Below are 55,523 nucleotides of genomic sequence, written 5' to 3'. Positions count from 1 at the left end.
AACAGTTAATAATTACGTCACAATAATTATTATTGTGACTATGAACTTGAATTACTTTTGTTTGTAAAGCGTTCGCGCAGCCGTTGAACGTCTGACGTAATTTTCTATACGTACGTACGTACACTTTTTAGGCATTAAATTGAAGAAAAATATGTTGTATTTATTAAATGATAACTACTGATTTTTATCAGTGAAATAAAATCAATATCACTCACATGCCGTCACTCAAACGATGACTAAAATAGCTTTGTCGAACTTGACTTGGCGTGCGCTTTAATTTTCATGATTCCATTAACTTTAATTTATATGAAAAATACTAGTAATTGTTAGTTTTGTTTTTATGGCATTTTTTCATATCAATTCAAATATCTTTTTTTTTCTTAAATAGGTAAAAAATATTTCACCGCAATAGTGACAATTAACTTGAAATACTTGTGTTTGTGCAGCAACGTTCGAACATCCGTCATATTTAAGTGCGTTTGTATAACGCGCAGTTAAAATTGCTATTTTTTTCACGTTTCATGCATTAAATAAAAAATGATTTGCTTTCCATGATTATGCAATATATAATTTTTAATGTGAGAAAATAGTTAAAACTACAGACAGTATTTACACATAAAGATACCAAACATTACAGGTTCATGTAAAATGTGGATTCCTCTTCTCCAGTCTGTTCTTGATGATTTCCTCGAAGACGAGAAAGAAGGTCAGTTAAAGATGCTAAAATGTCTTTCTCAACACCTAAGCGCTCCCGTTCTATGTCGAGCCTGATTTGTTCAATCTCAAGACGTTGCCTCTTTATTACCAATTTCTCCCGCTCCAAATCTATAATGTCGCTATGAGCACCCTCTGTCAAGGCGTTACATGCAGTTGGTGTTCATGGATGGAGTAAGTTCTATTAGTTTGAGCGGTTTTGGGGTTGAATCCCCAACATGTACAAACTGAACGGAACTGTCACTGTCATCATCCAATTCAGCCAGATAGTTGTTACTTTGCGAGGTGTTGTTTGCACTATTCATCTCGTTGCTTTCAGGATAAACGACCGAGTCTCGTCCACCAACAATACCCTCGATAGCTGTAACACCAATTTTATCTAAAACAATTTCTTATAAAGGACTTAACGGGGATGTGTCTCTGCTCACGCCACCAGTCCTTTGTTGACTTTGCTTTATTTTAGCTCCCTTAGATTTAATAGCGGATGACCAATCACTCCACTTCTTTCTTACTTCTGTGCAACTTCTTTCACAGGACGAAACTGAATTAATTTTTGCTGTTATTTGAACCCATTTTTTTGTTTTCTTTTCATTTGTGATAATGTCAGAAAATTTGCTGAAAAGAAGTGATTTGCTCTCACTCACCTCTCTTGCAAGAACCTCAAGTTCATTTGTAGAAAAGTTTGGTCTCCTTTTTCTTGATTCCGCCATTTTTTTCTGAACTAATTTCAACTATGATGTGAAATACTACAAAAAATCTATGCATCAATATGAAAACCGTGCTATGTTTGAACTACACAAAGTCACCTTTGCATATACGATGTCGTAAATAACGTTTGAGAAACGAGATTGTTAAGGTGCTCTTCCAAAATAAGGAAGAAATAAGGACATCTTAGTTATATCGTAGCAATATCGTAAGTTTTGTCACAACTTTACGATACGATAATTTTTCGAGACAACCACCCCAGGTTGTTCTTTTTCCGATATTCCTAGGACTCATGTTCATAAATATTTTGGCCATTTGTAAAGGTGTGTAGAAACAATAACAACACTAGAGTGACTAGAAGCTCAAAATAAAATTTTGAGCCATTTTTACCACTTCAATGGCAGATTACTCAAATAGTCAAAAAGCAAGCCAGACCAAAATGACATGTTTCCAAGATTACCTATTGGTGGTTATTATAGCATAGGTTCCGTACCCCTAATGCATATGGTGTTTGGATTGTGTGCCAAATTGCTATTTTTTATCATTTTTGTTATTTCTTAAGTCACTGTTACCCTGAATTTCACCCGAAATAACCCATTTTCTATCTTGATCTAGCTTACATTAAGATACAACTTCTGGTCAAAATCAAAGCAAAAATGAAAACGCTAGAGGGGTAACGTCAACGTTGTTTACAGACGATGGACAACGGACGAAAAGTGTCTGTTAACCACAGACTATACATTAAGCTACACGAAAAGCTGAATAAATGAATCTATTAAAGCGTGTACCTCTACAAGTACCTACTACGACTGCTACTACTTCTACAGTAACAAGCTGCTTTTGCTGCTGCTGCTTCTTCTCTGATGCTACAACTATCGCCGCCACTCCTTCTACTGCTAGTGCTACTAATAATAGTAATATTAATGATAATAATGACAATAATAACATACCAATACTGTTAAAACTTTCTCCATGACTTCGATAAATATGCTGCCTTCTGTAGTAAAATATGCCTGAATGTCACTATTGTGTGACAAGGTAAGATGATGTCGACAAAAATATAACGAAAAGCGGACTACACTTTAAGCATTGTGAAAACATTTTTTCATCAAATGAAATGTATTAGGGTAATGCATTAAATGTTTTTTCGACAAGGTGTAATGTATTAGGTATTGCGTCATAATTTTTATCGAGAAAGTGAAATCTTTCACATATTGCGTCTACATTTTTTTCGAAAAACAACTTTTATTAATTTCTCGTCAAAAAAGTACTCGTCATGTGCAATGCTTCTTTTTTTGCAAGAAAAAATTTGGCCAATTAACTCAATTTTTCTTGTTTATTCGAGTTATTTTTTGAGAAAACACTAAAAATATCATGCCTTCGCGCCTTATATTTTTTCGAATAGCGTAAATCTTCTCACAAAAGATCGCATAAGAGGTGACCCTTTGAAGCTTCCGTAAGATGACGAAAAAAGACAAAATGAGGTAGGTGATATGTTATAATCTACTTAAGATAAAGCGCATAGTAATATCAATTTGATAAATAATTTAGCCAAAGTATACATTATCAGTTATTTTACTCAATTTGCTTAAAATACCCTTTTCACTGCGCTTTATTATTACCCCATTTCGCATATTACGTTCTGCTTACGCCTCATTACAACATACTTTCTTTATTATGTGTTAAATAATGCTAAGGCAGTATGATGTTGATGTGATTATTCAAGAAAAATACCATTACGTTGTTGCGTTCTGACGGAAAGATGAGATAAAATTGGTGGCATAATGGTGATTCATAATGGTAATAAGGCGTAATGTTGACACGGCGTTATGTGAAAAGGCGTAAAGGTAATAAGGCATAATGTTGACATGGCATTATGAAAAGGCGTAATGGTGATAAGGCGTAATGGTGACATGGCGTTATGAAAAGACATAAAGGTGATAAGGTGTAATGTTGACATGGCGTTATGAAAAGGCGTAATGGTGATAAGGCGTAATGGTGATATGTCGTTATGATAAGGCGTAATGGTAATAAGGTGTAATGTTGATATGTCGTTATGATAAGGCGTAATGGTAATAAGGTGTAATGTTGATATGGTGTTATGATAAGGTGTAATAACGAGAATGATAGTTAATACAGAAATTATCTTAGTGTGATTGTTAATCAGTTTATAAATGCACTCTTAAACTTGTTCTTGGAACCAACCAGTACTGAGCAATACGTGTGCAGTTTTATGCTCAAGTAATCAATTGCTTGTCTAACACACGCAGTAAGCATTATTTTTAATTTATACTTACGCATTTATACGAATTTGTTTTAGTTCGATTGTATTGGAAGCTATTGTGTCAGCACAACACTCCCAAATTAGTTCTTGGAAGTAACAAGTACTAAGAAATGAAAGTAAGAATTCTTGCTCAAGATAACAACGGATTGCCCCTCGACTGTGTTTGAACCCAGGCAAACAGTGATTCTTTATTTTTTCCCCGACACGTTAATTAACAACTCGGCCTGCCGCTACTTATGACAATGGTGATGAAAATGTTGATTAAACAGAACAGAATATTTTATTGGCATTAATAATAAACCACATTCATAGCCATTCCAGTTAGGAGTTATGGTGAGGGCTAAAGTATTATTGCATTATAATTATAAAGTGTGTTGATGTAGTGTAATGATAATCAGGCGTGATGATAATCAGGCGCAATGATAATCAGGCGTAATGATAATCAGGCGATGTAATTCTAATGAAGCGAAATTATAATCAGGCGTAATGAAAATTAGTCGTAATGATAATCAGTCGTAATGATGGTTTTTCTTTATGAATTTTCAAAGAACAATTACCCAAGTAGTCAAAGTTAAAGGAATTTCAACCAATGACAATGTTGATAATATGATTTTGATATTCAAAACATAATACATTGTCAGGACAAAGAAATATTTAAACATTTGTTTAACCAAAACATTTACGCTTAAGTACACACTTTCTTATGTTAAATTATGCCTCAATTGTGGTCTAGTCTGTGCTCATTAAGCATCTGCTGTTAATGTTTTTTCTGATCATTTAGCGTAATCTTTATGTCAACGTTCTGGTTGAGACTTAGACATTTCAGAAATGATAAAAATGGTGATGATGAGATTTTTGTTCCCCAGAGAGGTGTTGCAAAAGTATTGTATAGAAACGGGCAAATAATAAAAATCGTTTAATCTTTGTCTTAAGAACATGTTTTAAAGTATATTGTACGATAATGCCCGTTCATCGTAACGCCTATTCATTATTACACCTTGTCATAAGGTAACATAATAACTCACCATCACGCCTTTTTTCTCACATTACTCTTTTCTACATATGAGCCGCGTCACGACAAAACCATATCGTAGTGCGTTTGGACCAGCATAAATCCAGACCAGCCTGCGCATCCGCGCAGTCTGATCAGGATCCATGCTGTTCGCTATCAGTTTCTCTACTTGTTATAGGTTTGTAAGGGAACAACATGGATCCTGATCAGACTGCGCGGATGCGCAGGCTGGTCTGGATCAATGCTGGTCGCAAACCCATTATGTTGGTTTTGTCATGACGCGGCTCAATTATTTTTCACGATTTCTCCTTTTTATCTTATTTTACGCTTATTACCCTTTCTATAATTACAATTTTTCTCTTTACTCATTACACCTAATGAATCACACATTTTGCCTCATTATTCACGTTTATAATATTTACTCAATAATACACCAAAGTATTTAACATTTTGGATACTATTTCACCATTATGCCTCCTTATTAGCCATTACTTTTCATAATTCACTATTACGCCACATTATTTGTTCTTGTGCCTCTTTATCACCATCACGCCACATAATCTGTTATAACACCTTTTCATTCAATTCATAACTCATTATTAACCATTACGCTTAAATATTTCCCATTACGCCTAAAGGCACTTACATGTCTCAGTATTCAACATCACGCCTCATTTAATAACATTACGCTTTTTTATTAGCCATAACGGTTTATTTTTTTGTGAAGGACTACCTCCTGAACATAGGATGGGCAAGCGAAGACCCTTGTTTATGTTGAGAGAACTTGAGGGTCAATCCTTTTGCCAGATATCTTTACATCCAAGTAACCATGCTTAAATTTATTGATCTTTAAAATACATGTACAATGTAATACAAATACTATGAATAAATTAGCAATATTTTGTAATAAACCATTTAGTATCAGAAAGGAATTTATGAATAATGTATATGACTGATATTACCAAATATTTTATGTATGTTTATATTTTTCACTCTAGCTGTATTTAAATGTATGCTGTATATAATATGTGTAATGACGAGGAACTGTAATGTTCAAATCATATTGTTAAATAAAATTTGTTCTGTTCTGTTCTGATATTTGTCGATCTTGATTACTCAAGGTTAAGGCTGTACTCAGATTCTGCATTAAAATGCACTTCATTAATCTTAATGGCGGGGTGGTCTTATTTCCAGGATGGTTTTAAGAGGAGTTTCTACCGTATGGAGAATTATAAACCAATTTTGATATTAGAAAATGGTACATTTTTTTACTTTGTACTGGGGTTGAAATGTATGACTATAAATCTAACTACCAAATCCACTGCATATTGCTTAGACTTTTATTTAACCGAGATTTCGTGTATAATGAAAAAAAAACAACTATAGTATAGCCTCTGCACAGTATCACCTATTTGGAGACAAGGAATTTGGTTGTTGATGAGAGGTGTTGCTTTATAGGGGGTAAACTATCTCATTAAGTCTAACTTTTGGAAGAACTATTACCATTGCTGTGAAGGAGTTATTGCTCTACAAAGTTTATCAGATGTTGCTATGTCGTAGTCATTTAATGGGAGGAAAGGTTTTTTTTACTCTTTGCACAATGTATATTACGTAAGAGATGGACTAGACTAGAAGTAGGTGTTCTTATTAAAAAACTCAATGGCTACATCACAAGTAAGACAAAATCAAAGTTAAAATAGAAATTGTTCCATAGGACATGAATGCCCCGACTTTTCACGTTTTTGTCATTCTATGAACGGAATATATAATATACTAGAAGAAACATGACAGGCAATGATTTTGACTGATTTCGATGGCCATGATGCATACACTCTATGACATCCTGCGCCTGATTCATCTGATGATGATGTTTTTGTTTTACAAATACATGTATTACGCTGATTTTTCTAAAATGCGCTTCTGTGTTTATCATTATGTGTTTATTCTCATCATTACGCCTAATGTCTAATATTACGCCTAATATTCTACAATAACGCTGCTTTATTCATCATTGCACCTCATTATTAGCCATTACCTCTTTTGACTCATCATTCCGCTTGTGTATTTGTCATAACGTGTTATCATTCATCAGTACGCCTTTTATTTATATTACGCTACTTTATTCCTTTCACGCCTTTTTATTTACCATTACACTACATTATATATATTACGCCTCATTATTTGACACTCCCCTTCATAACTCATTATTACGCCCTTTTATCCATATTACGCCACTTTATTCCTTTTACGCCTATTTATTTATCATTACGCTAAATTATTCTTATTACGCCTAATTATTTGTCATTCCCCTTCATAACTCATTATTACGCCATTTCATTTATATTACGACACTTTATTCTTTTTACACTTATTTAGTTGCCATTACGATTCTTTATTTATATTATGCCTCATTATTTCTCATTTCCTTTCATAACTCATTATTACACATTTTTAATAATTTTATGCCTCTTTATTCTATTTACGCCTATTTATTTACCATTACGCTTAATTATTTATATTACGCCTCATTATTTGTCATTCCCCTTCATAACTCATTATTACGCCATTTTATTTATATTACGCCACTTTATTCCTTTTACGCCTATTTATTTACCATTACGCTTCATTATTTATATTACGCCTCATTATTTGTCATTCCCCTTCATAACTCATTAGTATGCCCTTTTATTCATATTACGCCACTTCAGTCCTTTTGCGCCTATTTATTTACCATTACGCTTATTTATATATATTATGCCTCATTATCTGTCATTCCGCTTCTTAACTCATTATTACTCCCTTTTATCTATATTACGCCACTTTATTCCTTTTACGCCTATTTATTTACCATTACGCTTCATTATATATATTATGCCTCATTATCTGTCATTCCGCTTCTTAACTCATTATTACTCCCTTTTATCTATATTACGCCACTTTATTCCTTTTACGCCTTTTTATTTACCATTACGCTTCATTATTGATATTACGCCTCATTATTTGACATTCCCCTTCATAACTCATAATTACGCCCCTTTTATTCATATTACGCTTCTTTATTCCCTTGATGCATTTTTATTCATCATTACGCTTATTTTCTCATATTACGCCTGATGGAGCGTCGTGGCGCTTTTTTTATCACATAACTCTTCAATATTGATTGTTACCCTTATTTTACGATGTTTTGCCTATTTTTCCACTCAGCCTCTTTGCTCCTCATTATGCGTCTTTATTCAGAAAAAAAAAAAACGCCTGTACATCAACATTTCGTCTCTTTAATTCAAGGATTAAAACGTCATTCACGTTGCAATACCAAATAATAAGGCGTAATATGTCATAATAACAACCGTTTCATAACCTTAAAAAAGCTCTGTCATTGTCCATTCATGCAGCCCAATATCTGAAAGTTATATTTCGTTGCATTAAATCATTTTGGTTTTTAAATATTTATAATTAATTAAGATGATTTAATTCAGATGATGCCCCGGTTTACAAGAATGAGCACATTAACAGCACTGGTTGGGTTTTTTTGCTTTATTTATTTATTTTTTATTTTTTTTTTCATTTTATTTATTTCGATAAATCAAAATCAAATATGTCCTTCTCTGACAGTGGTCTCTACTTTATTGTATTCCAAATATTAAGGGCTATGCTCGGTTTCTTGGTTACCAGGAATGTGTCTTGTAGAATCAGCTTCCACAAAGTTTCTGTGATATTTAGACTTTTAGTAAGTTCAAAATCAATATAAAGAATTCTTTTTTAACGTCGATGCAGGTCTTACTGACTTTATATTCGTTTCAGATTTCTACAATTCTGTTTTTCATTTATTTTAATGATAGTATAGTTTACCAAAATAAAATCACATATGGTTTGAAGATATTCGCCCGCATGTAAATTTGAGATGGGGGCATTTTTTACCTAAAGTATAAAGATTCATGAAACGGTTGCGTTCATCGCTGGTTAGCATCTAAGGTCCTCAAAAACCATTATTTAAACGTTATAAAGCTCATGTTTGCCCTATCTGATGAAGAAAAACATTAATATTTTTTAAGCATAATGTGCCTTTAAATACATTTTGAAAATTTTCATGAAAATTAGCATGAATCTGAGGGCATGTTGCTTTCAAACATTGCTTTCATTGTGATCACCATACGCAGATCTATGCTAAAATTGAAACGTCCTTCAATTTTTATTTATGTTTGCGTTTTCTGTGATTAATAGTTGAATACATATTAACCTATATTAACCTATCAAAGAACACTAAATGTTAACGACCAAAATGGATAAACTTTTCTTGCTGATTTCATTTCTTTTATCTACCTTTACCCTATGTAGCTTATTAATTAACACCTTAATTTGGAACACATTTTTTCACTTCGATATTACGCCTCTTTTTCACACAATATGCTATGAACCTTCCTGGTCTTAGTGAACCCGATCGAGCTCATTACGCATTTTTCTAACTAACCACCTTACCGAGGAAAATGCATAACGATGATGCGTAACGAGCAATTTTCGGAGTAATGATGTGGCGTTACGTCTCACAGTCTTTACGTATTGTTATCATTACGTCTCATTTCATTACTTTGGCATAATGGTTTAATATTTCTTTATCATTTTAACATTTTTTGCAAATCAAACTATCATTCATTATAAACACTTTTTGAAATAAGTTTTAGACATTCTGTATTAGGTCGGATATTGATAGTCGGATATTGTTGAGGAAAATGCAAAAAGTTAAAGCTCTAAATAAAAAAAGCTATTAATTAGGCGTAATAATCATATGGCGTAATGGGGAGGCAAACAAAGTTGAACTCTCAACGAGATAAAGTCTGTTTACGGAATCATTTCGTTGTCTCATTACATACACAGTAGTCTGTAAGTGAATAAATAAACTTGATTCTGGTTTTAATACTACTTAATATGAGAAAAATTACTGCAACTTGAATTCCTTATTTGGTAGCCGGAGATAAAAAAAACGCAGAGCCAAAACTGCATAGAAAATGGTCAAAATGTCTCCACATTACAAAACGAACAAACAGTTTGCTGATGTTTATCTGGATTTATCTTTTGACGTCATGTCTGTGATGTGCAGGCTTCATAACCTCTCATCCCCTTTCAAAATTCCATTTTATTTGATCAAATGTTTAATTTTGCTTAAGCCGGTGCTAGGGAGCGTGGACGGTAACTTGCAGTATTGATAATGAGGCGTAAATGAGCAGGGTCAATAAAACCGAGCCGGCAACATTTTCAATTTTGTCTTATTTTGCTTCCTTTAGGGATTCTCTATTTTCCTATATTACAATAAAATAAGGGTTACCAAAAGTATATTTGTAACAGGATGGATAATTTGTGTGTCTTGATACATTTTTGGTTGTTTGAGTTGTTTCCCTTGGTTTCCCGCAATTTTGATCATGTGACTAGTTTTGTCTTTGTTGAAGCGGCTTTGTAAAATTTAAGTTCAGACATTTTCTAAGTGTTTTAAATTTATTTAAAATTTGGATTATTGATAGTTGGTCAGTATGATTTTGAGTTGTATTTGATTATTATCAGTGTTTTAAAGAGTGTATGTCATAGATTTGTTTTTAATTAATTATAATGATTGTGGTCTTATTTGAAATATCATTAGTTTTCGTGGTTTGAGAATTGTTTCAGAAAAAGCAGTAAATCTATCTTTCTATTAACTTAATATCACATTTCATTCCCATCACTTTGCACATTTTGTTTATTATAATTTGCAGAAATTACAGCACAGAGAGTTTGGAAGTATGTGTGTTTTGGAGAAGATGATGTAATATGATATAATTGTACATTCAGTTCCACAAACTGGTAAGTTTGAATATTCTTCATGAATGTTATGTATTTTATGATAATTTCATTAAATGAACTATTTATGTTAATGCCAGCCAATAGAAAGCATATAACTATATTATATGTTAATGTACCTATGTGTAATGTGTTGCAAATATCTATTTGTAATTGATCAACTAAGTAAGGATGTTTTTATAATTGATAATTATGCTTTTCAGATATAGGAACTGGATTTTACTTTATTTTTATGTTGATATAATTTGTTTACTTTCAGAGTGTCGATTGATTTGATCGATTCGATTGAATGAGATTTATTGACGATTCATTGACGATTCATTTAGTTTGTCGATCATTGATTGGTTTACTGATGTTTGGATATATATGTAAGATTGATGTACATGTATGTGAACTGGAAGATAAATAAATACATTAGAACTGTGCACAGTTATTTGTTTGGAAAGACATCTTTGATCCATATTTAGACGCCGCAGCGATATAAGAATAGAACCCAATTTCTTGGTTATTACAACCTTTCAATTTCAACCAAGTTACATATTCAACAAAATCAGTTATATTAATCATTTTATTTATATTACGAAAATACATTAAAAGCATATTAAGGTAATTTGAATTTTTTCTCGTGCTCTGAATCCAATGTCCACAGTGAGCGCCCGACAAGTGACGGCGAGCCGTGACAAATTTGCGTGCACCTGTCGCTAGTGTCCGTAGTCTTACAGAACGTGGAGTTACAGAAAATATACACGCTGTTATGACTCTGGGGGAATTCAAATGCACTGAAGACAAATCGGGTCTCGTGTGTTCCTTGTGAAAGAATATGAGTTTCGGGATCTACCACACATCTGGAAAAATATGAAACTGTACATAAAAACAAATACAATTAGAACCGGATAATGTCCATAAAGAAAACAGATAAACCTGTGACCAAAGAAACTCCAAAGGAAAGACCAATTCCGGCTCCTATACATAGGTGGTCTTTATTTGGAAGTAGCTATTCTATTCATTCTATCTAATAAATGAAAGTTTGGTCAAAGAATGGCCTTTATTTAAACGGTGATCTTTTTTTGGGTGGTATTTAACACGGGTGTGGCTGTATGTGATTAATCATATCAACTGAAGAGGAAAATAGTAGTGAAGCACGTCTTGATAAATAATGTTGTTGTCACAAATAATTCAAAAAAAAGTTCAGACAACGTATTATGAAGCATAGTTTTATTAAGATTCGTAGAATTTCAAATGCCTTACCCGTTTTGTATTAAAGGATACGTCAGTCTTGCATCTGCATTAGGCTCAGGTTTTGTGTAACATGTATGAAGTCTCATCTTCACCTGGACATCGTCAGAGTTCATGGTTACAGCAACGTACACATTGTCGCCTGTATAAAACAAAGAACTCAGATAATCACTTGTATATTACAAGTAAAACAAAGAAATATGAGCCGCGCCATGACAAAACCAACATAATCCGCGCAGTCTGGTCAGGATCCATGCTGTTCGCTCACAAACCCTATAACAAGTAGAGAAACTGATAGCGAACAGCATGGATCCTGATCAGACTGCGCGGATGCGCAGGCTGGTCTGGATCCATGCTGGTCCAAACGCACTACGATATGGTTTTGTCGTGACGCGGCTCATATGTAGAAAAGAGTAATGTGAGAAAAAAGGCGTGATGGTGGGTTATTATGTTACCTTATAACAAGGTGTATTAATGAATAGGCGTTACGATTAACTGGCATTATAGTACAATTTACTTTAAAACATGTTATTAAGACAAAAATTAAACGATTTTTATTATATGCCCGTTTCTATACAATACTTTCGCAACACCTCTATGGATCTGGATCCATGCTGGTCGCAAACCCATTATGTTGGTTTTGTCATGGCGTGGCTCCTATATTAAAACCTTGTACATTAAATCTAACAAAGGGTATGTTCCTGAAGGGCATTTTTTTTTTTAACAAAAAATGAAAATATTAAATTTGCAGAGATAATTTGATTCTAGACAGTTACAGGTGATACATCACTGACGCCCCATAGCACCGGCTTCTGCAATATTTATTTGTAATACTTTAAAGTTTTAAAATCCACTGACTTATAAAACAATTCACTCCAGAGGTCTGGCTCAAGAGACTAAAACATTACTAATTTTAGTCGTTGAACCAATGATAACACTCGAAATACATTGAAGCTGATATTGTTGTTATTGTTCTTGTTGTTGTTGTTCTTGTTGTTATCATAAAGGGTTACAAACAGGACCATTACGCCCGTGTTCAAGAACAATTAAATTCGTACACATCTAAATATATAAATTAAAAAAGAAAAACTGAAGAACATACCAGTTTTAAGTGAAATAGGGTTCCCGAAGATCTGTTTGTAGAATGTCCCGTCTGTAAAAAACTTCACATCCGATTTGTAATGTGATGATGAACTTACATGTTGGTTTTCATTGATGATAGTTCTGTTAGGATGAAAGTTTGTCGACACTTCCTCTACTCTTGAAACGTCACATTCTAGATCAACCTAGTGCGAAAATGAAAGATAATGTTGTTGTTTATTTTCAATACAATGATTATATGAAGATCCAACACGGATATAAATTGACAATACAATACGGATTCGGAGTTACAAAACAAAACGGATAACAAAAAGTAACAATGCAATACGAAAATGAAGCATAAATATGCAAAAACAATTCAATTCCAATAATTATAAAGTTACACTTCAAAACGCATATGAATTTACAATATAATACAAATTTTAAGTTTCAATACAATAAGAATTAAATTAATAATACAATACCAAAATAAAGTGACGATACATTAATACGTTATAATGAAATATGAATATGTAGTCAGATCTATAAAATCATGATAAAATACGAATATGAAATTATAATACAATACGAATATGAAGTTATAATACAATACGAATACAGATTTACAATGCAATAAGAATAATTAATTTCAGTACAATACGAACTGAATTAACGATACAATACAAATATGAAGAAACAATACACTAATAAAACGAAAGTTACAATACAATATAAATAAAAAGTTAAAATACAATTAGAATACGAAGTTACAATACAATAGGAATATAAATTTTCAATACAATGCCAATAGGAAGTTACATTACAATACTGATATGAAATCACAATACAATACGAATAGAAAGTCACAATATAATACGGACAGGAAATCACAATACAATACGAATAGAAAGTCACAATATAATACGGACAGGAAGTTACAATACAATACGAATAGGAAGTCACAATACAATACGAATATGAAATTACAATACAATACGAATAGAAAGTCATATTATAATACGAATATTAAGTTACAATACATTAAGAACAAGAAGTCAAATTACAATACGACTTGGGTGTTATAATACATTACGAAAGGGAGTTGCAATCTAATCATTTGCAATATTCATGTTATTATGACGTTATAATGTAATCCAGATATGAAATTACATTATAATACGCAAAATCAACCTAAATAACACACACATTTTTTGCTCTTTTGTTTATAAATGAAAAGTATCATAAATCATCTGATTTGGTAGAAAGTCTTTAGAAAAACTAATGACGTGTACACCCCCAATTCAAAATCTCTTATTTTTAAGATGCATAGAATAAATTTTGTAGAATTACTTTATTTTGCAATGATAATTCCTAATATTACACAAAACATTCTTTTAATCAAAAATAATGAGAATATATTTACCCTCCATCGGTATCCGTGCACAATAATTGGGAAAGGTGTTCTTGACTCCGGATATACTAGCTGGTTATCATAGATCAACGTGTCTCCAGTTGACTGAAATACAAGTGTTGCACATGCACGTGTATATTGCAGTTATTTCATGAAAATAAACATTCTTTTCACCCGACTTAATTAAATCACCTTTCATATACCCTAATAAATGTCATGTTCATCGTATTTTTATCATAATTATAACAATTATCATCATCACATTCTTCGCCATCAACTTCGTCATGATCGTCATCGCCACCATCCTCGTCATTATCATTATCAGTACTGTCATCATCATCATCATCATCTCAATCATTATATATCATCATTGGCATCATCGGCATCATCAGCATCATCATCATCATTACCAGTTTCATCATCATCGTCATTATCAATATCACTTTCATTACTATTACTTTTCTTATGATGACGACGGAGATGAAGACGACATGCTGAATGTGTTGGTGCTAGAAAATGTTGTAAATTTCATTTAAATTTGAAACACTTGTACGTTTTATTAATAGACTTAAAACGCATGTATTTACATGAATAGTTTATTGTATATGATAAAAAACATTACATTTTTATTTATGTATACATATATTTAACTGAATTGTTTTTTTTTTTTTGGTTGTTGTTGTTGTTGTTGTTTTTCTTTCAAACAGAAACAAAGATGACTTACCTTTGACGTTGTCGAGCATTTTGCATAACTCTGTTTAAACAGGACAAGGTCTCCCACCACTTGACCCGTGCAGTCTTGCTCGGAGAGTTTGATCTGGGACACACCAGTATCCGGGTATAGTGTACGCAAGATGGTCATGTTGACAGCCACGTTCCAACCCTTCGACTCACAACCCATGCGCACGGCGTCAATTATACGTAGAGCTAAAAGTTTGATAGAAAAATGAATGAAAATTTTTTACTTTGTAATAGCATAATACAGCTTACAACTAAAGCAGCATGCCTCCAGATTCATGCTAATTTTCATGAAATTTTGAAAATGTTTTTAAGAGTAAACTTTATTGTGAGGAGAACAAAGAAAGCAAACAAATTGGCAAATTGCACATATATTCACGTAAATTATCAAAAAGAGGTAAAATATGCGTAAATAGCCTATTCTGTCACGCAGTAGACATTCATTGACAAATACTATACTGCAAAATCAGTCATTGATCGCATATAACATTTTTGTACCAATCGTATTTAATATAAATTGTTACTATGCAACATGTAAATACGTCCTGTGTCTTACAGTTTTCCATTTCATTTTTTTTTCAATCAGCATAAAGTAAATAGTAAATGATCAAAATAGTTTTTTAATTGTAACATCTTACGACTCCATGTTGCGTTAAAGCCCCTTGCGTTGCCATTGGCGTTAGATTTTAGTCTAATATAGAATCCCTCTTTAGAAACCAAGAATGGGATGTGTTCATTGGTTGTGTAGTAACCAAGTTGTTTCCCATTTCCATCTTTGACCTACAATTGGTAGATAAATAAATTAACATTAACTAAAACAAATCAACGCAATTAAAGAATTACGAACCCTACATGAATTGATAAATGAGCTATAAACCCGAAGCCAATCGCCTTCTTTCGACAGTTTTCGTATTTGTTGTGCAAGAGGATATTTTCCACTGTGACGTCGTTAATGTAATTTAAATAAGCAATTACCAATATGGCTGCTCCCAAGTGTGCCAATGAGGGCCCGTTATCTTTAAGAAATGCGTTTTAGCGATGTATTCAGTTTTAATCTCTACACTTGATCACCTTTTAAGAAATTAAAAAATAAAAAAAAGTTTTCTAGCAATTGACATTTGTCAACTAATGTTTTATTGTGGTATTGTTTGAGTATTTCTTTTATTCGAATTTGACAAAAATTAACTGATTAATTTTGCAGCACAAGGATTACAAATGTGTAGCACCTACCTCCACATAATCACCATCGCCCGCCACTTGAAAGTCCTTAAAATCCAGTTTTAGTGGTGTAGTGCCATGTTTTTCAATTATAATCAAGCAATCCGCGTTGGATGGATAAGACGGATATCCGTTAGATTTTACGGTCCCGTTTTCTGTTCTGAACGTTTGTACACATCCTGAAATATTTAAATTGATATACCTCTGCTCTTATAAACAATATATGTTTGTAAAACATGTATGTCCCTATCGGTAGCCAATTAGTCATGTGATCAGGTCATTATGACTGACTTTTGACCCATTGACCAAAAAATTACTCGGAAACTGTTTTTACCTACAATGTCAATGTGACCTATCTTTGACCCCTTTGCCCCAAAATCAATAGGGGTCATATGCTGGTCATGAACAATCATCAAACAAAGTTTGAAATTCCTAGGCCTAAGCATTCTTTAGTTATCACTCGGAAACCATTTTGGTCTACGGACCGACAGACCGACGGACAAATGCAAAGCAATATACCCCACTTCTTCGAATGGGGGCATAATTAGCAGGGAAACTCTTCAAAAGCATTTTTTACAGTGCCATTGGTTTAAAAATATTTATTTAACATAATATTCAACATATGAACAATAATTACAAAATACATTTTGGGTTTGGGCAGAACGCTATAAAGCTTATGAGTGTCCCTTCCCAGTTATAATAATTTACATTAGCACATTTCATGGCATTATTATACACAACGGTTATTTGGAAATATTCAAAGGCATTTACATAAAGGCTACGTACTTTACAATGCAACATATGTAAGAACAAGCAGTCAAAGAAAGAAATAGGGAAACAAATGAATGAAAATGAAGCAAAGTGGAGAATATGGCAAACAGATATACACTGAATAATAAAGGGAAAAAAGATCAAAGAAAAGGGAAAGAAGAAATGGATGAACAACGATGGAGCAATAACGAGGAACTAAGATGCATAATCTAGTAACTATCCAATATGTTGAGAAATCTCTGATTTTAAGTACGCTAAAAGCTTTTTGTTTCTCGGATATATTACAGGACGTGCCATTGAATAAAGCATCTAATCAAAAAAATTATAAAATAAGGCGAGATCTTTGGCAGAATTTGCAATAGACCCACATAATACTATTTTTACTACACATCTTCACACTTTCGGTCGAATAATGCACTCAACACTTATTCATACTATGTTTTCGTTTAAAAATACAGTCATTTTATGTTTTATATGATATCACAATTGAATCGACACGTTTGAGAACATAAATTCGCTTAAAATCGAAGTTAGGGATTAACAATTTGGTTTCGGGAAAGGATTATCGTGAAACGGGAGCCAACCGGAAGTTGATATTGACTCGGCGTCTATGTCTTTTTATTCTATATTTTTGCATCAGTTTCGTAAAAATGTCATTATTTTGCCTGTCTTTCATTATTCAGAAATTGTTCCGTACATTTGAATCAGTCAGCTTTTACGTATTTTTCGATCGTATTTTAATATAAACGCGCTAAGAGTCCCATGTCAGGGAAAAGTATTTCTTTTTACAGTAGCTGCAAGTATATGACTGGCGTCATGCGTCATAAAAACGGATTATAAGTAATGCAAGGTGATGGCAAGCGGAATATTCGAGAAACTATTGCTAGAATGAGTAAAGAAATGATGGTGGGATGAAAAGTTTAATCATGTTATATTTACTTAGACACTGCACGGCAGCTTTCTGTCCACACGGTGGCCCGTTTCTTTGTGTCGTACATTGTAACAAGTGTGTCTCCCAACCGCCACAAGAAACATTTGTGAACAAAGCACTTTTGCTTGATGATACCGCCGTGACGACTGGTACCGTGTTGCTAAAATAGTATAAACCGTGCTAAAATAGTACAAACCTTGCTAAAAATAGTACAAACCGTGCGAAAAATAGTATAAACCGTGCTAAAATAGTACAAACCTTGCTAAGATAGTATAAACCGTGGTAAAAATAGAACAAACAATGCTAAAAATAGTACAAACCATGCTAAAATAGTACAAACCGTGCTTAAAATAGTACAAACCATGCTAAAAATAGTACAAACCTTTCTAAAAATAGTACAAACCTTGCTAAAAATAGTATAAACCGAGGTAAAAATAGTTCAAACCGTGGTAAAAAAAGAACAAACAATGCTAAAAATAGTACAAACCATGTTTAAAATAGTACAAACCGTGCTAAAAATAGTACAAACCGTGCTAAAATAGTACAAACCGTGCTTAAAATACAAACCGTGCTAAAAAAATAGTACAAACAACTATGCTTAATATAGTTCTAACTGTGCTTAAAATAGTACACTTCATGTTTATCATTTTCATTATGAGTTAAGCCCCTACGTCAAATGTGCGAAATGAAAAGGCAGTATTACTGTATTTGAGATGCATTTCAGTTTGGATAGTCCAAATCATTATTTTCTTGAAGAAGAAAACTTTCTGCAAATTTTGAAGAAGAGAATGGTGCACAATTTCAAGTAGCAAATGCCCAAGCACGGATGTTAAAGCATGAAAAAATCACATATTTCAGGGAGAACATCACATACTTGTATCCAACCATGGCGCAAATGGTCTTGGCAACGTCAACGTTAACTGTATTGTAGCAAACTGTCCAGTTTACGGAAGCATTTGATGCCTTCTGAATGTTGACCAGACCAGAATATTTCTGCTCTAAAGAAAGTGTTATTCCACCTGAAAGAATGATTGAAAACAATGTTGCCGGCGTCATTATTTCATTATTTTATCACCAGTGGTATGTTTAAAATCAAAATAAAATTGAGACCCTTCCGTTGCTCTTTGCAAACTGGTCTCTATCCATTGTATAAAATTGAAGGTCCATTATGTCTCAGAAACGCTTTTTTCTCAAAAGTTGTTCATATTTGGTGTACTTGTATAGGTTCCAAAAAGTTACTTTGCAAATTATATAAATCATCTTTGTGTTCTTTTGCACTTAAGCAATTAGTACAATTATAGTGATTTAGTATTTTTGTATGGAAGTCAAAATTCTACTTTGTTTACATTTTAATACTTTAAGACAAATTATTTTACAATTAGCGCTACTTTTTCAGTAAAGTTTGTTTTGTTTGTTTGTTTGTTTCATTTTACGCCTTTTCCCAACAGTATTTCAGTTATAAAGGCGGGTGGTTTCCTTACCATCGTTCCTGCTGGAGAGTTACATTAGTTCTAGACCACCTTCCTCCACGCTAAACTACCAAAGCATCTCCCGGGAATCGAACCCACGTCGGAGAGGTAACTGGATTATAAGTCATCGACTCTAACCCCTCGACCACGGAGGCGGCTGCATTTTCAGTTAAGAAATCTAACATGCTCTTAAAGCGCGGGCTTAAAACTGACAAAAGGAGATATAAGAACTATAAGCCAAACGAAAAATAATTACAAAACCAACCTGAACAATCGACACCAACTGCGTTTGAATTCCTCCTCTCACACTCACTGATGTTAAAATTCGTTTTACACAAACCAATGTTCTTATCTGATGCGTCACAGTTAAATGACTTATAATGCATTGGCGTGAGTCCTCTTTTAGTACTAAAACTTGACGCGTCAGAACTCCTAAAAAATATAAAAGTTAAGTTGAGCTTGTATTTGTAAAATGATGAATATAAAATCATTTTCTGTATAAAAGATGCAATTTAGTTAGTCAACTTACAGGACATTTTTAGTGTTTTGAGATTGATGTGATGGATATTTGTTCGACGACTAAGACAAAAAAAAGCGGACATGGGTGCTCTCACAGTATTCAAGTAGGAATACCGGAACCACCTAACAAGAAAAGATCAATTACACAACGATAATGTCGTGCTTATCGAAATGTAACATTATTATGTAATATCCTTAGCGCGATGACTTTGTTATATAAGTATAAGTAGCATAAAAATATATGTAAAATTGTGCATCTCTACTTACACGATAAACAAATAAATTTTGTAAGTTATAAATGAAATTGCCTCTTACAGGTATTTGAATCCTAAAGTTTCACAAGCTTTCAGGGCGTTTGTTTTATTCCAGAAATCATAACAAACGCTGCCCCATGTATGATTGGTCAAGATTTCCAACCGTCCACGCCATGGACCTTCTCCATCTACCAATCGGACATTTGTTCTATCTAAAACGATGTTTGGTTTAAACAACTTTAATGGTGAAATAGATAAGAATAGTTCTAAAACAATTAACAAGAGCGATCTGTGAACACGTGACGTCTGATATCAGAAAGTCATTTGCATGCCGTTGCTACTGTGCAGGAGACACAAAAATATTAAAATTATTAACAGGCCAATAAAACGACCAAAGCTCGATTCCTTTAAGATATGGCTACATGTTAACATGTATCTGCTTCTGTGTAACTAGCGACACAAACTTATCAACAGGCCAAAACATATTTTAATCCGGAGTGTAGCAGTAATATCAAGTACAAAAAATCAGCAGGTTAAAGTTTATCTATTTTTTTTAAAAACTTGTTCTTTTCAGTTACCAGACCTGCAGCTTGTGGATTGCACTCAACTCCAACATTTTCTGCTTGTGGACAAGTAGCTTTCGCGTATTGTTTACCGAAGCGGCACATCTCGAAACTTCCCTCACTACCATCACAGTCCGGACGAACATCATAGTTTGTGCTGACACCGTTCCCGTATGTAGCATTGTAACGCATGACCGGGTCAACATTCCTAAAGAACACGTTATATTACTGAGAAAACCATAATAGGTACTGCAATTTGACGCCCGTTTAAAGAATGGATGAGCGTTCCGTTTACGTTTGGCGTATCTTTTTTTCTTTCTGACTTCTTTTAACTTCACCATAGTTATATTAGTATCGCCAATATCCAAACATAAATATATAAAAAAATACCCAGAAGATATGTTGTTTGCTTTTTTATTTTCATTTTAAAGTGTGATACGCTGGTTTAAATGTGATACGCTGGTTTTATAATTTCCTACCTAGGGAGAAATAAATAACAACACTGAAAAATATCAGAGATGAAAAAAGTGGCCAAAGTTACTATATCAATGGAATATGAAGCAATCAAACACATAGATAAAAGAAGTGGCAACAAATACTACTGGTATTTCTATAAAAAATCGAACCATCAAACATTATCTCTCAATACATATGACATAATGCTTTCACTTACCAATAACCCACTTCACGACAAATAACTTTTCCGTCGTTTACTTCCCAACCTCGGCTACAGTACGTCATCCAAGACGAGTGGAGGTGTTCAACACGACCCATTGATTGATCTCTTCCATTTGTAAGGCGTTTATCATATGAATCTTTGTTATGGAATAAAGTAAAATCATGTAATATAGGTAAATAAGTTGATGCCTGAAGATTAATTCATACAGTATTTATTTTAGTGTGATTGTCAAGAAAGCTAATAGCTTTTAAACAATCTTTCGAATCTTTCTTAGAACCAACCAGTACTGAGCAATGAGTGTAAAGTTTCTTGCTCAATGTACAAACCACCTGCCCATGACGGGGTTTGAACTAACGTGGGAAAGTGGCCCTTAAAATACTGTTTCTTAATGCTTACCGATATATTAGTGACAGAGGTAAAGAAAAGGTATAAGACTATGTTTTGAAGCTAACTGAAATCTTAGTGACCGAAGAAAAAAATATTATAATATTGTGCTTTGAAATTTACATAAATCTAGTGACAAAGGTTAGATAAATTGAGAGATTGTGCTTTGAAATTTACATTAATTTTAGTGGCAAATGAAATACAAATTATGCGGATTATGCCTTGAAATCTACATACATTTTTGTGACAGAGCTTATACAGTGAGAAGATTGTGCTTGGAAATTCACATAAATTTTAGTGACAGATGTAAGACAAATAAAGAGCTTGTGCTATGAAGTTTACATAAATCTTTTTGACAGATGTAAGATAAATTAGGAGATTGTGTTTGGAAATTTACATAAATTTTAGTGACAAAGGTTAGACAAATTAATAGATTATGCTTTGAAATCTACATAAATTTTAGTGACAGACATTAAACAAGTTCGGAGATTGTGCTTGGAAATTTACATAAATTTTAGTGACAGATGTAAAACATATTAAGAGATTGTGCTTTGAAGTTTACATAAATTTTAGTGACAGATGTAAGATAAAGTAGGAGATTGTGCCTTGAAATTTAGATTAAGGTTAGTGACAGATGTAAGACAAATTAAGAGATTGTGCTTTGAAGTTTACATAAATTTAAGTAACAATAAATTTTAGTGACAGATGTAAGACAAATCAAGATATTGTGCTTTGAAGCTTACATAAATTTTAGTGACAGATGGAAGATAAATTAGGCGATTGTGCTTTGAAGTTTACATAAATTTTAGTATCAATAAATTTTAGTGACAGATGTAAGACAAATCAAGATATTGTGCTTTGAAGTTTACATAAATTTTAGTGACAGATGTAAGATAAATTAGGCGATTGTGCTTTGAAGTTTACATAAATTTTAGTGACAGATGTAAGACAAATTAAGATATTGTGCTTTGAAGTTTACATAAATTTTAGTATCAATAAATTTTAGTGACAGATGTAAGACAAATCAAAATATTGTGCTTTGAAGTTTACATGAATTTTAGTGACAGATGTAAGATAAATTAGGCGATTGTGCTTTGAAGTTTACATAAATTTTAGTATCAATAATTTTTTGTGACAATTGTAAGACAAATCAAGATATTGTGCTTTGAAGTTTACATAAATTTTAGTGACAGATGTAAGATAAATTAGGCGATTGTGCTTTGAAGTTTACATAAATTTTAGTATCCATAAATTTTAGGGACAGATGTAAGACAAATCAAGATATTGTGCTTTAAAGTTTACATAAATTAAAATAAGAGATTGCTTCCTTAGCCTAACTGATATATATCTTAGTTACAGAGGTACGGCAAACTAAGAGATTGTGCTGAAATTAACATTTATTTAGTGGCAAATGAAATACAAATTAAGGGTTTATGTTTTGAAATCTACATAAATTTTAGTGACAGAGTTTAGACAAGTTAGGAGATTGTGATTGGAAATTTACATAAATTTAAGTGACAGATGTACGATAGATTAGGAGATTGTGCTTGGAAATTTACATAAATTTTAGTAACAGATGTACGATAGATAAGGAGATTGTGCTGAAATTAACATTTATTTAGTGGCAAATGAAATACAAATTAAGGGTTTATGTTTTGAAATCTACATAAATTTTAGTGACAGAGTTTAGACAAGTTAGGAGATTGTGCTTGCAAATTTACATAAATTTTAGTGACAGATGTAAGATAAATTAGACGATTGTGCTTTGAAGTTTACATAAATTTTAGTATCCATAAATTTTAGTGACAGATGTAAGACAAATTAAGATATTGTGCTTTAAAGTTTACATAAATTAAAATAAGAGATTGCTAACTGATATATATCTTAGTTACAGAGGTACGGCAAACTAAGTGCTTTGAAATTAATGCTTTGAAATTAACATTAAGTAAGTGGCAAGTGAAATACAAATTAAGGTATTATGTTTTGAAATCTACATAAATTTTGGTACCAGAGGTTAGATAAGTTAGAAGATTGTGCTTAGAAATTTAATTAATTTTAGTGACAGATGTAAGACAAATTAAGAGATTTTGCTTTGAAGTTTACATATAAAATTAAAATAAGAGCTAACTGATATATATCTTAGTTAGGACAAACTAAGAGATTGTGCTTTGAAGTTTATACACATTAAAATAAGAAAGTGCTTCCTAAAGCTAACTGATATCTTAGTGACAAAGACACATATATGAGAATGTACTTTGAAATTTATATTAATTAAAGTGAAAGGGGTAAACAAATTAAGATATTGTGCTTTGAAATTTACATCAACTTTAGCGACAGAAGTAAGACAAACTACGATATTGTGCTTTGAAAATTGCATAAATTTTAGCGACAGGGGTAAGACAAATTAGGCGATTATGCTTTAAAGCTTAATGATATCATAAAAATGATAATGGCAGATTTAATGTAAAATAAATAAATACATTGCTAACTGAAGCAATGATATCCAATGTGAGCATTAAAAATTTTGTTTAGTGTAATCTAACATTTTTAACTCATTTTAATACTTATTTGAAATATTACATTACTGCGTTTTAAGGTTGGTACAAAAAGATGTCATTGAAATATAAATGTCTGTTAGCTTTTCAGGTCGTTAACATTCACTATGTCATCGAGGTCAAGTTCAATCATATGTAACTTTCACACAATATGACGCAGTTTAAGGTCGCTATCCTCGTTTGAAATATCTAGGTTAGAGATAACAAATTCCCGCTCAACCTTCACGAAGAAGAGTATTCAACATATATAAGATTAACGCAAAGATACGGAAACATCAACAAGTAATAAATAGCATAGAGCTTATTTCGGAAACTACTATAATTCCATTCACTATTGTTCTTTTAAATGTAACATTGTTTTTGGGATAATAAAATAATAGTTCTCACGTTTACAGATGACTCCGGCGTCGTTCGTGTGATCACAGTTGACTCCGCCTGCCCAGCTCTTTACGCAATCTTTAATATCATGTTCAGTCCCTCTACACCTTACATCAGCCAACCATACGGGGCCTGTACCACCTCCATAATACGACGATTTTACAGCTTTACCGAACACTTGACTGAAAATATAAAACTGTACATAACAGTTGCCATAAAAGTTGCCATAATAGATGCATAAAAAGCAAGAATCTCATGAAACTAACGTAAAACGCAATAAGATAAATATCACTGTCAGTGGATTTCCGGTTGAGTTTACACTGCTCAGACTCACACTATGAAAAGTGTAACATGCTTTAGCAATGGCTAAGAAGGTTAAAGCAACATGGGAAACATCCTAGAGAACATCAGTGAGAAGACGGCGGCCTTTTTCAGGAGGACACACCACCTGCTGTCATGAGTACATACATAGTACAAGTAAAAATTGTTAACACATCTGTTTTAACGTATATAATGAGTTTTAATTATGAACATAAATATTTATACCCTTCGTATGGATAAGCAGATAACATTTTACAAATAACTGTTGCATCTTCGTCATCCCACTGGCTGTCACACACCGTTCCCCATTGCCCATTATGATAGACCTCTACTCTACCAGCACTACTGTGTGGTCCGTCAACCAGCCGCACATTAATACTTCCTTTAAAAAAAGATGACATCTGTACTTTATAAGTAATCAAAGCTGTTATATTTTAGATCCTTAATGACCGTTCAGCACGACATTATTGCTATGTATGTGTGTGTACGTGTGTGTGTGTGTGCGTGTGTGCGTGCGTGCTTGTATGTGTTAGTTGTATTTTTAGTTCCGTCTATTAGAACTGTTTGTAGTTGAGTGGTTACAGTATTCCAACTAGATTGCTGTATACTCACTCTTAAGATATGTTACCTGCTTTTTAAATTTGTCTTGTGACATCTTGGATATGATATGTAGGCTTATAGGCTAATTTACATCTGATCCCCTTTAAATTACGTTTTATTTAGTTCCACCCATTGCTATCTCATTAAACAAGCATTCTTTAGATACTTAAACTTTGGGGCACACGACACTTTCAGTGAAGTTGCAGGAAAGTGTATCAGCGAAGTTTTCATGGTAACCGACGTATTACAACATCTGCAGATGTCTCTAAATTCAAAATTCCAATAATTTTATTTTGAAATTTCACATTTTACTTAAACCGATTGTAGTTGTAAATGCAAGTTCACGCCCTGTATCACCATGTTAAAAAATTTCAACAGTCATGCAATAGTTAAAGTCTATATAAAGGATGTTGCATCTCTGCACACTTACGACATTTAATACTGGCGGCAGTACTTGCTGTACAAGATGCGTTCGTTTTGTAAACAGCCGAACAATGTCTTATGTCTGTCTCGTTTCCGGTACACGTAAGATTCCCGATAGAAGGCTGGTAGCTGGAGGCAAAATATCCGGCTGCATATTCAACATGGTGGACATCGCTTGAATGAAAGAAAATTCGTTAATATGATTACGAAGAAAATAGAAAAAATGCCACAAAAGTCTATAGTAAATGCAGTTTAATTCTAGATAAACAACGTATTCATACAAAGTAAACGAAGGGTCGTGTCCACTAATTTAATATGATAAACCTAAATTTTGTAGTATAATTTCAGAGTAGAACAAGAGTACCAAATGTGGTAGACGCTCGTCTGTTAAAATGTCTAAGTTAAAAAGGGACATAACTCCAAAAATATTGCTTCAAAAAATATGCACCTTGTCTTATAACTGCCCATTGTCATGATAAGAAAATATTCTAAGTTTCATGCTGATAACAATGAAAATTTTTGAATACTGAGCTACATAAATGTTCTTGAGGACGACAGCGATGACGACGAAGCAGCGATCCTAAATGCTCGGCTTTCCCTTCCAAACAGACAAGCTTACAAAGACTTTGTCAGCCAAATGGGATAATAGTTTAACGATTTGTAATAGGAAACTATAAAAGAAAGGATGTTTAGATAACAATCTTATTAAACATTTTAAGGAAATATATTCGAATAGCCCAAATAACACACCTGCCAATATATCCAAGCATCTTGCAAACCGCTTTCGCCTCACTCTCGCCAAAATCTGAGTCACAGACCGAAGTCCAAGTGTTTGTGTTGTCTAGAAGAAACTCAACACTACCCTCCCATGCACCGGAACCACCTCTCAGTTGGAGATTAGTGTGCCCTTCAAAAACAACAAAAACATTAAAGCCATGTATACATTAAATGTTTTTTGTTTGTTTGTTTCATTTTTCGCCTTTTCCCAACAGTATTTCAGTCATATAGGCGGGTAGTTTCCTAACCATCGTTCCTGGAGTGTTACACCAGTACTGGACTACCTTCCTCCGTGCTAAATGTATACATAAAAACTTTCAAAATCTTCTCCTCTAAAACCGCACGTGCTAGAGCTTATATGTTTGAGCAACATTATTCAAAGGATGGTCGAAACATATTTATTTAAGCTCAATTTCGAAACAAGTTCTTGCAACTTATATTATTCACTTTCGAGTCCGCTTCCTGATACCATCCAACACTGTTGTGACATAAAAAACATGGTCGTGGCTCGATAAGGGCTCGCACCTATGATCCTGAGTTGAGACAGACACCATAACCACTAGACCACCGGTCTTCTTCAAAGGATCTCATTGGCAAGATAACAAGCAATGAAGTTTCACCCAAAAGAGAATATCAAATACGCGTCAGCAACCAACGGACAATGTTTTATGGTTACCTTAGGCGCTTAACCAAGAGAGGAACAGCATTTCTCAGTATGATTTTGCGATGTATGTTGGTAAATAGTATTGTGTCTATATATGTACAATAATACTTATTTACTTGATCAAATGTATTTATAGTGAATGAAGCGTTCTGCATTAACATGTTTCATAAATGATTAACAGCCGTCTGTATAGATTTTATGAACGACACAATTATCCAATTAAAATAGACGTTACATACGTGCAGTCAATGGAACATAGATATATTCCATTGAAAAACAACGATACAAACGTGAAGTAATAAAACGCCACAATTAGCCAATGCAAATCGACGTTAGATACGTCCAGTCAAAATGATGATTAACTTACGGCATCGTAGGCCAACATCCATGTCATGGTTACAGGTTGTGTTCTCCCATCCATCATGGGCGCAATATTCTAAGTCCACTGTATGGATTGTGCAATCAACGTTACTTAACCAGATTGGTCCAGTTCCAGCAGTGACATTGTACACTACCGGTGTGCTTTGCAAATAAATAAAACAGGCAATTAACATTCTGTTACCCAGTCAGATAGTAAAAGGTAGTATGGTCACGTGGTATGTTTTACATGTGGGCATTCGAATAAAAAGACATTCAACATTATGTTCAACAACAATGTTCACAGACCAAAATGTATAAATCTGGTAAAAGTTGCAGATGAATTAAAAAGCATTTCTACACAGACAATGCAATGAATTAATGTGGTTTTTGACTTGACGATTTAATGAAAAGTTCAAACATAATAATAAGAGTCTTAGGTATACAAACGTGGTATAATTATATCCGAGCATTTCACAGAAAGCTACACCGTCAGTTGAAACATCAAATCCAGTTTTACAAACTGTTCCCCAAGCTCCATTATGATACACTTCCAACCGTCCTTCAGATGGGTATTGACCGCCAACAAGTCGCACAGGAGTGTGATCTGTAAATTGTAAATATGTTATCACTGATTTAAGAGATATGTTCGTCATTTGATTGATTTTTTTGTCATTTGTTTATTCTAAGGAGACATGTCGACGCTCTAGTGTTATAGAGACGTAAGTGGTTCAGGTAAGGTTCACCTTATATTATGTGTGTTATATTCATACTTCTTGTTTTATTTGGCTTAGGATTTGTCTTTTATTAATTCTAAGATGGTGTCAAGACTATCTAATTCTCCTTGTATAACGAATACGACTTGTTCTAAGTTAGTTGACTCATGATTTGTATGTTATCACATTTTAAATGTCAGGAGCAACAAAGAGAGGTCATACGGGTGCTTTTGATTTAACTTACTGTGTCATTGTTTTAACTGCTTGTCTTAACCTTTGAGATCAAAGAAGAATTTTTCATATGAAAGAAACCATAGTAAAAGTGTCTTGCAGTGCAATTAAGGACTTCTTTGTGACAAGTACCAAGGTTCAATAATAATACTTGTAATTTATCTACAAATTGGTACTAATTAAGTACTTCCTTTTGACACTATAACGTTTATAACCAGAATAATATTAGTCTTTATCTCGAACCCAATCTTAAGATGAAAAGTGACCAAAAAATAAATAAAAAGATTATTGGCAAAGCCGAGTCATCATGTGTTGTATACATTTTAAATACATTGTACTTGACAAACCTTGGAACTAACGACATTTTTGTTTTCATTGCAAGCAATGTTTAATGACATTGAGATTAAAATTATTGTAGTTATCTATGTAGTAAAAACTAGTGCTCAAAATCCCATGTCACCGGTACCATTTATCATATGACACGTTTACCCTGCCGGTCAGGAATACTTTTGAATCTGCCTCTAACCTTATCCACAATCAAGATTATATTAAGGATATTGAAATAAAAATCTCTAAAATTTATGTACCACAAACTACTCCAGCATCCATCGAATGGTCACATGTTGAAGATGAGCCAAACGCTGAATAACGGCTGCACTGTTTGATACTTGGCTCAGATCCCTGACAGCCCAAATTTTCAGCCCATATTCTACCGTAGTCGAGTTCTCCAAACTTTGCACCTCTGACAGCCACACTATAAAGATATAATAAACTATGAGATGCTTCAATTTTATTTCATGATATGTATGACGTAGTAGCCTTCGGAGCGGAGCCTTTGACTATATATATCAGATTTTGATCTTCTTTCCCTTATTATCATAGTCAAAACACTTTTCTATTTGTCAACCCAGAACAAAAACACATTTCCAGTCGTCACCCCGATGCTCTATGTTTAATATCGAGAGACAGGTATTAACTAGAGTTTAGGTTACTAATACCTGCACTCCTGTTCAGGTAATGAGTTTAATGGGTATACGATTTATCTCAAACACATTTTCAATGAAAAGGTCTCCAAAAAAGAATATCGAAAAAGTATTTATTCATCTGAGGTCGCATGTGTTAGCACAAGATCCTACCTAATTAGCATTTAAGGATAGGTTTACTTATGCCTTAGCAAATACGTACTAGTTGCCGTAAAAAAAACTGAAATAATACCAATGATGATACATAATGAATCACTTGTGTTAACACTTATAAAATGATATATGTTGGCATAAAATCAATTTAGTAATCAAACCATCAGTTATAATTTTGTACAAATACACCAGCGTATTATGAAAAAATGATAAGAACCCTTTATCAAAACCCGCCATTTTACAAATAACTGTTGCGTCCTGATCTGTGAATCCTCTGTCACATATAGTTCCCCATTGTCTACCGTAATTGATGTCAACTGTGCCTTCAAAGTTTCCACGGCCACCTATCAGTCTAACTTCCATGGATGTAGTGTCTGAAATTATAATTGTGTTGGGACAAAACATGTTGTTTTCTATTTGTTTCTGTTTCTTTTTTTTCTTTCCTCTTTTTGGTTTTCTTTCTATTTTTTATGAACGAAACAAAATTTATTAAAAGGTTTCTAAGTAAAAACAACATTCGAAGATTTAAGAAAATAAAGTTTACCAACATTAGGACCTCTTAAAATTAATGTATTCCCAATCACATTAAAATCATGTCCTAACTGACATTAAAACATTTCCGTGGTCTGACTATTAATGACAATAGCAGCCTTTATATGAGAAACATGAATAACATATAAACATAATAGTATTAATGACTTGCGCGTTGAGAATTGTATTGTTCATTTATTTATTTATTTATTACTTTTTTGTAATAACATTACTTTACCGCATATAACACCGGTATCTTCATTATGGTTACAATTATGTGCGCCCCATCTGTTTTGGTATTTACTACATTGATCTATATTTGCTTCGTTGCCATTACATACAAGATCGTCTAACCATATTGGACCAGATCCTCGTCCAAAATGAGCACTTACTTCATAAGAGCCACTGTAATAAATGAAACTTTTCTAGATGAAGTCAATATAACTGTTTACATAGGCCGACCCTCGAGTGCATTGGATTGTGGCTTGCAATTACCATTGTCATCTGTGAACTAGCTGATCCAAACAGAGGAAACAACAATATCCATTTTGCTTTGAGCATTAATTGACATTAGAGGTTTCCGCTATAAGAATTAGTGTTTATTTTGTAAAAAAGTGCATCCGAGCAAATGATATTATGGATATGCATAATATATTAGATTTTATCGAAAAATTGAATATAAAGCAAAATTTCAGATCGAAATTTGAAACATATGAACGACAACTTTGATATTTCCACTCAAAACAACGAAACTCATAAAAATGTTTTAGTTATCCCGAGAAAACATATTTTGATTTTACACAGAAACAAACAAACAGTAAACTTATGTCATGATTTCTATACATTTTATCAAATAAATATAGATCTAGAGCTAGCCGGTATTGATAGATCTCTTCTCTGACCATATAAAACTTAGTAACTTACACAAAGCCGTATCCAAGCATGTTACATACTACCCTGGCTGCATTTGTATTAAAGCTATCATGACAGATGGTACCCCAAACACCATCATGGTAAACTTGTACCGTACCTTCCCAAGGAAAGTAACCACCAAATAGTTTCACTGTGGGATCAAAAAAAAAAACATTGTTAATCACCACTGACTTCAAAGGAAATATTTGACCTTTGTAATTAATGTGATCAAAATGTTTTGGTTCCATTTTTTTCTATCGATGTTTCTAGGAATATTTCCAGTGAACAGTTATGATCGATTGGCGAAGTTGTGTGCATCTCAACCCAAGGAATGATGACTCTGATTCTTTGTACAAACAGTAAATTGGAAAGCCAGGAACGACATTAGAACTGACGTTTAAAAAAGTTTAGAAGTAAAATAAAATAGCTTAAGGTGATTCTGCTTTGTCATCCATGTTTGTTTTCACCAAGTCTGTCCAAAGTGAAAGTAGGCCAAAATTCATATAACAACCATTTCAAAGTGCATATCCAGGTCTATGTTTTAAAGACTTTTAAAAACAGAAATAAGAATGATAACAATAAGAATTTACCTTGAATGTGCTTCATTTCTGAAAACAAACATGGCTGACAAAGCGGAATAAAGGGTTTGAAAATGCGTTGTATTCGATATCAAAAAGGCACTTACACACACGTGGATGTTGCGATCAATATACTTTTGTTTTGATCTAAAGCTTAAATTACAAATATGCAAATTATTGTATAGTTGATTTTGAGGTTGTATCTTACTCATCAACTGGTCAATAAGAATATATGAATATTCTGGTAAATAAAGCAAATATCTTACCTCTTGTTACATCCTGGGTAATAACGGGAGTTATATTGACTATTAAAGCCTGTCAAAACAGAATTAAAAATTCATTTACTTTGAAAAAAATCACTAAAAATATAAAACAATTAACACATTCCTGGTAAATGTATAAATACATGTAAATATCCGAATCTCGGAAAAGGTGGGGTTTTAGACAAACTTTTACCGTTAAAGAACCATTGACAAAAGATAAGTCGATCTGTCGCGCTTATTTTGTTTTTCTATTTTTGAATAGACTCACTTCGTAATTAAGAATATGTGGGTTTTCCCAGCTAATCCATAGGAAAAACAAACTTTTACGGCTACAGCTTTGAAAGTAAGCGCAACAGGTTGACTAATCTATTGTAACAGGTAGCATATCGAGGAGTTATAACGGTAAAAGTTTGTTTATACCCACGGATTAGCTGGGAAAACCCAAAATTTGCCGAGTTACGGATAACATCTATATGCAAAAGTTTGTTCGGACCAGAAAAGCCCAAAATAGTTTTGATTTGCAGTAGTTCAAGAATAAGTCTATATGGATGTTTACATACATATATTAGAGCACTGTATTATACTCGTGTAACTTTAAACAGGTTTCAACTGACAAAGATAATAACTGTTCCATTTGGTCCTGGTATGTTCGTGAAATATTTATTCCGTCGATAAGAATTAGTAAATTATTGAAAGGTAATTTGTATTTATATCATCTCATTATGTCTATTTGTATGTTCAATTTATATTCATAACGTTTATATGTTCAATTTATACATTACATATATTATTATGTTTAAATGTTCTATTCTAATATATTTTTGTATTATTGTTCATTTTATGCGTGTTATGTTCAGTTTAATGTTTAAAGTTAAACATCGCCGGATATCCACGGTTGATTAACATGTACTGATAAATGTTTAATGGTTCGGCCGATAGTATCCCACGATGAAGGTTAAATATCGCCAGATATCCACGGTTGATTAACATGTACTTATAAATATTTAAAGGTTCGACCGTTGGTATCCCACGATGGACAGATATCCACGGTTGATAAACATGTACTGAGAAATGTTTAATAGTTCGGCCGATAGTATCCCACGATGGAATTTAAACATAACCGGATATCCACTGCTGATTTACATGAACTAATAAATGTTTAATGGTTCGACCGTTGGTATCCCACGATGGAAGTTAAATATCGCCAGATATCCACGGTTGATTAACATGTACTTATTAATGTTTAATGGTTCGGCCGATGGTATCCCACGATAGAAGTTAAACATCGTCGAATACCCACGTCTGATTAACATGTACAGAAAATGTTTAATGGTTCGGCCGATGGTATCCCACGATGGAAGTTAAACATTGTCGAATACCCAGGGCTGATTAACATACACTGCTAAATGTTTAATGGTTCGGCCGATGGTATCCAACGATGGAAGTTACGCTGCGGTATCACTTACTTCTGGCATGGCCCAGGACCAACCCGGTTAGTTACTGGGATGGTCCGGGACGATCCGGGGTGAAATTATTGTTGCGGTCACACTAATGACGGCAGCACTACGGTAATTCCCAACTCACCACCCAGGATACTCTCCTGACCGTCCAGGTAGAACCCTGGTGAAGGTATGGTTCATGCCGTTGCTTCCTCGGTCGTCCTCGGATGACGCCGGAAGAGCCCCGTTGACCCAGGCAGAGCCCCGGTCGATCCAGGCAGAGCCCAGGACGATCCAGGCAGGGTCCCGGTTGAACCCCGGTGGATTAAAAACACGCGAAAATGATTACATTGATACATAATTTTTCTTAATATTATATCTATTGTTCCAGAACAGTAATTCATGATGATTTTCTGAAAAATACTTATCGTGACTGGATAAAAGGGAAATGGGAATGGTTTTGATACAAACAAGTGAAATAATCGCAAATTGTCGTGATTCTTCTGAAATAAACCGGACTTGCCGGGGCTCTACCGGATCAATGTAGCTCCATCGTCATCTTCCGGGACTATGCCAGCATCCTCTGGGGCTCTGCCGGCATTTACCGGGGCTCTGCCGACCTTCACCGGAGCTCTGCCAACATTCACCGGGGCTCTACCGTAGCTTTACCGGCTATATAATGTCCCGGGTCATCCCCGGTTTGTGTCGACAGAGCTACGGTGCTTCCCGGTGTAAACCCGGTCGTTCCGGGCAGTGCAGAGGATGTAGCCGGCAAAGCTATACTTCCCGGATTATCACGGACCACCCCGGTGATATCATATTATATTCCATCCAGAGTCGAATGCCGGATGTTCCCGCATCATCCCGGACGTTGCCGGCAGAGTTACGGATGTACTCCGGTTGTTCACGGTCGTACCTCAGTCGTTCCCGGATCACCCCGGACGTCTACCGGGGTCTGACGGGCTGTGAGTCTGTTGCTTTAAACATCGCCGGATATCCACGGTTGATTAACATGTACTGATAAATATTACACGGTTCGGCCATGGGCATCCCACGATGGAAGTTAAGCATCGCCGGATATCCACGGTTGAGTAACATGTACTGATAAATATTTAATGGTTCGGCCATAGGTATCCCCCGATGGAAGTTAAACATCGCATTATATCCACGGCTGATTAACATGTACTGATAAATGTTTAATGGTTCGACCATGGGTATCCCACGATGGAAGTTAAGCATCGCCGGATATCCACACAGCTGATTAACATGTACTGATAAATGATAAATGATTCGGCCATGGGTATCCAACGATGGAAATTAAGCATCGCCGGATATCCACGGTTAATTAACATGTACTGATAAATATTTAATAGTTCGGCCATTGGTATCCCACAGTGGAAGGTAAGCATCGCCGGATATCCACGGCTGATTAACATGTACTAATAAATATTTAATGGTTCGGCCATGGGTATCCCACGATAGAAGTTAAGCATCGCAGAATATCAACGGCTGATTTACATGTACTGATAAATATTTAATGGTTCGGCCATGGGTATCCCACGATAGAAGTTAAGCATCGCAGAATATCAACGGCTGATTTACATGTACTGATAAATGTTTAATGGTTCGGCCATGGGCATCCCACGATGGAAGTGAAGCATCGCCGGATATCCACAACTGATTAACATGTACTGATAAATGTTTAATGGTTCGGCCATGGGTATCCCACGATGAAGGTTAAATATCGCCAGATATCCACGGTTGATTAACATGTACTGATAAATGTTAAATGATTAGGCCATGGGTATCCCACGATGGAAATTAAGCATCTCCGGATATCCACGGTTAATTAACATGTACTAATAAATGTTTAATGACTCTACTGTTGGTATCCCAAGATGGAGTTAAACTTCTCCGTATATCCACAGTTGATTCACATGTACTGATAAATGTTTAATGGTTCGACTGTTGGTATCCCACGATGGAATTTAAGCATCGACGGATACCTACGGCTGATTTACATGTACTTGTAAATGTTTAATGGTTCGGCCATGGGTATACCACGATGGAATTTAAGCATCGACGGATACCCACGGCTGATTGACATGTACTAATATATGTTTAATGGTTCGACTTTTGGTATCCTACGATTGAAGTTAAACATCACCGGATATCTACGGTTGATTAACATGTACAGATAAATGTTTAATGGTTCGACTGTTAGTATCCCACGATGGAGGTTAACCATCGCCGGATATCCACGGTTAATTTACATGTACTGATAAATGTTTAATGGTTCGGCCGGGGGTTTCCCATGATGGATGTAAAACATCGATGGATATCCACGGTTGATTAACATGTACTGATAAATGTTTAATGGTTCGACTGTTGGTATCCCACGATGGAGGTTAACCATCGCCGGATATCCACGGTTGATTAACATGTACTGATAAATGTTTAATGGTTCGACCGTGGGTATCCCACGAGGTAAGTTAAAGAGTATTTTTAGCAACAGGAAGTGTCTGTAAGGTATACCCACCAAAAAGCGTGCCAGACACAGCAATAGGTTCATGTCCTAGAAATAGAATAAAGTTATGTATAGTTTTATAATATTTACATGTAATTGTATATAAATGAATTTCAAATAAATAACACATTTACATGATGATGTTCATACCCAAAACCAAAACAAAACAAAAAACAAGCAAAAACAACGAATCAAAAAACACATTTACAAACGCATGGATCCAAATGATGAACAAAAATAACATAATTAGAATTGTAAACTGTAAAGATAAAAAAACAAGATAAGAAAGTTTAGAAGTTAACGTGAAAGAAGTATAAGAATAAAAATTACCATCATAGATTGTAAATATTTACAGAAAAACAACAAACAACGTGTATGCTTAACTTACCAAAAGCATTTATAACTAGGTGTTGAGCTCACACAAAATGTTTCATGTATTTTGTTACAACAATAATAAAGAAATGAAAACTTTGGGGGAAAATTCAATTTTTTGTTTAGCATACCATGCTTTAACATTATATAATACATTTATTGCCTTAAGCTACACAAACTGACGCCAAGAAAACCCATATAATTAATATAGCCTGACGCATAAAATTCTACTATCACGGTTCAGAACAGTTCACTTTTTAGGGGCGGTCTGATAGCTCAGTCGGAGAACTCGCAGAACGGTATTTAGATGGTCCAGTGTTCGAGTCCCGGTCAGGCTAAACATTTTTCTCATCCTGTGAAACCATATTCGTGCAAAAAAATAAGAGTTTTATTTATTCATTTTTTTTATTTACTTATTTTTATTTATTTTATTTTTAAACAAGAATTGCAAGATAATTATCAACATTTAAAAGAGGTGATGACGCAAAGCTTATATCGGCAATCTGGCTAAAGGTGTAATATTCACATTAGTTCAAGTTAGTTCAAATTATTTCATACCTTTAACAGAAACCGAAAGAACCAGAATTAGATAAGGCATGAGATAACTACATCTGTTGTTTTTCATGAAACAATCGTGTCTTTTACACGAACTAAATAATTTGACATACTTTAGATTTTATCATTTTTGAAAAAAAATGTTTATTTCTTTTAATGTCAAAGCCATTGCTCTGCTGACAATGACCTAGCAGAGTTTTAAAGTTGATTGTTCGGAGGGCAACGTCTTGTCATCCATTTGTTGATGGTATTGTTCGACTTCTTTAAATAAAACTATTTTTGATAAAATATTTAAAGTGCCTTTTCGATAAAATATGAACTGTTGCTAACTTTAAGATTAAAGTTTTGTTATTTATAGAGTTAAGTTACTGCACCGAAGTGTTGTGATTAAAATAAGATACAAAATTTAGGTTCCAGGCGCCATGGGCGTTTTCCTTTTTAAATTGATATTATAATTGAATTATAATGTTATAATCAATTCAAAAACAACAACGTTATGACGTTTTTTAAGAGGTAACGATATGATAAAATAATAGAGGGTTAATGTTTTTTTTTCGTGCATTAACATCTGCAGAGGCACGAGTACACATTTAAAGCCCGTGTCCACAGTGCGAAATATTAAGTGAATCCGAGGTTACGGACGAAAATAAAATCTGTATGTCTATTCTATTACCTCCCTTTGTATATGCACTGTGATAAAATCATAACAGTAAAAAAATGGTATCATTTATCAGGATTAAAACAGTAGTCATTCAAATGAAAGTTTAATCGATGAGGACTTCACGAATTTATGACTTCACTTTTTTAATTCACAAGTTCAACTTCACGAATTCAGGTTTTCGGAACTTCATTTTCACTTATTTATTATTTCAAGACTTGAATATCACGAATTTGTAATCGTTAGGTTCAGAAATGAATTGGTGAAGTTAAATTCAGTTGAAATACCGAATACACGAAGCTTGAATCGTTAAATCACGAATTCAGTATGTTCATGAAGCTGCATTCGAGATTCATGAAGTGGAAATGATACAATACTTATACTAAAAGGTGACTAAACTCTAGTTCGACAAAGCTCCTTTTTATACCATTCTATCATTAGTGTAAATTTTGATTTGTTTGTGATTCATTTTGTGTTCATATTTCATTAAATTATCAATAATAATAATAATAATAATAATAATAATAATAATAATAATAATAATAAAAACACTAGCTATTGACAGCTCTATATTCTGACCATAACAAGTCTCGTATTTATGCTGTCATGTAATTATTTTTCAAATACGTAGCAAAAAGTTCATCTTAATCATTTTAAATATTCAATGCTAAACAAAACAAAAACTATATCTATAATATTAAATAAAGAAACTTACGTTAAATGTTCACTTTTCAACTTTTTTTAAACGCGAAAATTGTCCCTTAGATAAAAATGACCTTTTTGCTTCTGCACAAGTCACGTGATACTAAATCGCTATCCTTTGACGCTCCCTATTAGCCTGCGCGCGCAGAATAAAGTGGGACATCTTATATTTCGCTGTTATCATGGCTATGTGGACACATATTTTTGTGAGTAATTTAATTAATATAAAAGTTTAAAGTTATAAAATTAAATAAGTTTGAAGATGTGCCATCTGTTTATCATATTCTCTAACAGGTCAAAGTGGATTGGTCTACAGTTGGCACATGTTTAATAAGCACGTCAAATATTGATAAATACTGGAGAGAAAAAAAAACAATAACAACAACACAAACAAACACAATAGAAATTTATCATTTGGATATTGTAACAAAATATTTTCTTGAACAAAAATATTGGTCTAATTCGAAGTGATTGATTATAAACATTTGTATGATGAAAAATAAAAATAATATTGTGTCCTAGAACAATTTATTTATCTGATCATGTATCACACTACTTCACAACAACATCAATATGAAATTCGTTTGTGTTTTATTTTTGTTTTTGTTTTTTTTGTTTTTTGTCACGTCCTTTTTTGTCCTTAATACTATCAGCATAATGATTATATGTATACAACTGTTCTATTGTTAAGATATTTTTACAAATTTGGACTATTTCCCAATTAAAAATTTATCTATTCGTATGCATAACATTTCTTCTCATTTTGTTTATTTGGGCTTGTATGATGTCGAATAATCCATCAGTATCAGCGACAGTTTGAAGCATTATGTTAGTACATATTAAGATAACTTATGAAGAAACTTTTCAAAAAAGAAACGAAGAAAATAAACTAAAGCTATGATTAGCAAAATACTATGGTAGGATACTACGCCATCACGCACCTGTAAAATGCTCCCAATCGGACAGATTTTTTTGTAAGCGCCCCGTCGAATCGAAGATAAATTATGTTTTTATTCTAAGAAATCGTAAGAACATATAAAAACATAATCACACGATAAATGAATGCATTTGCAACAATATTGTAGGTATATCAAAATGTACAATTCCATACCATCAGCTATACCGTATCGTACTTTATTTCTTGTTATTACACCGTGCACATACACATTTGATAGGATAATTCAAAGATAAGAATATAATTTTAATAATAGAAGACGTCTGTTATGCTGTTTTTTTGCGACTAAATGATATGTTTCTTTTCAGGTGTATATTCTACTATCTTCTTGTTTCCTGCAATGCTCGGCAACCTCAGGTAATTGTTTTCAACAATATAAGCGTATAACGTAAGAAAGGTGAAATTACTGATAAATAGGACATTTTAATGTCTGAGAAATTATCCTCTCACAAGCGAATAGAACGTCCACATGAAATACTATTATTGCACTCTTTTAAGGCAATGGCAAGGCAATCAGTATGGTTACTTTGTCTTTCGGCCAGGGGGGGGGGGATTACATGTTGCATACTACATTTGAAGAAAAAGATATGAAATAATGTGCGCATTCAAACAGCTCCAAGCAAACTTTAATGTGTAACTTTCGCTTCTGTTTTATTTTTTATTCTTACAGAAAATTAAAATCAAAGTCAAATTGATTAAATGCATAAAATATTCTGAGCTTTTAAAGGATTTTGATAGATTGCATGCTTTAAGAACAAACGTACAAATAATAAGGGTATGCTTGCAAATGTTTTAAGATGCTTCTAATAAGCAGTACCTGGAGCACTTTCTTATTGCAAACTAAAATGTGAACTTATGCGCACAATTAAAGGATCTTACATCTGGTGCCGATACAGACCGGAAATATCTAGCTCGAAGGTAACTTTGTACGGTGGTAACGGAGCTCTGCTGATATTCCCGTCTGGTGTTTAACTCTTTTTCATGCATGTTATATATAAATAATATTTCGGGACAAAAAAATACGAAAACTAAAATTTTCGTTTATCACTCTTTTTAGCTCAGCTGTCACAAAGTGACAGGGTGAGCTTTTGTGATCGCCTTTCGTCCGGCGTCCGTCCGTCGTCCGTCCGTCCGTCGTCTTGTCCGTAAACTTTTATTTTAAATGACATCTTCTCATAAACCGTTGAGCCAATTTCATCCAAGCTTCACAGGAATGTTCCTTTGGTGGTCACCTTTAAAAAGTGTTCAAAGAATTTAATTATTCCATGCAGAACTCTGGTTGCCATGGCAACGGATAGAAAAATCTTAAAATATCTTCTTTTAAAAAACCCAAAGTGGTAGAGCTTAGATATTTGGCATGAAACATCTTCTAGTGAGTGTCTCCAAGTCTACCAAGTTTGTTCAAATAAAAGCTCTAGGGTTTAAACTGGCCCCGCTCTGGGGGCTTATATACAGGTGAGCGACTTCAGGGCCATCATGGCCCTCTTGTTTCTTATTGTTGCGAATGAATTAACAACTTCATTCATAACGGCATAAGGATGTCATTTTATAAACGCAATTCAGCGGAAATGACATCTTCTAAAGCTTGCGACTTGTCTTACATGGGGAAGGTTAGACTGACTTGTATGGAATAAACTTTAGTGGTTTTTACTCCATTTTTTAAAGATCCTGTAACACATTATTTTCATGGTTTTATATACAAATTATGATGCTCAAATTAAGATTTATCGATATTGTAAGTTTCAAAAAATATTATTTATAAAGATATTACCGAATTTAATATTTCATGTAAATAAAGGGAGGTAATTAGAATTTAGTTTTCTATAAATTCTAAGTCAATTTTTCCAATAAGAAATGAATGCATATAATTTAATGATTACCTTAAATATGTACAAATATTTGCAATACATATTTCACATATTCTTCCATGTTTGAAAATTGACAAATTTGCATAATTACATACATATATAATTCAATGAAGAGTGGTATGCAATCTCAAGGGGCCGTGGCTGAGTGGTTAAGGTCGCTGACTTGCGATCACAGGTCCCTGACCGCTGTAGGTTCGATCCTCACTCGGGTCGAAATCTTCCATGTGAGGAAGCCATCCAGCTGCCTTACGGAAGGTCGGTGGTTCTACCCAGGTGCCCGCTTGTGCCTGAAATAATGCCCAAAGGGCCACCTGGGGTCTTCCTCCTCCAAAAAAGCTGGAAAAAAATCTCGGCGGGACGCTCTAGGATTGCCCGACTTGAGTGTACGGTCGCCCATATGGGCTTTCCGGCGGCGACCTTAGATAAACGCATTTAAAAAAAAAATATATGCAATCTCAATTACAAAACATACATGATCTTTAACTACAAAAATTAATACATTGAGCATGATACATGTTTATCTAAATCTGTTTTTGTTAATTCAAGTACGTCTTGTTGGAGGAAGTTACAGCTGGGAAGGGACTGTTCAAATTTACCATAACGGTTGGGGGACAATTTGTGATGATGATTTTGCCCATAATGAAGCACGAGTGATATGTAGAATGTTGGGTTATTCTACAAGGTAACTGTTCGTTTCATATTTTATAGATTCTCACCACTTCAAAATAACTTCATTTTCTCTGAAATTAGTAAAAATATTCCACACATATTTGACGTTATTTATATTTGTTTTTATAGTTATTCTTCTATTATTCATTTTATCTATTAAAGAGGTGCAATTTCGTACCAATCAGCACATTTTGGACAAGGAAGCGGCCAAATATTGTTAGATGACCTTTCCTGCGACGGATCTGAGAATGATATAGCTAATTGCGGCAACAGAGGATGGGGAACTCACAACTGTGGACATCATGAAGATGCTGGAGTTCGATGTAAGTGATTTTTCGATAAGCAAAGCAATAAATGAACAAGTCTCAGAAAATCTTTTTCACCTGAAATATTTCTCGTTTAGTAGTATTTAATCATTTGTCCAATTACGCATTTTTTGTTAGCATTGTCGTTTCATGTACAAAATGAGAAATATGCCAGACAGAAGATGAGAGGCGAATACACTCTTTCATTTAAGACCGTATTCAAGTTGTCGCCCTTGGATGACGTCATTGGGGGATACGGTGAACAATACCGATATGATAAAGTACAATAATAGAGGGATATAAAGATCTTAATAATTTCTCTTGTGAGATTGACAGATTGAAATTGCCAAAAACTAAATAAGATATTACATAAAAAGGATAGTGAAATGAATAAAAATGTTTACTATAATAAGGTTTACGATTTGTTTTAATAGTAGACCATATTGCTGGGTAACTGATCATGATTACCATTTTCGTTAGATTCTTAATAATGAAAATTTTACCAGGCAGTTAAATCGTACTAACTTGCTTATACCAGAGATATAGATAATGTATCTATGTCTCTGCTAATATACACCCAAAAGATATTTTGAGTTTCAAAAATGTAAGGATTCTGTAGTTTCTAAAAACGGCTGCGTAATAATTAATTGCAAGATACTGGTTTATTAAAAATCATTTCGATTTAAGCATTACTAAGACAAAGAAAAACAACAATATAAATCTATGAAGTTTCAAAAAAAAATGTAAAGGCATAAAAAGTACAAATTCTTTTGAATGTACATGACTGTATGGCAAAAAATGCACTCTCAAAAAATCGTACATCACACAAATATATTTAAGCTGGTAAAGTAATATTTTCAACTTGATAATTTTTAATTCATACTCTGCTTATCAGATATTTAAAACAATCACAAAAAACAAAAACAAGTTGTGAAACACGTTCACAGAAATTCGTAAGTAACTTTTCAACTTGATACTTTTTAATTCATACTCTGCTTATCAGATATTTAAAACAATCACAAAAAACAAAAACAAGTTGTGAAACACGTTCACAGAAATTCGTAAGTAACTGAATTATAATTTTACGTATTTTTGACTACAACATGCCAGTTGGTAGAACTCTTGATCGAGTATCAAATCAGTAAGACATGACCAATAAAGTCCCTAGGATGATCCATAACAAAATTCGGGCCATAAATATTTTGACAACTAACAAAAGTGACGTAATCTGATGTCATGTTATAACTTTAATTCTAACACTATCGGAATTTTTTCTATATAAACAAAGAAGGCCCGAAGCGTGCATTATTCTACAACAATGCACTCGCCGTTCTTATTATCTCCCTGTGTATTTTCAATTTGAGGGCGCCATTTTGTTTGAAAAATCTGATAAATAAAAACATTTTTTGTCGATTTTTGTTGTGAAAACTATCTAGAATGAAAGAAAATGGTCTAACTTAGAAAATGAATCCGAACACCAATATCTTTAATCCAGTCGTTAACGCTGTACAGACGTTTAAAGTGTTGTTTACGTGACGTCACAATGTAGCGCCAAACAGCACGTGCAAAACAATCAAATCAAATACGCTATTTTAGTGTCGCAAACGAGTTAAGTTTTGAATTTATTCCACTTTTAATAATTTGTTTTTCGCTTGAAAAATTATAGATTGAAATTAAATAAACATACAAAATTTTATCAACGTTTTTAAAATTCGTTATTTTGAAAATGTTTCTACACACGGTAGATGGAACGACATTTTTTTCAACCGACTTGAACAGCCTTTTAAGAACGTTTCTTTTGGAAACTCTGATGAGAAAAAATGATAATTATATTTTTTCTTGACGTGTTAGAATGGAAATAGATATTAATTATTCGTGCATTATTGTATAATAATGCACGTTTTTCGTTCAAATACTTTGTAATTAATCACTCAGGCCTATCGGCCTTCGTGATTATATTACTACGCATTTGAACTTAAACCGTGCATTATTCTACAACAATGCACTCAGAAATGATATCTATTTCCTAAACAAAAGCACCCTGGTGATTTATGATATCACAGCCAAGTGCCGCTTGTATATACATGTACATCATATGCACCCTGTTAATTAATATGTTACGGCCCAGTGGCGCTTATATATAAATAATACATTTATCTATGAAATAAAGTACTGGGAAAAGGTCTTTATTTTTATAACCATAAGAATAGATTTTAAATATCAAAATTATCTTATTATCGTCTGTTGCGAATCTAAAATTATAAAAGTCAATGCCACATGGTTTTCGTTCTTTCCGGAATATTTATAAAACTATATCCTTCACTGGTTCTTTGAAATATTTTTTATACGGCATGATGAAAAAGAATCAGTAATTATTGACAGAATGCATTATGTTATTGTTCTATTAAAGCTTGAAAAACAATCATTAAAAGACATTGGCAATCTTATTTTCATGTTTGTCACAAATACACCGGAATTTTCTAAATGACAGAAAATAACACAGAAAACTAGAAAATGACCATTTAAATTTATAATAGGCAATTTCTATGTGTATGGGTGTTTATAAAATATTAAAATTTGATTTAGTTACTAGCTTTTTATCCTAGCAATAGAGAAAATCTAGATCTCACAAATATACATGTATTCACTTTGAAATTTCGCTGTTTCACTCCGTAGCGAGAGTTAATCTCAATCTTTGTTTTTGTATTTTTTTCTATTCTCTTGATATTGAATTTATGTTTGCATGCGTAAATTTTTACATGTTTTTAATCATAATTAAACGATCAGTATTTACGCATTTAACTTTTCAACAAGCTAAAATTCTATGCGGCCTGATAGTTTTATCCCCCATTTACGTCACATCCGGTAAGGCAAGTAACTTTTCTCTGACTGGTATCGCTTAAAAATGAAAGGGTCTATAAGATGTTACAAAAATATCATTTAACTAGCTTTTAATATTTAGTAACATATGAAATTAACGTAACTATAAAACTGCTGACTTTTAAAGCGGTGTAAAATATGTCTTTTTGTTTACACTTGACAGTACAATGTATACCATATTTTTGGAATAATTGATCCTATCCATTTCGAAAGATATGCTCACGAGGATGAATTCAAGCGCATATTTTTATATAAAGCTAACGTAAATTTGATAGTCAAAAACATGTTACAATTGAGATCTCTTGATCTCTTCTGTATAATAGGCCATTTTCCATGTATTAATATCACTTTTTGCGCTGTAAATTATTCTTTCTTAAGAATTGTTTGGATATCTTGATTAGTGTTTTTCAGGCGGTTATTATTGTCGGAACAGTCCGTGCAGAAATGGAGGCACGTGCAACGAAGTATCGAACAGTAATACTTGTTCATGTCGACCAGGATTTGGAGGCAGCTTTTGTGAATATGGTTAGTAACTTGATAACCATAAAATGTCAGAAACAATGATAATAATAATTGTTTTGAAATGGAACAGAACCTTTGCAAAGGGAGAGTGGCAGTGTAAACGTGACTATTAATCAATAGTACAAACATACCTTTCTCATAAGTGCGGTAAAACGAATTTGAATTCTAATATCAAAAGATATAGGAAGTGGCTAGCCATACGAAACAAAGAAGGATTATTATAATACATGTAATTATGTAAACGATTTCAATTGATGTTATTCAACTACAACAAAACGCTCTTTTTTCTCACTCTCTGAAGATGACAAAGATCGATATCCGTATTTCTTTAGCCAACATGGCGATTCACATCTAAAAAGTAAACATACGACAACAATTGCTGTTTCCTAGTTAAAAAGCTTGTTTAAAACATGAAGTCACATATGCATTTTCGACTTGTGACTTGTGACCCGTTCTATTATATAAAATCCTCGGAATCAATTCTTCGACCGAGTGGAAACACAGAATTAGAAGAGCAGTCACGTGGTACAAAGATGGTACAAGAAGTTTTACAAGACTCCTTGCTGAAAGAAAGAAATTGCAGCAATAACAACGGCTGAATATACCCTTTGTTTGCATAATGCTTTCTTAACATGTATGGCGCCCAATGTAGTATGTTTGTGTGTGAACCTTCCGTCGCCATTTTGAATGTCTTCTTAATGAAGAGCTACGGAATCGTTCGATTAAGAATAACTTCGGACCCGCGACTAATAATTCTAGAATTAACAAATCGCACCCGCCTAATCATTATGTAACGCACGTGTTGACTCGTTACGTCAAATATTACATAATATATATTAAACAAACATCTTGTCAAATTTGCATAGAATATGTACAATCGTAGGGAACATACAACCTGTTTATGCTGGTGTGATTGTGTTGGTATTTTTCACTCCGGATCACGACAGTAAGCCACTTTAAATTTACCAGAGCGCAGTTCAGTCACAGCATCGTTCCTGGACAGGCTGTCAAACAGTTAACCAGTATAAGTTTCCTCCAATTTCGCAAGAAACTGAAACCTTTTTCTTAAGCCAGGGCAGAGGTACAGTTCGAATGATCGTAGAAAAGATTTAATGATCAATAACAACAAAAGTGACCTGCGCCATCCGGGAATTGAACCCGTCCCCCCCCCCCCATTCACAGTCCAAAGCTCTACATTTGAGCTAACCGGACGGCTCAACTTGTGTATGTTCTAATTCTTATCCATTTTGACACTGAAGCATTAATCAACGTTTGATGATAACTTAAATTAAACTAGAATTATTTATGCAATTATCAATTCACAATCATCTGCTTTAATCATTTTAATGCTTTTCCTTGTAAGTTCACACAGACCAAGAAAATGTCCTATGCTATTTCAGATATTTCTCATCGGATAATTGGAGGTACTGGTAATTTTGAAGGTGTCTTAGACCTCAATTATAATAGTAATTGGGGAACATTTTGCCGTAATTCATTCTCAGACAATGACGCCACTGTTGTTTGTAAAATGAGAGGTTTTTCAACCGGGTAAGTAAACCATAGAGCTTTCGATGAGCATAATATTCTTAAATAGATTCGGTTTGATATCTACTTTTAAATGGATTCGGTTTGACCAACAAAATAAGCATGCCTTGTTCGAAATCTGAAACTGAATTGAGCTGAACCAAGTTTCAAAAACCTAAAAACATAACATGTAAAATTCTCATATAATACTTGAAACGGGAGAGTATGTATACAAAAGATTATAAAAAATACTCAGAATTGAATGAAAATAGATTTTTATGCAATTCCTAGCCCGAATGTTTGTTAAAATCGTTTAAAAATGTTTCATGGATGAAAATATTCGCACAATTAAAATGATTATTCTTAAAAGCGGAGTGAGCAAACGATTTGCAATGGGAAATTTTGCACAGAAGATACATACATACATCAAATGTTACACAGTTCTTAAAAAATAGTTCGACCCTTGCATATAAATATCTGAAAAAGCCCTTTAGGATTGTTTCTATTTGGTTTTGTTACATAGAGTTGTAGTAGATGGATCTCGCTATGGACAGTTAGATTACGGGACAATATGGACAGGAAATATGGGGTGTTCGGGCACGGAATCTCATGTACGGTTTTGTAGTAAAATTACCCAAGCCTTTGAACACAATACAGCATGCAGTCATAATAACTCGGTCGGAGTAATATGCAGCAGTAAGCTACGACTTGAATTGCTTGATAATTTCGTTTCAGAAGAATTTAAAACACGTTAAGTTTTAGAATTTAAAAACGTCTTCGGTAAGAGCTTGTGTCCTTTAATTTCCTATTATACAGATTGGAGGTTTGCAGAATATGTTGATTATTAAAAAACCTGTTTGTTTGAAGAGTTAGTTGGTTTTATCGCTTATTAAAGAAGTTTAACCTGCTTTTCCTGGATTTCAAACATAAAAAAAATTAATAAGAAAGTTCGTTGACACTTAAATAAACACTCGGATAGAGAACAAAAATATTTCATTTTTTTATCGAAATCAGATTTTTATCAATTTAAGTCACTATAATTAAAACTCATGATTTCATGTTAAAACATGTCATTTTTTACTGTTTCTATCGTACTTACTTTCTACACAAAACAGATCACACATCTGTAAGACTCGTCGGCAATATACTTCCATCAGAGGGTCGAGTAGAGGTTCATCATAATGGTGTTTGGGGAACAGTGTGTGGGGCTCACTTTACACAAAACGATGCCAATGTTGTTTGCCATATGCTTGGATTTAGTAAAAAGTAAACATTTACATGATATTTTTAGATGCGAAAAATTAAGCAAAAGTCAAATATTTATTTATTTATTTATTTATAGATTTTTTTTTTTTTTTTAAATGCTTACAATTGTATGAATAAGGAACTAATTTTTCTGTTCTTTTAGTAAAAAAGAGCAGCACCATATATTGTATTTTCTATTAATTCTAAAATAACTATAGCATAAACGTGCAGTAATTATGATCAATCTTTTATGTATTTATACTTAAATATTGACAATTTTACTAAAACATTCTTATATATATTTATAACAGTTTTACTACATTGCGGTTATAATAATGAGTTTTTAAGGGCAACTTAATATATTATCTATAGTTACAGAATTTATTCCATGTCTAGGTAGTGTCACAACTTGGAATATTATGTAAAATAGTTTTGCTTTCCATTTAGCGCCCTGAGCTTTCATAGGAATGTGACAGGAGGGCAAGGGCCAGTTTGGTTAAACACCTTGGGCTGCTCTGGTAGTGAAGCAGATATCGAGTATTGTAGTCATGGAAGCTGGGATAATCACACTTGTAGCCATACAAATGATGTATCAGTAAAATGCGGTGAGTGGGTGATGTCTTTCTAGGCTTCTAAATTATAATTGTAAATCTTTAAATTATGACAGTAACGCCTTTCCTTTTGTGTTTCAGGTGTTTATTCATTTTTATGCCCCCGCCATGTAATGGCCGGGGCATATAGTGTTACCCTGTTCCGTCATTCCGTCCTTCCGTCCTTCCATCCTTCCGTCCTTCCGTCCTTCCATCCTTCCGTCCTTCCGTCATTCTGTCATTCCGTCATCATCAGTTTCCGTTCATTATCTTAAGAACGGTTGCACACATTCAACTCAAATTTAACATATGGATATGTCATGAGAAAATACAGGTCAAGTTCGAATTTGGTCATGGTTCGATTATTTTTGGCAGAGTTATGCCCCTTTTACTTTGAAAATAATATGAAATTTCAGTTTCCGTTCATTATCTCCCCAATGGTACAACACATTCAACTCAAACTTGACATATGGATATGTCATGAGAAAATACAGGTCAAGATCGAATTTGGTCGTGGTTCAATGATTTTTGGCAGAGTTATGCCCCCTTTACTTTGAAAATAATATGAAATTTTCAGTTTCCGTTCATTTTCTCCCCAACGGTACAACACATTCAACTCAAACTTGACATATGGATATGTCATGAGAAAATACAGGTCAAGTTCGAATTTGGTTGTGGTTCGATGATTTTTGGCAGAGTTATGCCCCTTTTACTTTGAAAATAATATGAAATTTTCAGTTTCCGTTCATTATCTCCCCAAAAGTACAACACATTCAACTCAAACTTGACATATGGATGCGTCGAAGGAATGCGCAGGTCAAGTTTAAATTTGGTCATGGTTCAATGATTTTTGGCAGAGTTATGTCCCTTTCACTTTGAAAGTAATATGAAATTTTCAGTTTCCGTTTATTATCTCCCCAATGGTACAACACATTCAACTCAAATTTGACATATGGATATGTTTTTGGAATGCCCAGGCCAATTTCGAGTTTGGTCATGGTTCAATGATTTTTGGCAGAGTAATGCCCTTCACTTTGAAAATAATATGAAATTTACAGTTTCTGTTCATTATCTACCCAACAGTGTTACATATGCAACTTAAATTTGACATATATGGATATGTCAAAGGAATGGGCAGGTCAAGTTGGAATTTGGTCATGGTTTGATGATTTTTTGGCAGAGTTATGTCCCTTTCACTTTGAAAAAAAATATAGATACATCTTAGGAATAAGCAGTTTAAGTTTGAATTTGGTTGTAGTTCAATGATTTAAGACAAACTTATCTTTCCTGAATGTTGGAAAAATTTTGAACTTTCACTTTCAGCACTCTTACTTTTAGCCATTATTTTGGCTACCATTATGCAATATGCTATTTTTAAAAGGTTTAGACTGAATAATTTCAGTGCCTTGAACATTGTATGAAAATGGTTTGTGTTAACATTGAAAAGTTTTTAGGGCTTTGAACTTAAAATGAAAAAAATAATTAAAGCACCATCTGAAATTTTGGCTGCATGCGGGGGCATCCGTGGCATGATGACACATTTCTAGTTTACATCTATTTTGCTTGTTAACATTTTATTGCTATATCTAAACTTTCAAGAAAGATGAGCATACTAGTTATACGTATAAAATTACATTCAAGTAAGAAACAATTTACGTTAATGTGACATCTTTATTGTGAATTTTATTTCAACTATCATTTAAACTGTCAAACAATGCCAAATTGAAATTTATCTAACCCTTATATATGTCTACTGACAACAAATTTGACAGAGGCTACAAAAGTTCGCCTTTTCGGTGGCTCGGGAGATTGGGATGGAACATTGGAAATAAATTACGAGGGAAGTTGGCGAACAGTTTGTGATCCATACTTTGGACAGAACGAAGCACGTGTTGTATGTAACATGCTCGGATACAATTTAACGTAATCTTAATTTACTTTATCTTTAATATGAAATGCGTTTATTTTGTTAAGGAAAACCTGTCGTGCCAATGCAGCACATATGTGTCGAACTGCCATCATACTTTTTACTCGTGATTATAAAATTACGCATCGGACCCTTAAAACATCCACCATTTTGCTACCGTGCAATTGAATACAAAACATATATCCTGTACAAAAAAACGAATATGAAGGTATTCTTATATTAGTTTCTTATTTAGTTTTTTGTTATACATGTATCATGATTTTTATACTTGGAGAAATTCCAAGTGATGCTAAAGATACATTGATACAAAACAATTTTGATGATTCCTTGCATATGGAAAACGGCGAACTTTGCATAAATGAATATTTTGTTGACGTAACCTTAAGTATTTTGTTGGTCAGATCTTCTATTCTTCTATAAATACATGTCATTTTATCTTTCAGTGACGTGAAACATTACGTATATCAGTCCAATTACTTCGGCGACACTAAAACTGGCTTTCTTGATCAAGTTAAATGTGTCGGAAATGAGAAGGACATAACTCAGTGTGTCTCTTCCTACCAGACCACGTGCTCGGCTTCAAATGCAGTTGGTTTGAAATGTGGTATGCTATGCATAATGATATCAACTTTTACAATCTTATTACAACCTGAATTTACTTTAAAATCATTATATTCATGATTTCGATTTTCATGATTAAAAGAAAAGATATATCCATTAAACATATGATTTGATGAGTCGTATGTTTGGTATAGTTTTGTCGTGACTACATCCATTTTTCTTTCACTGCTGATATAATGTATCATATTATAGAACGTGATACATGTAGTAGGTTTTTGAGTGCTAAGTAGTAGGAATACAGCCAAGCAATACTTGTAAATAAACTGTCATATGGCAAATAAATAATTGTCCCATGGCAGGTAAATAAATAACCCTATTGCAAGTAAATGTTCTGCCCTATGACAGATAAATAAACTGCGCTTTGACTAGTTTTGTTTGTACAAATTAATGATAATCTCAAAAAGGGAAATAATATGTATACAACGTTTTTTAAAAGCATATTGTTTGTGTTAAGCAGCGACATGCTGCTAATTATTCGAATATTAATATACATAATAAACTGAGTAAGACATTTTGTTTGGTTTTGTATTTATCTTTGTAATTTAGATGGTATACAAGTGCGTCTTGCGGACGGTCCACATAAAGGTATTGGTCGTATAGAAGTGTTACATAATGGACAGTGGGGCACAGTTTGTGACACAAATTGGGATGATAATGACGCTGTTGTTATTTGCAAAATGCTTTCCTCATATCCCTTTGAGAGGTTCATGAGTATTTATAAAGTATACATTTGAAGTTAGTTTTTTCCTTACCAAATTAAACTTATTCTCACAATTATGTTCTTTTACATTACTAAGTTTTAATTGTTTAAAACTAAACAATACTGATTTGTTGGCAATAAATTCATAACTGTTAATACTCAGAGAAAAAGTGTGCATTGAGAACACACGCAAAAAAGTGCAGACTCGGCTCATTTGAGTCTATTTCTGAGAGATTTTAGAATTTTCAATTTATGTGCACCCGAGCATCGCCTTAAAAATCCTAAAAAAATAGATAAATAAATAAATGAAATACAAAATGGCTTCAAATATCGAGAAACATATAACAACACTGATATACGGATAAACTTTTCACAACTGCCTCAAATCATTTAACATGCAGTTGTGACTATCAAATTCTGGAGAAGAGATACTGCAAAACCAATGGAAAAACAAGCAACAAAAACACACAGACAAAAAGTTAATTGTCCCAAAAGCGGTTTTATTTAAACTGATCATATGAGATAAGAACAAACCATAAAACTACCTTCCCCATACAAAATAGGAAACGAATTTGCTTTTCATAAGGCATATATAACATTTTCTACAAATTATTCAACTACTATTCAAAATCCATTTTTAATCGTTTAAAATCAAAAACAGTATCTGTAACATGTCTAGTTTTGATAACAGTTTCTTATCATTTCAGTAATGTAACAGGAAAAGCGGTATCCGGTTCATTCTTTGGAAGAGGCAATGGACGTGTCTGGTTGTCAGACGTACAATGTACCGGAAGTGAGGTAGACATTTCGAACTGTTCTATGTCGTGGTCGAGTGGTGTTAATTGTGACCATTCCAATGATGCTGGAGTAATATGTGACTGTAAGAAAAGTTTTTTTCTTCAAATATTCATTAAAGCATTGAATTACTTTGATAGATTATGAATGACTGAATATAATTTTCAAAAGTTTCTTAATGGGTCCAAAATGTTAAGTGTCTAAATTTTTGCTTTGTTTAATTTGTAATTACTGTAAAATAGTGCCTTTACGAAAAACAGTCAGTTATTTCTATATGTATGGATTTAATAATCAAAACGAATGGTATTGCTTCAATTTACCTTATGTACTAACTTTTATTATGTTTAATTGACTTTATGATCATCCAATTTTAAACGGCCAGTAAACAGGTAAGAATAAAAATAGGTTGACATTTTGCCATATTTTTTTATTAAACTTTATATTATAACCAATAATCCACGTGACCAACGGAAAATTGTATTTTATCGTTCAAAATGTGTCGGTAACGCTCAATTCTGAAAATGACTGGTGCAGTCTTTTAATAATTTAGTTAGTTTTTATTTAGCATCATACGCATCTTTCGTTATCTACTATTTAGGGTCATTACCATTATAATATCAAATCTTTTGAAACCAACTTTACACCAAATTATAAGCTTTATGGCCCTTTAAGTTTATTATAATTATGTCTACTCATGTAAAAACGACATGAAATGCAATATCCGTACATGATTTAGGCCGGCTAGCTTACGGAACGTCGATGGTTCTACTTAGGTGCCTCGTTCGTGCCTGAAATAATGTACGGAAGGGCACCTAAGGTCTTCCTCCAACAGTAAAGCTGGAACGTCGCCAAATTACATATACTGTGTCGGTGTTACGTAAAACCCAATCAAACAAAAAAACAAAAAACATGTTTTAAGGTGGTGGGGTTCTTCTGATTTTTAAAATTGCATCTGGTATTCTATTCTTCAAGTGAATAATGTTCACTAATCTATGTATCTCACATTTTACAAACTTTATAAACTGCAACCATTTAATGTCGCCTAACACGAACAAAATAAAATATTACAGGCCCGGATGATTAGATATTTTATGACCAGCAACAATTTGTCCGGAATACCGTCCATTCCACCTAGCACCGCACTATGCAAAATTCAACATTATACATGGATATTCCGCTTTTTTGTAGATCCATATCAAAAACGATTAGCAGATGGAAGATCAAAGTCACAAGGTCGTGTAGAATTTCTCGAGTCTGGAACATGGTATTCGTATTGTACTGACGGTTGGAACAAAACTGATGCTAAAGTCATTTGCAAAGAAATAGGATACTGGTACATTTTCATACAATATATTGTTCTGTCTTGCAGACAATCACTTAACCATTCTGCTTGCTTAAAAATCTTGATTAAGTGAAATTCCTCGGAAGCATAAATCACGACAAAATTACATGAAAATTGCAGACATGGTTTGATTGAGTCTGTACATGAAGGATAACGAAAAAGTGCAATATTCCTCACGCCCCCTAGCACCGGCATAAGTGGTACTCAATTTTCAACACTTAAAGCTGTAGCACATGTATATTTTACAGGAATACAGACCCTGTCGTTAGCTACAACTCAACTTATGGAAATGGTAGAACAACTTATATTGTTAAACCAAAATGTGATGGTAGTGAAGGTAGTTTTGAGATGTGCAGAATGGACAAGTTATTTAAAAGCACAACGTGCTCTGTCTCAAATAGTGTAGGCGTTGAATGTAAGCCAATTTCTGCCGGTAAGCAGCTTTCTACTTCCTTTTTCATTGTAAGTGCGTTATTTCTGATATTCAGTTATCACTCATGTTTAGAGGTTTTGTTATGGCATGTAAAATTCATAAAATTGTTTTTTCATTGATTATGACGAATCTTCATAAAACCCTGATACTAAATGAACAAATGACACATACGCAATGAACAGAGTGTATATTCATTTAACCATTGTGTAAGAACACGAGACTTGTATTCACGACATTGATGGTTCCATTCCCAGTCTGGCTATCTAAAATCACTTATCAGTCTGTCGGATAAGACTTAAAATCGAGATCCTGTGTATGAGTGCTTAAACACTTGGTATGCTAAAAAACCAGGAGAAGTATCTGGAATTGCCCATGGCATCTTTCTGTATCTGTGTCTTGCACTTTCCTCCAAAATATAAAATGAGTATTTTCCTTCTGGAGGACTCGCTCATATGGGCAACCGGTGGCGAATATAAATAAACTTAACAATGTTAACACAGTTTATTCATTATCATGGTCATAAACAGGCACACGTACCTGAATCTTTTTTTCGCTGCTCTCGTAGTGTTTCTCCTTTCCAAATTTTATTATAATCATACCAGTGCATAATAATTAATTGATGTACTATAATTTGTTTTGAAAGAGGAACCGTTGTACA

General features: G+C 33.5%; 3 protein-coding genes and 1 long non-coding RNA gene across 4 annotated transcripts; 2 read left to right on the top strand and 2 right to left on the bottom strand.

Moving 5' to 3' along the window:
• Positions 1–75: 75 nt before the first annotated feature.
• LOC132731908 (nuclear apoptosis-inducing factor 1-like) lies at positions 76–2,872 on the bottom strand. The gene is made up of 2 exons (XM_060718205.1): positions 1,110–2,872; positions 76–877 (listed from the first exon to the last, which is right to left on the bottom strand). The coding sequence occupies exons 1-2, from the start codon at positions 1,422–1,424 to the stop codon at positions 632–634; spliced, it is 561 nt and encodes a 186-aa protein (XP_060574188.1). The 5' UTR covers positions 1,425–2,872; the 3' UTR covers positions 76–631.
• Positions 2,873–10,138: 7,266 nt separating this feature from the next.
• Positions 10,139–10,966, top strand: LOC132731906 (uncharacterized). The gene is made up of 3 exons (XR_009625946.1): positions 10,139–10,231; positions 10,457–10,544; positions 10,801–10,966. It is a non-coding gene; the product is annotated as an uncharacterized LOC132731906 (long non-coding RNA).
• Positions 10,967–11,095: 129 nt separating this feature from the next.
• LOC132731905 (deleted in malignant brain tumors 1 protein-like) lies at positions 11,096–38,604 on the bottom strand. Its single transcript, XM_060718203.1, has 26 exons — positions 38,503–38,604; positions 36,215–36,250; positions 32,240–32,288; positions 31,408–31,546; positions 30,722–30,888; positions 30,170–30,326; positions 29,404–29,570; positions 28,320–28,476; positions 27,880–28,034; positions 26,822–26,978; positions 26,079–26,245; positions 25,274–25,430; positions 24,737–24,909; positions 21,405–21,546; positions 20,752–20,939; positions 20,230–20,380; positions 19,661–19,827; positions 18,801–18,945; positions 17,935–18,086; positions 16,237–16,403; positions 15,645–15,786; positions 14,993–15,195; positions 14,281–14,373; positions 12,880–13,063; positions 11,790–11,919; positions 11,096–11,386 (listed from the first exon to the last, which is right to left on the bottom strand). The coding sequence occupies exons 2-26, from the start codon at positions 36,245–36,247 to the stop codon at positions 11,143–11,145; spliced, it is 3,786 nt and encodes a 1,261-aa protein (XP_060574186.1). The 5' UTR covers positions 36,248–36,250; positions 38,503–38,604; the 3' UTR covers positions 11,096–11,142.
• Positions 38,543–54,865, top strand: LOC132731909 (deleted in malignant brain tumors 1 protein-like; the record flags this gene model as incomplete). Its single annotated transcript, XM_060718206.1, has 15 exons — positions 38,543–38,695; positions 39,753–39,801; positions 41,859–41,994; positions 42,144–42,304; positions 45,578–45,691; positions 47,089–47,236; positions 47,736–47,908; positions 48,328–48,478; positions 48,905–49,062; positions 50,820–50,970; positions 51,418–51,578; positions 52,142–52,298; positions 53,003–53,175; positions 54,279–54,423; positions 54,681–54,865. Coding segments are annotated over exons 1-15 (2,086 nt in total), but the record flags the coding sequence as incomplete, so codon positions are not given.
• Positions 54,866–55,523: the final 658 nt, after the last annotated feature.

Source organism: Ruditapes philippinarum, unplaced genomic scaffold (genome assembly GCF_026571515.1).
Source record: "Ruditapes philippinarum isolate M1 unplaced genomic scaffold, ASM2657151v2 ctg6079_1_1_1_1, whole genome shotgun sequence".
NCBI lineage: Eukaryota > Metazoa > Mollusca > Bivalvia > Venerida > Veneridae > Ruditapes > Ruditapes philippinarum.
The sequence above is the reverse complement of the archived record's forward strand: the minus strand, read 5'-3'. Positions and strand labels throughout refer to the sequence as shown.

Bases quoted from the DNA above. Each gene is read 5' to 3' on its own strand.
- LOC132731905 (XM_060718203.1), bottom strand. From the start codon at position 36,247: ATGAACCTATTGCTGTGTCTGGCACGCTTTTTG. The intron at 30,889-31,407 runs GTAAGTTACTAA...CATTTATTACAG, and splicing joins ATGCTTGGATACGGCTTTGT to TGGCTCTTATGAAGTAAGTG. The intron at 11,920-12,879 runs GTATGTTCTTCA...TGTTTTATACAG, and splicing joins CCCTATTTCACTTAAAACTG to GCGACAATGTGTACGTTGCT.
- LOC132731908 (XM_060718205.1), bottom strand. From the start codon at position 1,424: ATGGCGGAATCAAGAAAAAGGAGACCAAACTTTTCTACAAATGAACTT. The intron at 878-1,109 runs TAAGAAATTGTT...CTCCATCCATGA, and splicing joins CATCCCCGTTAAGTCCTTTA to ACACCAACTGCATGTAACGC.